Raw genomic sequence first — 72,089 nt, forward strand, 5'->3', positions numbered from 1 at the left:
CACATCACCATCACCTTCAATGACAATGCTGTCTTTAGTTGTGCACAGAAACATGCATGCAACAACTTGTTTAATCAGATCTTAACAGCTATTTTTCTTCCTATTCAGTTAATTGCATTCCAGTCTTACGTAATTATCACTTCATAAGGTGTATTACTCAACTACCAAAACAAACACTATGTCAGAGGCAAACCATTCTCTTCCATGACCACCAAAGCACATAAGTCAATAATCTACTTTATTTGCAACATCTTCTCTTCCAGGCAACACTTATTTCTGTGATACACATTTAATAAGTCATTGAATAAAGTACCGAGATGAGCACTGAGGTAACCATGAACACAGATCATTCCCTGATTCAGACAAACGTTCTCATCTCTAGGCTATAAACCTACTGTCTTCTAGTTTTTCCTTCTCTTCAGTTCTTTAGTGGTTGGTGGCCCAATTGCAACAGAGGACTGCCAAGTTCAGAGCAGAATCATGGTCCAGAAACACTTCAGGAGCTGAAGACAGATTCAATTCACTACAGCACTCAGCAAGATACTGTATTTCACAGCAGCTTCACACTCTGTAGACCAGGACTGTTAGCCAGCTGGCTATTACGTGGACAGTCAGCAGTAACAGCAATAATAGCAACAATTTTTCCCCTGCACTTGGCTCTAGTGAGGCCAAGCCTCAAATACTGTGTTCAGTTCACTTAACTACAAGAAAGACATCAAGACCCTTGAGTGCGACCACAGAAAAACAAAGCTGTGAAGGGTTTGGAGCACAGGTCTTATGAGGAGCTGCTGACGAAACAGGGATAGTTTAGTCTGGAGAAGAGGAGGCTTAGAGGAGACTTCATCACTTTCTACAACTCCCTGAAAGGAGGATGTGGTGAAGTGGGGGTCAGCCTCTTCTCCCATTACCTCTCATTTATGTAACAGCGTATGGTTGCCATAGTTGGTAGTTCAGCATTATTTCATTTGCATTTGTTGCCAAATATAAAATAATGTTTTTCCTGTTCTGCACTTGCCTCCCTGCTCATTCTCACTGCCCTGTATTCCTTCTTAATTAAGTATCTGTGGAAACAGCAGAAACACAGTTACTATTTGATCCTGTGTTATTCTGTACTTCACTCATAACATGAGGCTTCAAATGAAAGCTATGAAGCCTTTTCTCTGAACAGAAGTTTATCTTCATATCTAGAACATGAAAGGGGCCAAACCCACCGACAAAGTAATCAAGAACTGTTAGGAGACAAAGCCCTCCTTTTTTGTTGCTGGTATGAAGCCATTTCCCCTTGCCCTGTCACAGAAGACCCTGTTGAAGAGTCTGTCCTCTTCCGTCTTACAATTCCCCTTTATATATTGGGAGGAAATATCAATGGGATACATGATAAATTAACAAAGCAGATCTTTTCCAGAACTTTTGAAAGATAATACATTCCAGTACAAATCCTTTAAAACTAATGACAATTTCTTATGAACCAAAACTGCTTTTAAATTCAGAATCATAAAACCCTCAAATTCACTGTGAATCCCTCTATGGTTCAGAAAGAAGATTTTCTAGAAGCACTGCAACCAGCATACATCAGCTTGGAACACGTAGACCTTTCCATTTCATCTTCCAGTTGTATTCTAGCACAGGGCAACAAAAGCTGAGGGATGGTAAGCAAGGGTCAGTTCTTTAAAAATGTCAAAATGTACAGAATACAAGACAGGGAACAAGACAAAACACGCCAGAGAAATTAAGGCAAATGAGTTACTTCAGACAGTCATGACACTTGTTAGCATGTGCACACAAAGAGCCTTCCCTCTTGCCACAGCTCCTTGCACTCTACGCATTTATCTTCTGTCCAGACTCACCAGCTTGACAACAACACTCCAAGAGTCCACTGACATTGTACCCAAGTGAAACATACAGTTGAGCATTTTTACTGCTCTTCTATGCTACACCATGAAGGGAAACAACAGGTAATGCTCTTGGAATAAATACCTAAATCACATACATTTTGTCTAGTTTTGCCATAGGGCTAAATTAATGCTACATATTCAGTTTAAGAGTGCTAAAAAATGCTGTAGCTAAGAGTCATTTGATTACTTGCACATTTATAAAGGAAAATGAACTTGCCTGCTAATAAAAGAAAGAAAGACACATTTATAGCAAACAGAAATCAAAAGTTACTGTATGTAATAAGCTGGTAAGTCTGAGAAGCACTCTGCTAGCTTTCAGATGGCGAAATATGGGAGGTGTGAACACTGCAGTTTTGCTGGTGTCCCATCCATCAGAATGCAACACTGCAAATACAATGCTTACTTAAGATCGAGCTCAAATATTGTGGATGTGGGATGATAAACAAAAAATACCATTGAACAAATAACACCCACAGGACCAACTGTTATACATAAAGGGGCTCACATTAGAGACTCTATATATAATTATATAATTATAATGTTGGGAAAGGATTATTTTTTTTTCCTGATCAACAGAAAAGCCAACTTCTTTGGCCTACTTGTTAGCCTAGAGGAAATTTGTGCCATCAAAAACATCAGGAGCTAAATGATTGTTGTTCTTAATAGAATTATTCATACGTAGTAATAATAGTGAGCATTTGCACCATGTTTCTACTTACATTTTCCAAATTGCTTTATAAATATTAGCTATTTGATTCACAAAACACCCATTCAAAAGAAGTGATTATTAGGTAAATACCTATACAACACGGTCTGGAGGAGTTTTCTCTAACCTCTGTCATGCTTTGACTTCTACACACATCCAACATAAGTCTCTGCTGGAAAATCATTTGGATAATTACCATGAATTATTTGGTGGTTTATTTTTCTACTTTACTGCAGAAGTGAATGTTTTAATAGGTAGCTTGCCTAACCTTATTTGAAAAGATTTTCCTATAATCCAAAGGCTTTGCGTTCAGGTAGCACCAAAGGACAAGCACCAGGTGAGCTTATGAAAAGTGGTCATTCTTCATCCTGTAACTGTCTGAGCTGCACCTTACATTTCTATGCACAGCCAAATTAGACACTGTGCTAGCTCTTACCAACAGCTAAAGGAGCACTTTCTGGTCTATCTTCCTGACAGCATTCAGCCACCAAAATATCTTCATAACATCCAATTTGTGGAATAGGATAATGCCAGTTTCTCAATAGAGAGAAAATAGCTTGAATAATACTTAATAAAAATATGGTTTGACTAAAATAATAAGAGTTTGGTTGGAGGTGGGAGGAGAGTGGAATTCCTTTGAAATTGATCTTATTGTTTTAATAAAGGCTTGCCTTAATGCGCAGTAACTACACAGTGAGTTCTGCCCTCAGTACTTCTGTCTATCCACTAGCTGCTTCTTCCTAAAGCCAAGCACCCTTAACTTTCCTCAGTTCTCCTGAGTTGAAGATGCCTGCTTCTGTAGGGAGGCACTACATATGAGTCAGTGTAAGAGTTATGGAAGCACAGTTTGTTCATAGGCTTTCTTACCCAGAGAGAGCCAAGTCAGCTCCAAAAGGAAGGACTAGGGAAAGCTTCCCCAGGGTGTAAAAACAGAATAACAAACTCAAGACGTTTAACTACCCCAAATGCAGCGTTCCCTTTCAAGCAGTAAAATTATGTACCTCAGTTTAGTTTTGTGATTGACTGAATAATTGACCTCAAGTAACTGCCAATAATTCTGCTTTAATCTGGTTTCCGATGCAAACACTGCTCCCAAACAGTTCCTTTCATAGCTTTGTTAGCTTCCACTGAACTAGCTGGGCTGAAAAAGAATTCAGTGTTACCTCAGCTTCTCTATATCAAAGTGAAAACCCAAATGCCATGACTGAATTGTAAATACTTTCATTCTCCTGAACAAAAGGATACATACTTAACTAAATCCACTAACCTTTGCTAATGTTTGCAAGTATTCTTCAATATTTTCCCTTGACTCCCACAATACCTATTGCAAAATGTCACCATTCGTCTTTCATGACAGAATGTATTTTGTTACACTGTTTGATGTCTTATTGTTATACCATTTAATTTATCGTTTTCTAAAAAAGAAACTGTATTGACCTTTAAGGATTACTTATGACAGGCATAAATTTAAACACCCTCCTGCCTTTTCAGAGTAAATTCTAGTTCTTTTTCCGTTGTCATTTATGCTGACTTTAGTTTTCTCTTGTGCCAGTGTAAATTTTTTATCCCAAGAGAATGACATTTAGTTACGCAATCAAGGTGTTTCCGGCAAGACTTTGTTTTTCAGATACATGGCAGATTAGAAGATCAAATGAATCAACAAGTCTAGTTATATTAATGAGGAAGTATACGTTTTGTCGCTTTTTCTTTTTTTGATGCTCAATTTGTCAGGCAAAAGATACAGTTATTCATTTATAATCTATAGTCCTACCTATTGGAGAACTTCTTTTTACTTTTTCATTTGCTTTTCATCTGCATATTCCTTACAGAGAGGATCTATGCATTTTACATACAATGATCATCTTCCTCTGGAGACTTTAAACCTTCTACATCTAGTGGTTTCTATAATGCTATACCAATTTATATTGATTACAAAGTCCCATAGGAATGCCTATCATTTTCTGTTAATATTCAAGGAAAATATAAAACGATGTGGTCATATAAACAATCAACTCACTGTACAACAATGAAAAAAAAAAAGATCGCCAGGTATCTGAGTAGTTAACACAAAAACAATCCTAAAAGAAATTCTCCATCTGAAGTCCTTTTTTCTAACCGAGTGATTTCTGAGTCTTGTTTATTCTAAGCTATGCCTTACCAGAAGGGCGGGCTCCTTCAAAGATTTCTACAGCAGACCTGACCTATCCTGTCTGCTTGGCCATTCATCCCTTTCAATTCTAACAAAACAACAACCATCTCAATTATTTTCCTGGACTTGCACAAACCCTTTGGCACTGTCTCACATAACACTCTTATCTCTAAAGTGGAGAGAGGTGAATTTGATAGACTGACCATTCTGTGGATAAGGAATTGGCTGGAAGTTTGCATTCAAAAAGTTGCAGTTTTAGGTAGAGACCAGTGATGAATGGCATTCCTCAGGAATTAGTACTGGGACTACTTTTTTTTTTACCGATTTTGTTGGTAACACAGACAGTGCAACTGAATGCACCCTCAGCACGTTTGCTGATGACACCAAGCTGGATGACATAGTTGACATGCCAGAAGGAAGGGATGCCATTCTGAGGAACCTGGACAGGTCTAAGAGGTGGGCCCAAACCTCATGATGTCAATAAGGCCAAATGCAAGGACCTGGAACTGGGTTGGGGCAGACCTAAACATGAATATGGGCTGGGTGTAGAATGAATTGAGAGCAGCCACAATTAGGAAAACTTGGAGCATTTTTTGATGAGAAATTTTATATGAACTTATACACAGGATTGATATTGACTTTTTTCATGTTCTGATAGCGATAGGACAAAGGTGGATGGTGGTTTTAAACTAAAAAAAAAAGGTATATCTAAAGCCATTCCATGACTCTACAATTCTAAAATGTCGTAATAGTCTTGGAGAAAATTAATAGAGAATGTTTAGCTAATGAGATTTAGAAAGGGGAAGTGCAAAGAAGTTATCAGGCCATGGATTTTAAAAAGGTACTTTTTAAAGTACTTTTCATAACAAGACATTATGTATGTGTTGCTCCCACAGTCAGAGGATGGTACATACCAAATCTATGAATATAATCACCTCTGTTTGTTCTCAGTGTGGCTATTAAACACAGTAACTTAAATGTGGTCTTCTCACTAAGTTTCCAGTAACTGTGGTAACCATGTTGTTACGCAAAAGCCCATCTTTACAAAGTCATATACAGGGGAAGCTTGGCATATAACTTGCTAGCAGAGTTTTCTGAAACCAGTCCCACATTTCTGAATTACTTCTTTCTCTTCCCATACTCAGTATACCTAACACTGGCACAGGCTGCTCAAGGAGGTGATGGAGTCACTGTCCATGGAGGTGTTCAAGAAAAGGACAGATGCAGAACTGTGTGACATCATCTAGAGCAGTGACAGGCATGGGTTGATGGTTGGGTTAGATGATCTTATTGATCTTACCAACGTTGATGATTCTATAATAGGAAATCAAGTAAATCCACAGCTTTAATTTACTATCAGTAGAACCAAACAATTTTCTTAGACTTCAAATAAAAACCTTCAACTTTTCTTCTCTGAACATGACACTTGGTTGGAAAGAGTCAGTAACAAAAACTGAAACAAACTTTCACTGTTCAATTTTTGAAACTTACTGAACTGAAATTAATTTTAATCAATTTTTTTCTAAAATTCCATTGAAAGTGTTTTTCAGCTGAAAATAGTTTTTGCTCTCAACAATTTCAGATTTTTTCTTAATGAAGCTTTTCTAAAGTATCACCTGAAAATGCTTTTTTTTAAATGATAAATATTTCTCATTGCAATGCAAAACTTTCAGAAAAATATTTCACTTTTTTTAAGAAGTAACTCTTTCAAGATAAAGTTGTCCTCGTCCTTTCTATTTACATTGTCAAATGAAGTATATTTTCATTTGTTCCTGCTTACTGTTTCATTATTATAGAGACACTCAAAGGGAGTTTTGATTCACGGTTACGTTTGATTAGTTAATCAGATTGTTTTGAAGATGTATAAAGGTGTGGAAAATCAGCATGCCAAATATGCACTTATGTTTGATGAATAATTTAGTACTAAGGATCTTACCCAGCAACAAAAAATAAATTTAGAACACATAATCTTTTGTGTTCTGGACAAGTGTACTTTTTTTTAAAAGGTGTTCAATGCAGAAGCCTACCCTGAATTTCTAAATTAATAAGAGCTTTCCACTCTGACAACATAGCAGGTTCCTAATAATAATAACATATAAAACTTATCTAAACCAAAGGTAATTCATTATTAAGAAGAGTTTGTTGATGTTGTTGGCTCAGATATGTTGGGGTTTAATAGGACATTACAAGACGACAAAACTATATTTGAGTTGGTGGAAAACTGATTAGCTTTTATGGTAAAACATTTTCTCCCATTCTAAAATAAATTTCCCAAAAGAGGAATCGTTTTAAAATATGATTTCTTTAATTATTTTCTGGTATTTAACAGAATGGCCACATCAGTGATTTTTCTTTTACTGTTCTCCATTACTACATCAAAATGTTTCAGAAATCCCTCAAAGTCCTTCCTTTACTGTAAAGTCCTTTTCTGTGACCAGGTATTAAATATTAATAAAGTCATATGGATATGATATACCCTTGTGTCAACAGCTACCACATATGTTTATTCTAAAATTGGGTCAATTTACAACAACAAGAAGGATGTCATTAAATAAATAACCTGAGTATATGCAACATGTAGGATCCCAGAGATCCTCCTACCACTTGGGTTCAGGACGTGGTCCAATCATATCCAGATATGTCCAAAGCAGGGCCTCTTTGATTAGATGAAAAACAGCAGGGACATCACTCTATATAAAACTCTCAGCGGCTAATGAAAAACATCTGCACTGCAATGGGAATTCAAGAGAATAATCTTCTTCGCTGTTTCCTTTCTCTTAGAAGTTGGAAAATTTTATCTCTAAATCTAGTTCTACTAGATCTATTTCCTGCGATGACCAGGAAATACCCTATATAGTTTTTGGATCTTTGCACTTTTCCAAACGTAACATCATAAAACAGAAGGGTTTTCCACTTGACTGATGGCCAGTGAAGTCAGTAGTAGATATAGACAAGCTTAAATATATATAAAATAATATATATATACTTATATATATATTATATAATTTATATAGTATATTTAAATATTAAAGTACTATATATATATTAAGATAATATAAATATATATACACACACTAAGGCAAATTTCCAAAGGATTTTGAGCTAACACTGGTAATTATTTCTAATGATGCAATACATTTTAGATCTATATGCCAGTATATGATTCCATCACAGAGAAAAGATTCTACCAAAAAAAAAGAAAGAAAAAAAGAAAAATGTTCTCTGGGACAAGAGATGGTTCCTGAATTAGCTGGCAAATCACATTAGTGAAGAGTCTTGAAAAACACAAAGCTTGTGGGACAGAGAACATTCTGGCAAGAAAGAGGCTGGCAGAAAGGTGACAACACACATTAATTAGCATATCAAAATGAATTTGTCAGTCACATAAATCTGGAATACTTGGTTATGCTTCATTTTAAGAAAGAACAGCTTGCTCTTCTCAGATAAGACATGACAGCAAAAAAGAATACAGTTGATTGCTGAAGATTGATGGCATTTGGGAGAAGGGAGACGTACCTGGATAAAGAAAGTCTCTAAGTGAAATATGCCATTTTCTGGCCAGGATATCAAACAGCGATTTTCTGACCCTAAGGCTTGACTGCTTGTAAAGAGACAGCGGAAAATGAGCAGTATGCCAAAAAGTCAGACTGCAAAGCACAGCCACAAGAAATTTCAATATGAATTTTGGTCCTGAATCAAAGGAAAAACATAAACATAGAGCTTGAGATGACTTTTTCTATTTTCCTAAGTGGAAATTTGCATTAGTTTAGAATTTTAAAAGTTCATCTAACAAAATACTTTGCCACGTTTCACAAAAGCAGCCATTTCAGCAGTCCACAGTCAAACTCTTTCATTACATTGGACTGAGGTTTGGAAACGTGCAAGGCATCTAAACTCTCTGGCAGTGGAGGCTGTAGAAAATCCTGCCAATGAAAGACAGAGTCTAAACACAGTTGTTCTGTGACCACAGGTAAAACAGCAACAGTTTTAGATCTCCCAATGGAAGACACACAAAATGCACTGTTAGACAAGCATTGACCTGCAGGCACAGGCAGTTCATTTTCCAGTCCTTTCACTCAACCTCCAAAAACCCAACTTGCTTCAACTTCCAATTATCTCCAGTGATCCCATTCCAGTCTCCTGCTTCCTCGTTTCTTATTGATTTATCTTTTTCTGTTTTGTCCTTCCTTTGGATTTCAATTCTCTCCAGTTTTTGTTTCTCTTTTTGTTCAGAACGGCAGCTGATAACAAGAGTATGTGTCAAAAACACTGCTTAACAGCAGGAAACAGACTCTTCCCTCTGGAATACCATTTCATTACAGCATTGCCAGAATTCACCTGAGTTATATATGTTAGTCCAGAATTTCCATCCATATAGAGAAAATAAATGCATGCTGTATATTGATAGTGAGGAAGAGTCTTTCCTCTGCCAGAATAATCTGTAAAAATATCCATTATATAAGACCAAACACAAGTCAAACACAAGAAATTAGTTTCTCCAGCCTGCAAACACTAGCTCCACACATGTTGCTATCACTACAAATCCTGCTTGACAAAATTAAATTATCTGAACAATTTAGTGAGACAATAAACATTGTATCAACATCCACCATCCATATCAGTTTTAAAAGAGCAGAAGATTTATAAAGCAGATTTAATCCCACGTGCTTGCCATGTATATGAAAAGAAATTCTTTTCAAACAATAGCCTGAAGGGGATATGGGAGATTTAATCAAAAGGCCCACTTTGTTTTTATCATGTCTGCTTCAGGAAAGTGAAGGAAGACTCACATTTCAATTTTAAGAAATCCCAGATCTCTGAACTCTTTTTTTTATAGTCCTTTTTGTAGCTATACTCAAAGAAGATTGTGTGGGGAAGAATAGTTACCCCATCTGGGATTTCTGCATGCATCTTGTTTTGATTGGTTTTGTATGTATACGTTGGGAGGGTGTGGTGGGTTTTGGGGGTTGTTTTTTTGGGTTTTGTTTTGTTTTTTTTGTGTGTGTGTGTTTCTTTTTTTAATAGTAGAGTTTCATGTGTACATTCATAGTCCTGTAGAATCACGGAATCATAAAATGGATTGGGCTATAATTCACTTTCATTTGTCACTTTTTGGAACAATAACTTCAAGGTACAAACATTTGCTTTAGGACCTTACTGTTTGTATCTGCTTAAGTTTTCAAGCTGTAGGTTTGGGTTGGTCTTTTTGTGGGTGTTTTTTGTTTGATTGGTTGGGGTTTTTTTGTTGTTTGTTTTTGGTTTGGTTTTGTGTGTGTGTGTGTGTGTGTGTGTGTGTGTAAAACGTCCAGGCTGTGAGACATTTGGTTTGCTGTTTTCACAGACAGGGAAAGGTTTTCACCTTTGTTAAGAAAAAGTCCACTAAAGCTAAAAGGTATTTTTACCATAAGATTATGTCCTGCCAGTAACTCTAAATGAATGTTATCCCTTGAAGAGAAAAACATTATTGACAGAACCATATTAGTATGGCCCCATGATTCTCACATACAGTTAGAAAAATTATGAGACACTTTCAACTATCATCATTGTGGATGCAAGACCAGGTTACATATGCAGATAAATTCAGTGACCATCTATGAACCTCAACTGCATGACTTGGAAGGGTATAGTAGCACTATCTACAAACACTGGTTTTACTTCCACATGAAAAGCCTTCTCTTGTGCAGCGACAGCAAGAAGGATCAGTTGATTTTTTAGCTACAAGTTATAATAATAAACATAGAATCATTACAGTTGGAAAAGACCGCTAAGATCATCTAGTCCAAGCACCCACCTCCTACCAATGTTGCCCAGTCTCCCTAAGTACCACAACTATACCTTTCTTGAACACCTCCAGGAATGGTGGCTCCACCACCTCCCTGGGCAGCCTGTTAAAGAGCTGTCCCAGCCTCTCTCAGTGCTTCAGCTTTTCTTCCAGCTATCCTTGCTCTTAGCAAAACCTGAACTATTCAACAAATAAATTAGTCTTAAGACCAGCCATAGAAGTTTAAGTCAAAAAGTTAAGGGAATTTTAGTCTGCAATTAAGGTGAAGACATCTTAAGTTATGGAAAAGGAAAACTCATCCAGTCTCTATTTACTGATTTCTAAAGTTGTGTAACTGAAACTTCCTAAAGAGGATCTAGGGATTCGTACGCAACTGAGTCCTTAACATTACACTCAGAGCAGAGACAGCCCTCAAATGAAAGAAAAAAACCCTCTTCTCTGAAATGTTCTTTTCCTAGCAATGGAATATTAAACCACAATAAAATATGAAAGTTTGTTTTCTTTCAAATTGCTTTCAAAAATGCCTCATCTTTTTCTACTACTTGTACTATTTGTACTGTATAAAATGAGAGTCTTTTAAATACACCTACTTATTAGCACCTTTCCAAAAAATAAATGACATACATTTATTCTTTATAAAGCAAGACAATAGCAACAAGAAACAAACAAACACACAATTTTCAAGGCAACATTTAAAACACGAAAATAAAATTATTTAGTAAAGTCACTTTTTGGAAGCTGTTTTAAAATTAGCCCCAGGGAGCAGAATCACTCAGTCTAGCAAAGTACAAAATGCCACACACATACACACATATGTTGAAGGGGAAGGCCAGACTGATATCCTGCTTCGTATCAATACACAATTTCTTGTGGCCAAAATGATAGAAAGTTGTCAGTTTGGGTTTGTTTGGTTGGTTTGTTGAGTAAGCTTCTTATGATTGCTATTTCCACCATCATTCAAGAATGGTTAATTTTATCTTCACATACATGCTCTTCCACCCCCCCCCCACTCCCACCTCCCTTCTTCTCCCTTCCCTTCTTTCCTAGGATGTATCATCCAATTTCCTAGTCTTTTTAAGAGACAGCTATTGCCAGTGGTTAGAATATCTTCTTGATATAGTTATATAGGTAATGACTCATACCACAGTATCAGAGATTAAAAGGAACTGTTCACAGAATGCTGTAAAAGTAATATCCTTTGTGTCCCAAGATGCTTTTACTGAAGCCTTAATACTCTGACTGAAATCTGGACAACTTTATTGAAAATTAAATTTCTGACTGAATATATTCATAGTGCATAAAAGCCTGTCCACTGCTGAATTCATTAGAATCTCTTGCAGATAAGGAAGCAATGGGGGAGTTGGTCAAACCAGCAGAAGGGAAACTTCCCATTTCCTTGGCTCCTTAGAGTTTGCATAATAACCCACTAAAAAACAGTAATTGATAAACAAAGACTATCTATCTGCTAGGTTCTCCTGAGGGTTTAATAAATCAATAGAAGGCACTCAGCAAAAGAAAATATTAAAGAAAAGAAAACTGAGCTAAAGCATGGAACTATATTTTAATGGGATATTTATTTGCATTTGCACAATCAGAACATAAATAACACAGTGTTAAAGCCATCATCCAGTTTGAAGGGACAGCAGCCTATCTTGCTGCGATATAATTCCATAATATTTGTCATGTTTCCTTTATCATCTCTTACTCATAACATACCTAGACACCCAATGCCTAGACTCTGCTTACTTTATACCAGTGTTTGCTTGTTTTTTACATTTTCATCCTTCTTGTGATCTTAATTATTTTTCTCATTACTCAAATCACACCCAGTGTGCAGATCACCGGCTGCTCAGCTGTTTCTAAGCTGCCTTCAGGATAAATAAGAGGAGCAAAGTGAGTACCTCCGAGAGGGATGCACCTTTATTTTATGGTAGTAGCATCAAACAAAAAGCTAAAATCTTGAGAAACAAGATATTGTAAAGGTATTAAGTATTTAATACCTTTAAGTACTTTACTAAGTACTTTTACATTAAATACTTTAATGCTTTAAGTATTGGTTATTCCTGGCAGGACTTTTTATCTTCATTTAATCTATGGAGCCAGAATACCTCAGTAAAAAATTTCCTCATCAGTGGTTGTGAGATTTCCGAAATGACTGACAGTGCATATCCAGCAGTGTAAGTTTTCTCTTTGAAAATGTGCACAGAAGAAGGATTCATATAGGAAGATACTCCCAAAATACAGATCTAGCATAACATGTGTGGAGCTGATAAGGATCAAGTAGACTAGGTAAAATGACAAAGGCCAAGTATCTGTAGAGATGTGGTTGATGCCTCATCTCTGAATACTTTCAAAGCAAGGCTGGATCAGGTCCTGGGCAACCTGATCCAGCTATGCATGGCCCAGTTCATTGTAAGGGAATTGGACTAGGTGACCTCCTAAGGTCCCTTCCAATTCTAAAGATTTACCACGAAATACTCCAATTCAGCTTTTCCAGGAATATGTGTCAGTATAAAAATACAAAGAAAGAAAAGGCAAGGCTGAAAATCTCTTAGTTGATAGACAACAAATGATAAACACAAGAACTGGCAGTTCCTAGTTAGCTTAAAAACTATGACAATTTTTTGCAAGTGAGATTGTAATTGCTGTTAACCAAATGCTCACTAGTGGCAATGTTAAAACAAATCTTGTTAACATTTGGAAAGTTTAAAAAGTCGTTGAAATGAGTCAAAGATTTCAGGAAGGATTCACTGAGTACTTCAAATAGATACTTCTGTTAAAGAACATTGTCAGAAATAAACAATTGTGGGGTTTTGTTTTTTCTTTAAAGGTACTGATGGTTTTTCCACAGTGCAATGATAAATCCAAAGCTTGCAGAACTACTGATAGATTAATAACCTGCATTTGTGACACAAGTTTCCCGAATACTATTTTAGATTATTTCATATTTTCTATAGTTACAGTGCAAAACAATCTGAGGACAGAACTCTCACAGCACAAAGTTCTGGAAATGCAGCACAAGTAACTTGGTTCCAAGCAGAAAGGCACAAATAGCTCTACAGACAGGCACATGGTACCCTTCAGAAACCGCAGTAGAAGCTGATGCATATGCCACCCCATTTAAGTGACAGACAACTTCCCTTCCAATATTATACAGATGTTTTATGTGTAGGCATGTATTTTCTGTATACATATATCATCTCTTATGTACACACATGAAAATCAGATCTATAGCAGAATGCCCTTCTGTTATGCCCTGAAATCTGGCGCTACAGAACTGAGAAGCTAGGAGCAGGCTAGAGGCAACCATGCATTTTTAATCCTCATGAAGATCCCTGTGGGAATTCTTGTAAATAATAAATAAAGAAGATGAAACAAGTATTTTAAGGCAACTTAACAGCCTACTTTATCCCAAGAGCAATGGGAAAAAAAATAGTTCTGAGAGGATCTAGCCTAGTATGTGAGTCCTTCCTTGAATTCTTGCTACATGTCCAAAGCAAGTAAAATCTTTAAGGTTTTGGCCTGATAGGCTGTTACTAGCCACTTCTTAGTTGGGTTAAGCAATCAGTTTTGAGCATAACTATCCCAGATCTTTAAAGGCTTCAGGAGAGAGGGGAGCCTGCTTTCGCAAGAGAGTAGAGCAGAGTCTACCTGTGAAAGGTATGAGCTCACTCACTGAAAAATAATTCAGCCATTACAACTCAAACCATTCTACGATTCTGTTGCTGTAAGAAATCAGTCAAAATATTAACTTCTATAGGGTGGAATGATACAGAGATGGTAACAAAGATGGTGACAGATATTCAAAAGGTTACTTATAAGGGAAAACTCACCGACATGGATGCCTTCACCGGGAGATGCTGAGGCAATCTCCACCAGGGAGCAATCTCCAAGAGATGCTGCCTTAGTGGTGGTCAGCCCTTAAATGAGGTCTAGAGGAGGTGGAGTCAAGCTCCACCTCTTCTGGGAGCACAGCTAAATTACTCTCACCTGTGCTCCCACAGCTGACCCAACACTTGGCTCAGCTGATTAATCAGAGGTTCAGGCTGTGATTACCAACTTCCCATACAACTTCCAACCGTTTCTGACAGTTTACAGTGAGAATTTCAACTTTTTGCTAAGAAAACTTTTCAAGTTCATCTTTTAGGAAAATGCGGAGTCACCATCCCCAGAGGTGCTTAAAGAAAGGGCAGACATAGTACTTAGGGACGTGGTTTAGTGGGCAATATTGGTGTTAGGAGGACAGTTGCACTAGGTGGTCTTAGAGGTCTGATTCTATTCTACAATTCTACTCTACAATTTTCTGAAAAGTAAGAGAAGCGAAGATTATATCACGGCAAGTTTGTCAGAGGAAAAGAGAAAAGAGAATCTATACATAGCTGCAATAAATAAATAAATAAAATTAAAAAAAAACAAACAACAACAACAAAAAAACTTTCTGATCAAATCTTGCTTATGAAATAATACAGGAAAGCATTTGTCAGGCACAGTTTGTACTATGCACTATAATTTATGACTACAAACACAGTCAATGAATGTCAGTCTGTAAGCTGGACAAGTAAATGGAGACATCAGCCAGTGATTAAGCAATATGGTAATTACAACTCTCTTAAATGGAAGATGTTTGTTTCTTTAGACAGAGTGTTCAAGGAAAGCAATTTTGTCACCAACTCTTCTCTTTATTAGCTATAGCTGAGCATAGCATCATATGGCACCACACAGTCTAGTACAGTATAGCTCAAGAGCATGCTGGCTCTGACTTCACATAAGATAAGCTAAGAGACTGAGTCTAGATCATTAAAAAAAAAAAAAAAAAAAAAAAAAAAAAAAAAAAAAAGTCACATTATCACCTGAGATTCAATAATAATGATTAAATAAAAATACTTGATTGGAAACATCAAAGTACCTTCCACAATGGTCCAAAATAATTGATAGCCAAATGTGAATGCTAATGGTTAGAAGTTGTCTAAATAAATAAGTTCCAATTTATTATAAATTATAAAAGTTAATGCCTTTTGCTTTTGTTTCTCATCCCCATTCTTTTCCACTGCTTCTTCAAGCTGGATCCGGTGATATATCTTGTATCCACAAAAAAATAAATTAGTCTAAATCATTTCACCTCGGGAAATAAATTACCTTCTTCTCTATTGTCCTCATAGCGCATCTGGAACATGCTAGATTATTGAGAAAGGTCAGATCATTTGCAATAAGATTCTTCTTCTGCCAAATTAGCCTGCCTAACACTTGAAACAGGAAAAGGGTTTTGTAATGTAGTACATAAAAAAACAATCTGATCTTTTTTTTTCACCAAAGAGTGGCATACACAGAAAAACTTAGGACAAAACTGTGGACACTTGGCTTCCAACCCCAACAGCAACACTTGACAAAGGAGACTGGAAGAATAATAACTGTGAACTTGAGAGAGAAACTGCTTTATCCAAGCTAGTTTATGCTGCAGCCAAACTGCAGTGCAGAGCTGCAGAAACCTAGTTCAGTGCTCTTAGCAGTTAGCATACTGTCTTCTGCCTGCCACTGCTCTAAGAAAAAGCATAAGATTAATTTGATTGATTTGTGTCAAGAATACTTAATGGAGTTGATGTAAGAGCCAGGTGGTTTCACAGGTCCTCACAACTGAAAGAGGCAACTGGAGCAATATGCTACACTGAATCAAAACTTGAGCAACTTGTCTCTTTCTTTTCCGTAATTTGCAGGATATGCCATCTGAAGAATCTGTGGCTCTTGACTAGCTGTCTAGAATTGTAGATCAGCCACAGACAAAGCAGACCCAGCGCACACAAAACACTGTGCTGAAAGAAGCAAAAGGTGAGAAATACTTCTACTCTTGCTCTTCATTTGTCTCCCCTTTACAGAACAATAAAGGCTCAGATGAAGCTGGAAAAAACAAATAAAAAGATGTTTTCTTGAAAAACTTGTAGCAAAACCTCAGGAAATAGTTTTGAATACAATTTGTAATTACAAGTCACTTATGGTTAAGCTTGTTAGGCATTACTGGACATATTAGAAGCAGGGGAGTTAGTAAGAAAACATTTGCATGAACTGCAAATTCTCCAGTAACTCTTTTCCACTCTGTCAATAGCCCTTTCCATAACCTAGTCCAGAAATCACTTTTCTCTAGTGTACAGGAGGACAAGTCATTGAGAATAAAAGCTCAGTGAGTCAGACTCCAAAAAGAGAGTGAGAACATCCTTATCGCACAAGATGGTCAAAAACAAGGAAGATATACTCAGCACTATGAATTATTCCTAGAATTATGATGAACATAGAAATCATGGCTCTCTTCATATTTGAATTATATCTGCTCTTCTTAGATTATCTCCACTATAACTGGCTTTTAGAGATGGATATTAAATGTGATTATTTACTTATTCTAAAGGCCTCAACATGCAATTATTCTCTTTTCCCTTAAAATCTAAGCAGTATAAAAACACAAGTGAGGAAGAAAGCTCTGTTGACCTTGCAAATAAAACTAAAATGTTCTGAAAAGCATTTTACTGAGCAAACAGAAACTGAGGAGCAATCTACAAAACTATTTGCACTAAACTCGAAGAAAAAATATTCCATGTCTGGAGGACTCAGAGGAAGGAAATTAAAATAGCACGTTTCTAGAAATCTTTGATTAGGGAAAACTACCAAAATTACCCTCTACATCTCTCATCCTGCCCTTCACTTTTACTAGTCAATAGTTTTTTTCTTGTAAAAAAAACTTCACTTCTGGGGGGTCGCTATGACCCAAGAGTCTTCCACTTGACTTGTATTTGGTCTACTTTCTCATATTATTTGGACTATAGCGCAACTTGCTGAACACAACAAAGTACACACCAGTACGTGATCTAGTCGTGATTTTTCCTTCTTTCATCCCAATTCCAAAGGAGAAGCGTCATGAAACAGAAAAACTAACAGCATTAGGGAGAGACACACAAAACGGAGAAAAAATCACCCAAAACATTTAGCTTTAACTTTCATTGAAAAACAATAACCCTTAGGACATCATCATTTCACTAACAAGTTTCATAAGACTCCACGTAGGTAGATCATGTTGTATTTTGGAAATATGAATTTTTCTATTTCTCCTAAAAACAGACAAAATTGCACATTTTGGCCAAAGAGACTTTGCAGTCTGAATCTAGCAGTTTGCAGCCCTGGCTATGGCACAGAAATTGGAACTTGATGATCTTTGAGGTCCCTTTCAAACCAAGTCATTCTGTGATAATTCAATGACTCTGTGATTCTATCATTCTATGAAGTAGTTATTAACTGAGTTTCATGATTATTATTTTTTCTGGCTTTGTTTTCCAAATATTCTTTAACGTTGTTATTGCTTACTGTATTACCAAAATAAAAGAATGAAAGAGCAACACAGACATCTACACACATCACTGTTGTAACTGTAATCAGAGCCCCACAGCTAGACAACTGAAACTCAGACAACAACCGAAGCCAAGTACGATTTATCTGTTGATGTCAATACCAGTAACAACAGATGAAATCTTATAATACCACACTAGTTATTCCTACCAGCAGAACTTAAGAGTCTTGGCATTGCTATTATCATCTCAGTACTTCTTTAAACACAAACCCTAATTCTAGAAAATGTGATGGTCATCATTTATTCTAATTATTATCATCTTCTGTTCAGTTTAAGGGGTTGAAAGGGTAGGAAAATCTTCATTCCAGTTTGCAGCTGGCATAAATAACACAGAATCACAGAAGGAGGAGAAGAAAGAAAAAACAAACAAATAAACAAAAAACACAAAGCAGTGGGAAAATCTGATAGCTTGAAGAAAATGGAAAAATACTCCTATAGATTATTTTACAAGAAAAATAGATTTTAGGTTTTTGGGGTTGGGTTTTTTGGTTTTTTGTTTGTTTTGTTTTTGTTGTTGTTTTTGTTTGGTTTGGTTTGGGTTGGGTTTTTTTTTGCTATAGAAATAGGGATAACAAAAGAATGGGGCATTCATGCAGAGATCATATACTTCTGGGAAACATAGGTGGGAAGCTAAGGATCAGGGAACCTGGGAACTAAATTGTCTAGCAGTGAATGGGATTGTTCCCAGTCTTTTAGCCACCTCTATGAAGAAGAGCCATACACTATACTTCTGGGTTTGACCTTCCCCTTTGCTTCAACAACCTTACTCACCTGCTTGTGTAGTTGTCTGATATCCTACTGAGTCAGCCTCACTTGTTGATGGCAAGAAAAATTTTGCATTCAGAAGCAAAAATCAGAAACAAGATTCAAACTGGGTTTTCTATGATTTAAGCCTTGTAAATAAAAGCAAACTGTTCACAATCCAGGTAGACTGACACTGTTACGACAGCAGCACAATGGGAACAACCAGTCACAAAAAATATAGGACAGTGTTAAATACACTTGTGAACTGCTGTTGATATTCTCTGGCTCTCTTTCCCATGCTGTATAAGTGAATTTAGTGGAAGAGTGACTTCAAATGAAAACTTCAAGTTACACTGTAAGAACTGCAGAAGAAGAAATCATAGTCCTATAAATAAAAAAGAACAGAAAAATTTCTAAATCTACCTTAGAGTCAAAATGCTAAGACAAGAGCTTAGCCTCTGCTTCGAGCTCAGCAGGAGAGCTGTGGCTGGAACTGTGATAAAATAGCTTCAATGTAAGGGAAAGGAAGAACTACAATCATGGTTAGTTTTTCAATCACAGTTTGGATGTTTCTTATACTTTCCTTAGTAATTCTGTGAAGCTACAGCAAGGAGAGCTACTAATAACTACAAGTTTGACCACACAGAACTGTACAAGAACAAAGGTATCAATGAAAAGACAGAAGAGAACAGCAAACAGCATATAATGAGAGAACAGTCACTCTCATACTGATTACAGTATCACCTACACAAAAATTCCTACTGTGAATATACATAACCTGGAATGGGTAAAAGAAATGACATGTTTGTAACAGTTTCAGAACAAAATACCAGAAATACCCTCTACAACTACCTTATTTTTCTGCAAGAGAGAGGAAAAACAAAACAACCCTACAAATCTTGGTCCTTTGCACCGCTCCTTTAAATAGAAGTCATCTGTAGAAGTTACCAATACAAATGATTTCACCAAAGTTGCTGTAAAACTTGAGAACCTGACTGCTGATGAGCTTCAACTGATGAAACTCCAATCAGTTCACATATAATCAATACAAATTTTGACAGAAAATACTGACTTCACTGTTCAAGTGAACTCACCTTCCAGGCAAGAGTCAATTGCTGGCTTCCTTACATCTCTCCTTAATTAGTTAATCACTAGTAAGATAGATGCTTAAGGACATGTCAACCTACCTCTTTGCTGTAGTCTTTCGGATATAGCAGAGCTAGTTCAGAAGCACAATGGGAAACAAGTACTTGGGCAACTCACGTCGGAAGGTGGGAAACATCTCAGCTTAGCAAAAGGGCACAGACTAAAGTTCCTAGTATGGGCATACAAGTAGAAAGAGGCAGGGATGGGTTTCTGCTTTCAGGCTTAGAGTCATGGATGAAGATTTTAATGTCAAGAGTTGGATGCCCAAATCTCTGCCGTAATTAGTGAGTCCAGTATTCCTCATGCATTGGAAACAGTTCTTCAAGAGACTTAGATTCATAGAGATTTTCTCTGCCACATCTGATTCAATTTTTTTATTAGGATTTTGCTCATGATTTGGATTGTTTGTTACAAGCCAGACTTTTTTTGTTCAGGCATGGGATTCAGTCAGTTTATCCTGCTAGCCTATTCTGGAGAATATGATGCAACATGGAGCCCTAGCTGCTAACCCTCTGAATAGCATCCTACTGATTTTGCTAGGAAAGTGAATTATCCAATTACTTAGTCTTTTGTGTCTTCCCAAAGCACCCTCTATATATGTCCAAAAGGCACAGAAGCATTGTCTACCATTCAGTGTGCAGCTAATTTTAAAGAGTAGTTCAGCTCACTACAGCAGTGCCACAGTCTCTGCTGTCCTGGTGCTTCTTATTATGGAATCTTGTGAGAATATGACACAAGGGGTAATAGGGAAATGGTGTGTGAGCTCCTGCTCCCTCCTTCATGCTTAGGTCCAGGGAGAGGACAAAGACTGATACAGATGGAAGATATAGGAAGCAATACAGGGACCTGTGGGATTGACTCCCGTGGTTTTCATGTGAGAAGGAGGTGCAGTACATGGACAGGTTCTAGATATACTGTAGCAAAGGTGGATTTCAGCAGAGCTCTCCTAGGGTATTGGTTGGGGTCACGTCAGTGGATAAGACCTCAAAAGAACATAGAAATGGCCACAATTTCAGGTATTCAAATTAAAACTGAAGACACAGCAACTAATATGCAGTACATCCAACAGGTAAATAAAGCAGCGAAGAACTGGCACACAGGAATACTTTATTTTTCTGTGAATCTTTTATTAAAAATATATATAGAATGTGTGATTGCTAATAGGGGTATTGAACTGTTCCCACTGCTACAACAGCTGAAATCTCGGATGATGACAAGTAGCAGCTCTGAATTGTTGAAGAATGGAGTGGATTGCACTAAAATACATTTTCTCCCTGAAGACTGCAGCCAAATGACTAGCAAAAATCCGCTAGTTGAAGCCCCTTGCAGTCAACCTTTGCACAAAGCATGCAATCTCTATGCCAGCTATTGCTGACATATTAAAAAGAAAACTGATTTCTTGGATGTGAAAACACAAAGTGTTCCATTTGCTCATTTACATTTTTCCACCAGTATAGAAATCACTGGCTCTAAAAATCATTTGCTGAAAATAATAACGGTACTAAGTGTGAAATAAATGCAAATAAGTAAAAACAAGTCAAAATAGGCATTTTTTTTCAAACACTCAAAGAAAACAAACCACCAGTATTTTACCCATATATAAGTACATCTGTATTTAGGGCTGTATAATAATGTTTCAGCAGTCTCTGCTGAATAAGCAAATGGCTCTGCAGAAACCAATTTAAACACTGTAAAGAAAAAGTAGCCCCATTTTAGTTTTATAAGTGTTCTGTGATGCTAATTGCAAATTACAGACTGAGAAGTGAAATTAGAGAGCAACAAGACATATTTCTTTACCCAAAAGAGATCACTATTACACATCTGTAGGTAACAGAATGATTAAAAGGAAAGCATGCACAAAATGAAAAGACAGTAACAGAGAAGCAGATCAGGAAAGAATTTTAGTAAAAAAGCAACCTTTGTCTTTTGGACACTCAAATAAGCCAGCTAATTAACCTCTGCACAGACAGGGCAAAAAGGCTACTTAAAAAGGATGTGCAATAATAAAACCTAAAGAAAGGCAATATAAAACAAATCTCAACAGAAATGGGAGAAGAATTTATATTCCTCTTGGTGCTCTCCACAGCTCCTGAAAGTGCCTGCTGCTGACAATGAATGAAATGAAAAGGGAGGAGAGAGAACAGAGAGAAAGAGGTGTTGTCTTACCAGCCGATGGAGCTTATCACTCCACTCCCTTCATGACGCTGACAGCTCATAAGCCTATAAAACGTGCCTTAGCTCCCAGTCCCATTCTCGTTCAGCAAAACCAAAAGCAAGAGTGGCTGCACAGAAGAGGAATGAGACTCTTTACCCATAGATGGCTCTTCTGATTTAGCTAGTACAGCATTTCTAACAGTTTGAACAGCACAGCCAAAGCTTTCTCTGACAGCTCTCTCCCTCCCAGTTCTTGCTGTGCTGCCTAACTTCCTTTTTTCCTTCTTTCCTCTCCTTATCTTTCTGGGGGGATTCTGGAGGGTAGGGAGAGGGAGGTGGGAGAGATATTCCCTGAAGAAAGGAAAAGAACATCCAAGATGAATTCTGTCTCCACAGCCAACTGGAATGAAAGCTTGAGCAGCAGGTGGAATATGAGCCTTGCTGCAGCAAGTGACCCCTGGGGACAGGCACTGGGAGCCCCAGCTGGAAATGCTTCTACCCCTGTTGCAACCAACTTCTCCAACCAGTTTGTGCAGCCGTCCTGGCGCATCGCCTTGTGGTCTCTGGCATATGGTGGTGTGGTGGCAGTGGCCATTTTTGGAAATCTCATTGTCATCTGGATCATCCTGGCTCATAAGCGCATGAGGACTGTGACCAATTACTTCCTGGTGAACCTGGCCTTCTCTGATGCCTCCATGGCTGCTTTCAATACTCTCATCAACTTCATCTATGCACTGCACAGCGAGTGGTATTTTGGAGAGGCTTACTGCCGTTTCCACAACTTCTTCCCCATCACAGCCGTCTTCGCCAGCATCTACTCCATGACAGCGATTGCTGTTGACAGGTGAGAAAAGAGATAAAGCACAGGAGTGAGCAATTTAGATCAGACTTCACTGTTGAAATAAATATTCAAACATTAACAACCATTAAGTAATGAGAGGCAGAGTCCTCAGTAGTTCATCGATTGTGCTCTTCTGTGCTCCTTCAATGTCTCTCCATAACACACTGTTTTCTCCTCTGTCGTTGGCCTTTCTCCTTCAGACTTTCATTTGTTTTACTCTCTTGCTTTCTCTTACAGCAAACACTCCCACTCTCTCTCTCCAGCTACTCTTTGTGCTCCATCTTCTAGTAGTAATTCTGTGACAGCAGTCATTGCTCAGGGTTTTGCTTACCCACCTGCAAAAACAACACCTCAGCCAATGCCATCTAATTCACATCAGCGATGAGTTGTAGAGATTTCATGCAAAGGGAGAGCATTTTAAATTTCCCTCCTCTTCATATTTCTGCAGCTGGCAGAAGCATTTTCCCCCTCCTCAGAAATCACTTTGGGATCTGTTTTTCATAGCTCTTCTCACAAGAGCTGAGTTGCCTGGTTCCTCCTGATTTTAACTAATGAGTCTATTTAGGCTGCCATCCGTGCATACCCGGAGCTCTGGTAAGAACATGGATTCAAAGTGCTTGGTTGTTGGTTTGTGTGTTTTTTTTTCTGCTTACTTTCAGCAAAGCAGCATGTGAGACTGAAAGAAAACAGGACAAGGGAAAACTTTACCTTTGCGCTCTTGACAGTAATTGAATAGGACAGCTGTAGTCTGTGTAGAGCACAGGGGGAGACGTAGTTGTCAGATTTCCAGCGTGGAAGCTTTAATGGATCATTTTTCTCAGAAGGTCGGTCCTGTGATTCTCCCATAGGAAATGCTCCTTTCTTTATGATCATTTTCACATGTGCTGTACTGGCAAGCTGACTTAACACACACTTCAGAAAACCAACACTTCCCTGGATTTTCATTCTGAAAAACAGCTTGCTTTGTATTTCAAATCTCTCTTCATTGTTTATTTTCCTATTAGCAATGCAGTGAAATTACTCACAAAACTCCTTCCCACATATTAAATCATGTTATGCATCCTGCATGAATTGATGTGGCACAGCTGCAGCACTTTGAATAGTTCAGATTTTGTAAGGTGAAATTGATCTTCTTAAACTTTAGAAATTACCTGATTCCAAGTGAAAAGATGGAAATGTTTTGCTGCATTGTTCCTCGTGCTGTGGACAAGGATGTGATGATTTTCTGTTGGCTGTACTAATTGCAAACTTTGGGTGGCATTCTCATACAGATGCTGAAAATTTTTGTTCTGTAGAGCTGGAAGTGCAAGAGGAAATTCAAGTCTTAGCAACTCCTCTCTGCTCTTTGGTTAGGTAAAGACAGGAGGAGATCAGAGCTCTTTCCTCCTGCCAGTGATGCACCTTATTCCCAACTGTTACTTCCATAAAGGAGAGGCAGTGTAAAGCCATTGATACTGTCTTTAACCAGGCAAAGATTGCAAATTCAGGTTAGTTAAAGATACCTCACTTAAGCTTCTGAGAAAGACAAATGCATTGGAATGTTTTCCTTGCTTTAATAGCGTGAAATACCCCGTGCTCAGTAATGAGTTAGTTCCTGCTGCTGCTCCTTATAATCCATTTTTTTGTCTCAAAGACACACAGTGGAATCGCAATTCCCCCCTTCCTTCAACGCCTCTAGGGAAACAATGGGAACAATGATAACTCAGCGATCTTGTTTTATGTGAGGTGTCTTTGGTACTAAAAGAGCATTGCTTAAAGCCAACAGAAAAGCATTCTGTCAGTCCTTCCTGATTCACACTTCCATCCCATTTCCTTTTATATCAAATAACATCTGATGTATTGAGCACCTTTAACCATTTCCTGGCTACCTTTCTGCAGAGTCAAGAGGAAAACTGATAGATAGAAATGAATCCTGAGGAATTTCATTAATGTATAGTATGCCCTAATCAATAACATAGACTACTTGGGTGGACATTTTTTAAAATACCTTGCCTCTGGCCAGTGCATGATCCTTAAGGGTCATGTGTATTAACTTCTGCCTGTCCGTGCAATTTTGGACATCTTGATCTGGTCATTGAAGACTTACTGTCCCCTCCTAGTAGTTCTCAGCAGGAAATAATGGTTTGTGTGCAGTGACTTTTCATCTCCAATCCCAAGGCTGTCTCATTACAGGACCAGTTCTGTGTGTAGACCTAGAAATTCTCTGCAGGTGTCTGAGGGTTAAAGCAGAAGTTTGGAGCCATAGCAATACAGCATAAAATATCACAACACCAGTAGAATATTTTTCCTGTTACTAGCGTATCTACAGAATGACTTCCTCAGTTATTGTTCTCTCAGGAATTCCATAATGTTTCCTTTATTTCATTAAGTTTAACTATTGAAAAGTGACTGGTATGGAATTAAACAAGGTGTTCTAACAGTAACAGTGAGTAGCTGCTGATCCAGTACATATCTTACAGCTTCTTCCTAATATATAAACAAACTTCTGCTGTTTGAAGAACTATTACTTAGATACTCCATTTCTTTACATACAAAAGTAATCCAAAGGAATGATTTACATATATGCCTATAGATCATACAAGTATAAATACAAGGAAATTCTGCATTACTGCTGCTCAACACGAGGTCAACACTATGGTATGTATTGTTTACAAATACATTTGTTTTACCTGATTTGATTTTAAACTATATTTAAAATAAAGTTTTATTACTCTTCTTGTACATTCTAATCTCTTTTTTTTAATGAGCTGTGGCGTTACAATGCTGTGCTCCTAATACCTAGTTTCCTAGTTCTAGTGTGCTTATTTCATCGATGTCCTTATGTAAACTTATCACTCTTGTTTCCCAAGCTATTTCTTAGACTTCTAATATATCTGCAGAAGTACACATATTCATATGTCAGTTTTCTACCTTTTGGTGACATTGCTCGATTAGAGATTGTTATTAATAATTCCTCCACATAGTCACAGGTATTCTAATCATCTTCTATAACAAGCTTGTATAACAAGGTATAAACACATGATTCATATGGAACACAGAGGGTATGACCACATGCTGTGGTCATACAATAGTAGCATCAGTACATGCCACATACACCAGTGCTTGTTTTGGTAACAGAACTTGAACATGGCCATGGTATCAGGTTTTTTGGACTTGGCTCACCACTATGCAGTAAAAAACTATACTGCCCAGCAGGCTGCCACTGCCTGCACAGAGCTCAGCCCTAACAGAACTGCAGCCCTTGGCCTCTCACTTCCCACAAACTCTGTCTCAAATTGAACGATTGTCGTATACAGAGACAAGAAAACAGAACTCGCACTGAAGATTAGGAAGGGAGAGATCTACACAGAAGTGAAAAAAACAAAAGTAAGGTTAGTTTCTTTACAGCTTTCTTGTGCTTACCAATGGTATTTCCCTCTAGCTTCCCCCTTATATTTAGGAGCATGTTCACCCAAAAAGATGGGTGAAATGAGCTTCTGTAACTTCACTAGTCTGTTTTTTGGATGTTTCAGTTTGCATCATCTTTTTTTTTTTTTTGTTCATATTTGACTGTTGATCAGCTTTATCTCCCTCTGATATCTCATGACTGTACAGAAAACACCATCTGCTTTTTCCCCAGACTAAAGCTCAGCACAGCTTTTTTTTTCCCAAACCAATGGATGATTTTATAGCACCTTGATATATATAAGATATATCATGGGAAAAAAATGCAAAGATAAGCTCTGAAAATCATCACCATTAATCTATTTTTACTATTACTACTTTGTCAGTCAAACAATAGGATCCAAATGGAAAATCCCTTCTCCATACTCTGTGTTCCAAAAATGTATATTTCAAGATGTATTGTGTGGTATTTCTGGATTCCAGTTTCCAGCCTGCCCTCTAAAAATATTACTCCTCAGAAATTGAGAGAAAATGTTGAGCAGAAGAGAATTAAATGATCAAAAATCAAGAGGTGAATCATAAAAGATTCTGTTTTGAAATGTCATTTCTAAGTTCACCACATGGCCTGAGGGGCCTGAAATGATTTTCTTGGTTTGATAATTCTCTTTCTTTTTTCTGAGAAAAGAGGTGAAATATTCTGCAGAATATCCTGATCTAATAAGCTACAGGATTCAGACTGTCAGATGCGAGAAAAATAACCCATTTTTGTTGCTGTATAAGCTCATAATGATCTAGCAACTGTACAGAATTCTAGGGTTTTCCGTAAAAATTATAGTCAGAGTTACATTACTGATAACATACTGAAACAGTCTGGGAATAAATATAGGCATCACCACTTTTTTTTTTTAATTATTATTATTTTTTGTATGGAGCAAATAGTTCATTTGACTAGCTGCTTTCAAAAGATGCAGTGAAAACAATGAGGTTGATGAGCCCAGGAGTAATAGCAACCCTTAAAGCAGCAACTAAGTAACCCCAGGCCTTTGCATCCAAGGCATGAACAAACATGTGACAAGTTTAAATTATATGTTCAAGTGAACAAGTTAATTTCAGAGAGTCCCATTCTCTTCTGAGTGCCGTTCTTCTATACATCTTCTCAGTGCCCTTATGTGTAGCTTAATAGGAAAATATTAAAAGATGCATTCATAGTTTACTGAAGAATATAGTCTGCAGCAATTTTCTATATACAATCAAGGGCTTGGTTTTTTGTGTTTGTTTGTTTGTTTCTCTTGAATATTATTATCTATAGACATGTATATCTGATTTATTCTCTAAAGAAAACAGAAATTTGTGTCATTTACAATACTAGTGTCTAGCTAAAACTAAGTTATTTCAGAAAAAATGCAGCTTACTAGACAAGAGCATGAGTAAACCTCACATTTGGGTAAAGTTTATCATTGGCCTCTCAATCAATTCTAGGCATAAGAAAGAAATTACATGAGGATGATTTTTGCTGGCCACATGTGAAGCCCCTGATTTTGATGGGATTTCTATTTCCCCTTCAGTATTAGCCAGCAGAAGTCATCTTAATGTAAAGCAGAAAGCTTTGTATCACGAAGAACTTCCATTCATTCATAACCAGCTGTAATAGGTCTATATGTTTTGTGAAGTAAGTCTTCTTTTTCATACTCACTCCAAAGAAAAGCAGAAACAGAGGCCATTCTGTCAGGGGAAGTCAGTCCACCTATTTATGAGACAGACCAAAGAAAATGGTTGGCTCTTTTCTATTAATATGCATAATTATAGCACACCTTTTGTAAAATCAATGACACAGTTATAAAAATCTAGCTTCATGCTGCCAACTGAAATGTTTCTCAAAGAGAAAACACTGCATAATTTATGAAAATTCAGCCACATTGCAGGATTTCCATATTTCTGTTTTAAACTGTCTGGTAAAAGTGTTGAAAAGCAAAGCTCTGGACATTAGTCCTTATTTAACAAAAATCACAACAGTACCCCTAACCCAAACCAAGTCAGCCATTCCCCAAGAGTAGCACATGTACCTTTGGGTAAATCAAGGCCAACTCATCCCCTGAGAGAACAAGCACTGACCTCTCAACTGCACAATGTATTTGTTTTCCTATCACATTGTCATATGGTCTTTCTTTATGCTGTTCGTTTCAAGGTGAAAACTGCATAATAGCAACATCACTCACTGCAAATCCTTTTGACCACAAAAAAGCAGTCTCATTCAACAGTCAGAAACACTTAAAAAATTCCTGTAGCCATTATTCCTTCAGAGAAAATCAGCCTAAATGAACGAACACAGATTCACTGCACAAGAAAGGACTGATCCTTGCATTAAGTAGACAGAAGACAATGTAGAAGATGAACATTCGTTTTTCATCAATCAACAAATGCCTCTAAAATCTCACAGTTCATTCTGCCTCCTTTAATCTATGGTGCCCACCTTAGAGAGACATTTAATAGGATTTTACACAGCTATGTTTCAAATAAGGGGCAGGGAATCATCACAATTTCCCTAACAAAGTCTCTTAATTACCAGCTGATTCCATGCAGTACTAGGAGACAAAGTTTCAAAACCAGCTTCTATTTTCAGAGAATAACAGCATCTGTGTATTCATGAAGGAAATGTACTCTGCTTTCCGCAGCTGACGAGACACTTATATGCAAGCATTATGGTTTTCTCTCAACCTCTTCCTTTGTACTACCCCAATTTCCCATTACAATTTGGCCCCAAATTATTTTTTTCTCCATTTGATTTCATAAACACACTGTAAACAGGTGAAACAAATCACTTAGGATAATTAAAGGGTTCCAACTGTGCCTCCAGATAGGCAACTGTAGGATCCAATATTGAACACAGCTTTTTTTCAAATGTCCTTAGTATTATTGCAACAATTTTCTAAATAATGTGTTAAAAGATTTTCCTGCCTGTATTAACCAATGCACACAGAAGCTTTCACAGAAAAACTAAATTAGGATTTGGTTTTACCTTTTCTATTGTCAGAACAATAAGACATAAACTTAGAACGCTTATATCAGAGAGCCACAAGATTAACTGTAGCTATAAACATGTAGCTCCAAGAGTTCACCAGTGTTATTCAAATGAGGATTGTCTCTATTTTGGTTTCAGAGAAAACAAAGTCTTATTTTTTTGTTATTTGATGAATCTAAGAAACAAGTATCAAGCAGTAAACTCTGGACTTCAGCTAAATTGAGCAGATCAGAAGGAAGCTTGATCACTATTGTAACCTCAGAAGATAAGAAAACATTCTAAAAAAGCACTGCAGCAAGCACATTGTGATAAACCAGCTAGTATGTTTTGCAGTCTGGTCGATTCTCATAATGTTCAATGGAATGACTCTTGCTGACTTCCATAGTAATTAGGGACAAAGACTAACACAAGTCACAGCTGGCAGAAAGCTCATACTCCATTTTATAATTGCCTTGCGAGTGTTAGAGTTTATGTTGGATAGGGCACTCATGGTTTTTACTTGTTGTGATAAATGAGCATAATAAGGCTTCTCAGTTTACACATACTTCAGATTTGGCTTCCTCTCTTTGCTGTGTGGAACATGGTATCTGTGGCATTGCCATTTACCCCGTCTGGACAGAGAAAGCATCGGAAGTCCAGTACTGAAGACCTCAGTGAGAGTTCAGAGCCTTTGTTTGGCAGTGGGTCCCACTTCTTGAGCCCAAAGACTAACTGAACAATAGACATCCAAGGACTGCTAAGCGAATTGGCACAGCACCCTGCTGAATCACGTTTGTGTGGCTACACAACATGTTTCATCAGTGTAAAAGGTTGCTTGTAGTCATCATAAATCTTCCTTCAGCTCAAGTGCCTATCATCTTAGTGTCTTTTCTCAACCCAAGTTCTTTGCTTCTCCACTTACTAATTTTCTTTCATTCTTTTTTCTCTTCCTTCCTATAAATTAGCATTCAGAAGCCTCTTCCCAACCTCAACTACTTGGCTTCTTCTCCAGATCTTGTATCTCTCAATTCTTCCTTTTATTTCCGACCTACTCACGCAATGCTCTTTCTTAAACAATACCTTTCACTCCAGAGGGCATGTCTGATGTTTCTTCTCATAACCAGCACTTTGTCATAAAAAAAATATGTAGCTATACAGAGTATGGAAATGAGCCTTAGTGACATAAGTACACCAAGAGAATAGCCACAGGCAATTGGACTGTAGAGGCGCAATACCCTGAACCATGTGCAATACCCTGAGCCATGTATACATGTTACACCATGCTTAGCTTCCTTACCTCCACTGAATTTCTAAGCAAAAGCCAAGCATGGCACCTGTAACTAGCAGGAGCTCTCCTTCCTGATGGAAACACTCAGGATAAAAAGGACAGATTGCAAAGGCAAGTGACACTTAAAAAGCAATAACCACTCCTTTAGAAGACAGACAAACATCTGACAACCCTTAGTACAAGTAATGGTAAGGTAACATCATCAGGCAATAAAATTATAGGCAACAGTGGCAAAGCCTCCTTTACAAATGACAGCTAATAGTGTGGAAAAGACTTCTGGTATCCTTTGGCTACTGAGATTAATATCCAGAGACGGCTACTGAGATGGTTTTCAAACAGATGTAGTTATATGTTTTTCACTGTCCTTGTTTGCAGCAAGGATGGTTTCCCTAGAAAAATACTACCAAACTTGTATGACAAAACTTGAGTATAACAATTGCAGCTACAAAGCAATAGCTCAGCATGTTAATTAAGCAATTTTGTTTCTAAGAAAAGCAACTCAGAGAATATGATAGATATTTAACTGTAACTGTTAGCGTACTGGCAAATTAGAATAAACAAGTTTTGTTGTCAAAGGCTCACTAACAGAGAGATGTCAATACTCTCTTGTCAGCGAAGTCTGTCCTGCACAATGGCACTATTGAAAGAATACTCAAGGCTTCACCACCTCCTTCCTATTTCATTTGACAGAATGATTGACTGTTATGTTCCTGTAACCTGTTTTCTGCAAAAGCCAGTAGCAGTTTCATCACTAAAGTTACAGCAACAAAGACAAGTAGCTGCAGCTGATTTTGCTGTTGTTGTTGTTGGTTTTAAAGGAAGGGGTCCTTGTTCTTTGCCTTACTTCATTCAGATAGCCAACATTTAATATTTCCATTAGCACAGCTGTGTGAGTCATTTCACACAAACAATCCACCACTTTAAAGGGCAGGCACCAGACAGGGAGATATAACAACAGAATTTTATCTTAGGCAAAGAGAAATACTGCTGGTACCTACTGGGAATAAGAATAATGTAACAGGGAATAAGAATAATGTGAATGCAATAAAAATCTGACAGTAGCACATAAAATAATGTCAGTGTTACAATCCAAAGAAAACTAAAAATTGAAAGTAATTGTTTCAGCCTAAGAGGAGATACCTTAAGACTCCCACAAGCATATGAAAATGATGACTTGTTTATAGGTTATCAAATACTACTGGAACATCCAGCACTTTGGACAGAATAGGGCAATCCATCCACAAGGCAGATCAATTTGAAAGTCAGGACTCATGATTACAAAGTTATCTTCATTGTCAAAGTTGTACTTACTCCTTGGACAACAGAACTTGGGGTTAGAAGGTAATAAGAGTAACAATACAACTAAAGTATATTTTCATGTGATCTGCTGTACCCAACACTAGAATAGAATTATTTTGTAGTAGATATGCAGTACCAAAGGATCTGACTCTAAGTGGGGAAAAACAAACAAACAAACAAAAAACATGCACAACAAAAAAACAACAAACCAATAGGTAAAAGAGAGGGAAATTAATTACCCTGTAGGCAAAATGGCAAAATATCAGAACACAATAAAAGCAATGAAAAAAGAATAGGCTTGAAAATCTAGATATGGAAAAATGATGATTCAGAACTGAAATTGGTTTAGAACACTCTCTATTTCTAACAGCATTTAAATGTTTTAAGGTATTAGCTTTGCTAATGCTACAAGGGGCTGCCACGATGATGGCAGATGTTGGACTTACTTCGGTTTGTGGTTGACCATTAAATACAAGGGGTTTTTTTGCTAAAACAAATATCAATCCTATAATTATGCATCTCTGAAGTATGAAATTTTCACCAAGTAGAATGCCTTCACTACAGTTTGTTTGCTATATCAGGTAACTGTAGATGCAAGGGATTACTTGCACAATTTTTTTTTATGAGGAACATTTCTATTATGAATACTATTATTGTCTTACAGCTAATGTCTGTATCTAAACCTCTTGGACAAGTCCTCAGTGTTTGATGTAACAGATCATATCTTCCTTTGTTTTAAATGAGTTCTACTCTCCTAACTGCACTAGATCAGAGCTACCATCCAAAACCAAGATTGATTTAAATCAGTGTCAGCTTCTCTGATGCTTTTAATAGACTTCAATTCAGACTCAGGTTAAAAATCTAGCAAACTGTATGGATTTGGAAGTATATGGACTCATGCAGTCAACTAACACTATAAGAAAGATTTTCATGATTTAAAACCAAAATGGCAATACAAAAAGTAAACAACACGAACAGCTTTGATAATTTTATGATCTATGAATGCCCGAAGGACTAATATAGATGGGAAAAATAATAATAATCACATATAAACATCACTTGGGATGGGGATCTACTAATTCATCTTTACTTAGCAACCCTCATTATCTGCAAGTGTAAACTGGTATTATAACTTTTAATTCCCACAGCAATACCTAAAGTCACAACAATAGTATAAAAACTACAAATGCTTAGAGAGCAAGTGGTTTTTATCCACACTATACATCATATCTTCAGAATACTTTATTGCCATACAATGCCCATTACTGCCTACGTAATTTTCCATTCAGAAAAATAACCTATGGTTCTGTCCCAATCCATCTTTATATGAGATACAAACATAGAGAAAGAGTAGATGAAGAATCATAGTACATCTTTTACTTACTGCAATTTCTTTAGAAGGTAGAAATGACTCAACAATAGTAGTAGCATTGGAAAGCGATGAAAAAATTTCCCAGTGTTTGTAGGCAGGAACAGCCATGGTGTGATTTTATAACTGCATTTAAAACCTAAAACAGGGACAATAACATAGTCATAAAGTTTGTAGACTGGAAACCTACAATGAAAACAAAGTCACAAACTAGACAACCATTAGGAAATCACTGAGATACTCTAATAATCTTGTCAAAGATGATCAGATAATTAAATGTACTGTGAAAGACGGTAGAAACATATGGGCTGTGATTATACTTTGGCAATGAGTTGTATTCTTACAGAACGGGAATTAACCTCTGCAAATGATAACCAACTGTTGAAATGAATCCAAGGATACTCCACGAAGTCTGTAGAACTGTTGGTAGTAGAAAAAAAAAAAATCAAGCTGATTTTCATATTCATCACAGTTTCCTGTCTGTTCCAGATGTTTTCATGCAATATGAGGACAAAAAGCACAACAAAACCAGAAAATAATAGTTTATTTTTTCTTGCTTCTGAGAGGCTTCTTACAGCACTGCTATTTTAATTTTCATTTCAGAAATGCAGAGTAGAATGTCAACACTACCAATAGCCAAAAAAGAGCAGATTTTTGGTCTCCCAAATAAGCACAACTACATTGAATAATTCCATGCAGATTTGCTGATCTAAATTTCTCATCTGTCATCTCCTACACTCACTTGCAAATAGCACTGCATTTCAATCCTGAATCAAAGAATTTTCTAGCATGCTTTCAGTTGTATCTGGAGCAAAACATGACTGTAAAAAACACTTATTTTGACTACTGTTGTATTGCAAAGCATCAGGATGTCATATTATAAAGCATACAGTTAGCTATCCAGTCTGCTCCATCAGCATATTTGTAAAAAAGAGATACTATTTCACTGGTTTTACAGAAGCACAAAAATTCCTTTAAAATTTTTAAATTTTAAATTTTTAAAATCACTTTAAAAGTGATTCCGGTTGCTACTTAAGAGCATTCCAACTAATAGTGAAAGCAACTAGAAAGCGTGTTCCTGTTTAACAAAACAAAAACAGTTACAGATTTTGAAGGTCTTTACTTGGTCACTGATAAATGAAACAAAATAGAGTGACAGGGAAATTGGTAGAAAAGACATTGATTTAGGAGTTAGTCTAAAAATCAAAGCCTGGGATGTGGAATGTGTAAAACAAGCTTTCTGGGTTTCCCTGGTTCTTTGCATATGTTCAGATATCAGAAGGCAGAAAACAAGCATCGACGTTTGACCCGTTGGTTTGTCCTGGTTCCGTGACTAGTGGGACAGGGGGATTTCACAAAATGACAACAAGATGTGTTTTCCTCTTACTGTTTGTCTTGATGCCTTCCTGTTACTCTCTTTTCTAAACCTTTAAATTGTAATTACTTAGAGTAATCTTTTCAATTATTTTATGCAAGTTGTTCTAAAATGATCAGCATATGTGGATTGCCAATACAATTACAGGGCAATAAGAAGAATGCCATCCCTTCCCTGGACACAGGAACTGAGAAAGCTAAAGAGGTGTTCTCACGCTTTATGCACATATTTCTCTATTGACTGATGCAAAGCTTGTACAATTCCTTCCTCAACTGGTTGCAGCCACAGGATCTTTGACCAATGATGTGAAGTCAGTTAATGCCTATTGAACAAAATGCATGGTAATTTATTCGGATTTGTGTAGCTATTGGACAAATTTCTAATAAACCTTAGAGCTTAACTGTTAATTAGAGATATATCCTGTATTATGTAGCAGAGTAATAAAGGCTCCAGATGCCTTGTTTCTCTTCAATCAGGTTGCACCATCATAACTCCAGAAAGACAAATATCTGAATTTATCCTCTCAGACCCAACCTGCGTGTGACTCTAGACATGTGCAAACCTCTGAAGATTTCTTATGTATAGGTTTTTGCTTTCTTTTACAGGTACATGGCCATTATTGATCCCTTGAAACCCAGGCTCTCTGCAACTGCTACCAAGGTGGTCATTGGGGGAATATGGATTTTGGCTTTCCTGTTGGCCTTTCCCCAGTGCCTCTACTCTATAACCAAGGTGATGCCTGGGAGAACTCTTTGCTATGTAGCATGGCCAGGCGGTCCAAAACAGCATTTTCTGTAAGCATTTTTCTTTTAAACTTGTGCATGGTGATGTCTACACTTGAAATGGACACTACTAGTAGTTATTTTGTGTAAATTCCAGAACTGAAAAACTCAAAGCAGGGTTGCTAAGCCTGGAAGATAGAGCATTTAAATGACAACTGGATGAAACCTATTCTCCTGCATGAGTGTTTTTCATTCCATGCTGCAATGTTTACTATAGCTGCTTCACTTAAGATGGCTACTTCAATATAGACAGTGTTGGTCAGAAATGGGAACAGAATATACAATTCAAACTAAACTTACAGTTTATCCTGATGAGTAAAACAGTATTTCCAGACTCTCCTTGTCAAAATCAGATTTTTTTTTCTCTGGATCTATTCAGAAAGGATTGGGTTTCCCCTCTTCATCCTGTTACGCTGTCAGCTACATATCTCAAGTATGAGCTGGAATAAGAAAACTAAAATCTGTAATTTCTTTCACATTCTAAAAGTGTAAAGCAACAGCCAATTAAATTGGATGTATCTTGTTTGTCCCTCTGGTAGGATTAGGAAAAAGTGGTTACCTAGCCTCATAAATGTTATTTCCCCATTCAGATACTCATTGGTATTTAAGATGAACTCTGTGTCCAAGGTTGAAAACCAGCATAGCTATATAGCATCAAATTTGACCTTTTGCCTTCCTTTAGGCAGGTGAAAGAGGCTCTGATCATATATAATTTCGATCACTGTAGGAGCCATCCACAGGTATTTACTTTTAAGGGCAGTAAGGTCACCCTCAGTGACAGCTGGGCATCCTTTACTGATCATTCAATGGGATTTTATGTGATGATGACATTTAACAAGGATCTAGCAGGAGGCATAATAACTTTTTTTTTTTTTTTTTGCTCCCAGCGCTCACATTGTCAGAGATGACTATATTGCTCCTAGCCAAAGGAGGGGCTATATGAAGTACAGATACAAAGGATGCCTTTGTATAAAGACAGTATTTAAATACTGGTTTTCTACTTTCATTTATGGTCCAGATTGAAACTCAAAAGACTTAGCTTGCCCTCAGGATACTTGACCATGCAAGAAATAAATCAGTTCAGCTAATTATGGACACAGATACCTCATTCTGAAATCATTAATCAGTATTACTATAAAGGCATTCCTAACACATTCAGAATCACAGCTAAGGATGCCATACAGCACTTGCATTAAAACGTAAAAAAATATGCAGTGAAATTCAAGATTTTTTGAAAAGAAGGTCTAGTCCATCAATATAAAGCACACCTCTTGCAACAATCACACTCTCCTTCCAGCAGCCCATTCCATCAGCTCTGAAAGCACTTACTAGCCTAATGCTTTTTCATTGCAGGTATCACGTCATTGTGATTGTGCTGGTCTACTGTTTTCCACTGCTTGTCATGGGAATCACTTATTCTGTAGTGGGAATTACCCTCTGGGGAGGAGAAATACCAGGTGACACATCGGACAAATATCACGAGCAGCTCAAAGCTAAGAGAAAGGTACTGTTCCATTAAACCTCACCAAGTGAATATTAATAACGTCACCTGTACTGCAAAGTATTGTGGTATTCTCTTTCAGAAACACAAAGGCATTTGAAATCAGAGTAATGAGACTGACTTCAGGTTTTTTTAAGCAGACAAGTTTTCTTTTAAGTTCAACAGCTGGTTTGTTGTATTTATTTCTTTTTTCTAACTTCACTGTTCATCATTACATAAAGGCAACATTTGGATCTTAACTTTTTATTCCATATGTAGTGCCTGGCAAGTGGATCTGGTATTAGAAAATTGATTTAGACTTTATAGACCTAAAACACTGATTTTCAAACAACAAGGCTGGCAAACCAATAACTCCTTGTGGGTCATATTCTCACTCTACTGAAAATAATAATAATAAATAATAATAAAATAAAAACTAAACACTAAACAAACCTAAACAAAATAAAAACCTTCCATTTCCTTCTAGATGCTGACAAGAATGCCAAAAAGTGTTTTTTCAGAGATACTACATAGTGACAGTTGTTCTAGGAAAGGATATACAAAAGGAAAGATTAGAATTATCTCACCCATATTTCTTCAGGTTTGTAGGAGACAAACATAAAAGCTTCTATATGAAGCTTCAGTTATCAGAATGGCAGATAAGCCTGTGGGACCATAAGACCATGGGAGTGTTCAAGAAACATTGTGTTGATGAATATGATTTAGCTGGGAAGTATTGGTAATGGTTGGACTAGATGATCTTCTAGGTCTTTTCCAACCTTGATAATTCTGTGATTCTGAAGCCTAGACAGCTTCACAGTATGACATTCAGTGTTTCCCATGACACCAGAGGTAGGTGGGGCTTTTGGGGGGCTTCTCCTACCTCTTTTAGGAAGTGAGAGTATTTTGACTACTATTGTATTGTAATAGCTCCAAGCTATTCTGGAGTGTGAACTAAGAGGAAAGAATGGAACAGTAATCAATATGCTTTGATTATCTGCCCCCAGGTTAAATTATTGGATTAATTTCCAGACATGCTGAAAGCATTTCAAAAGATCAGCATTTCAGTCTTTAAGATTATCCATCAAATATCCCACATTATTATTATAGTCTTTGCTGTGCATGTTGTTTCTTACCCAAAGGTGAATGCTCAAAGTCACAAGATGTTCTTTCCCACAGAACATAAGTATGAATTGTTTTTGCTGGTCAGTTAACTGGGTTATTATCAATAAAGCCCTTCCAGCCTTAGGAAAAAAAAGGAAGAAATACTCTGGGAAGTGTGTGTAGGTGAAGACAAAGGGACACATCACCTTGCATAGCAGATATAGTTTGCAAAAGCAAGTATGAAAAAAAAATATGTAAAGCAGTAATCAGGAAAACCAGGAGATTGTATAATAATTGAGTAAATTTAACACCTTATTTCAAGCATACTAAAGGTCTCTAAAGAGAAAAGCTGGCTTTTACTGTATGCTATGAAAAGTTCAATTAAATCACTCGAATAGTTTAAAAACAGCACTCAAAATACACACAAGAAAAGGAATCCCTGATTAAACTATTTTAAATGCAAGAGTACTTCATGTCTTCAACATATGCAAAAATGGGCATCCACTTTGTGCAGACACATTTGTAACTTCATCAGTGACTCCGTTGGCAGAGCTCCATGACAGATCTTCAGTTCTACTACTGTGCTCTCCAATAGGATTTATGAAATGATTTATGTTTGAAAAGATGAATCATAGTCAGTCACAGTGATAAACTAATAGACTAGAGTCCAGATAAAACCATCCCTCAGCCAGCTTCTGTTAACAAAGCTATTGCTTTTTCTTTATTCAAACAAAGAAAACAGCTGCATACTAAAGAGCAGGAAAAACATATCTCAGCACAAGGAAAGACTGTGTTGGTTGTGCTTACTATGAAGGAGAACAATAAGAGTAGGTAGCATTTTTCATGTCATGTTTGATTAGGGCTGTTTGAAATGATATTTAGTGTTAAGGAACTAGTGAACAGTTGATATAAGACCTTTGAAAGAAACAATATTTGGCAAGAAAAGATTTAAAGCTTGAAAATTTGATGGCAGATATTCTCACCAGCTGGTATATCCAACAACATGATGTACCCTGAATTCTTCTGAAAACAACCTCAAAGAATAAAGAATTTCCTTATACACACTATAGGTTGGACAACACAAAGTCACTCTTAGTATACTTAGGGGTCAAAGGCTCAGATGTCACTTTGAGGATCAGCATCTCCTACAGAAGTATTTCCAAAATAGTCACCTTCTAAGTCAAAAATGGAAGCAAAAATCTTGCACTGTAAATAGATACTGTTTTGGAAAGCCATATAAGTGACTGTATGAATGCATGCTGAGAAATAGGGAGGGGAAGAACATAAAGCATTTTAAGCAAGACAAGAAATTAGAGGTAGGCCAGATTCACTAGTAGCATGACTCAGACAAGACTGTTCACTTAGATGTGCTATCACAGACCATATCTCTACGCATGAGGCCTTTATGACAAGTCATTGCTACAATGAAAAATAACCCTGAAATTCTTTAGTCTGTTCAGGCCCAACAGCCTGTATTTTCTGCATGGGATAAAAAGGACAGATGGACTGCTTGAGATGGCTTTGTATTCAATGGAAATTATTCTTTGTTTTATGAGATGTGAAATTGGAAGTACAAAGCCATTCCTCTCAAAAGGTCTTTTCAAAGCTTCATTTGTACTTACAGCTGTCATAAAGCAGTCAGAGCAGGTGAAGTAGCACCAGTGACAACAAAAGACAGTATTTGCAATTCAGGCAGTACTGGTAAGCACGATGAAGTAAATACATGAATAAGTACTTATAGCTGCAGACTTTCTTTTTTCCTCCAGATTGAACAGCTTTATTACTTGCTCTGTGAACAAAAATGAATGGCACTAAACAGGCATTAGCTTCTGAGGCTCCTACAGAGCAAATTCATTCCTACTTTGCAAGACACTGAAGACACTGAACAGCTTCCAGAGTTCCTTCCACTTACTCATTAGATGTCAGCTCATTTCCGTCAATATTAAGAAGTTCAAAGAAAGTAGAACAAGACCAAGCCTCAAGGCCCCAAATCTATCAGGAGACCTTAACAAAATTCTCATATCACCTTAAGTCTACATCTTAAAATCATTTTGCCTTCTGGACTGGTACATCTCAGAGTGTTCTAAATTTCACTGCATCCAGGGCCCCAGTTTCCAGGCTACATCTATTTATGGGCAGCTCCTTTTATGCCAGCACTTTCTTTTAGCTTAATTAATTGCTTATTACATCCCACTGATGTCACCTCAACAGATGTTTCTGTAGACAAATCCCTCTCGCAGCCTTTACTTACATTCACTAAATAAATGAAATAAGCACTTCTGGTCTTTTATATGATAACTATAAGCAAATAAACTAAAAATAAAACAATCCAAAAGGCTTTCCATACAAAATAATAGCCTATATTTCTATTTTGAAAATAACCAGGGGCATCTATCCCACTTTAGGTTCAAGAGGACAGCTTCTATTGAGAGGAACCCACATAAAGGAGACAGAGTATAGAGATACGCACAATTCATTAATGTTATTCAGCAGAGTTTAATTATTATTGCATTGTTCAACATGAGGTCTTATTTCAAAGAAGGTTTGTATGTGCTGACCTTTCTGAAGACTAACACAGAAAATACACACAAGTCCTATAACATAGGCAAGGATGCCTATAATGTCATCATTACAATGTCATCAAACAAACAAAAAAACAAGAAATAGAACCAAAAAAAAGATTTACCCTTCTTCTTTAAAGGAAAGGTAATACCTGGACATGTTTATAATTGAAGTCACTGACAAAGCGTTGTTCCATTTGGGGATACAATTCAAACAACAGAAAACAGAATGAACTTATACTGCACCTTATGAGTCATTTTCTTTGCTCTGTCTTCCCTCTATATTATACACACAGGCCTTCAATACTACATAACAGAAGAGCTTTTAGCAAACTCATTTAACAGAATTCAGAAGAGCCACACCCAAAAAAAGCACAGAGCCATCCAGCATTAGAAAAGTATAATTAAAAATGGCAGCAGTTAAAACCCCTCATTAAAAAAAATGTCAGAAATGCTCTGATTTTGTAGAAAACAATCAGAGGGCTGAAGCACCTCTCCTATGAGGAAAGGTTGAAGGCTTGTTTAGCTTGGAGAAGAGAAGGCTCTGGAGAGACCTTACTGTGGCCTTCCAGTACTTGAAAGGAACGTATAAACAGAGGGGGAAAGACTGTTTACATGGGTTGATAGCGATAGGACAAGGGGGAATGGATTTAAACTGAGACAGGTGAGGTTTAGGTTAGATATTAGGAGGAAGTTTTTCACTTAGAGGGTGGTGACACACTGGAACAAGTTGCCCAAAGAGATTGTGGATGTCCCATCCTGGAGGCATTCAAAGCCAGGCTGGATGTGGCTCCAGGCAGCCTGGTCTGGTGGTTAGCAATCCTGCACATGCAAGGGGGTTGAAACTAGGTGACCACTGTGGTCCTTTTCAACCCAGGCCATTCTATGATTCTATGATCTGCAATTGGATTCAAAGCTACTTTGTACTGTTACTTAAGCCAGTAGTTATCTTTAAATTCTTACTGTCTTTCAAAAATATGAATATCTCACTCCAAACAAAGGTTGCAGAAAAACAAAAACACATAGTAGTGTTCCCTTCTCTTTGATGTTTAGTGCACAAATGCCATGTCCAAGGCTGGGATGAAGATACACTGTTTGCATGCTAATATGCTGGGGAAACCAGTTGTGCAGTGTCAATTTGGAATTCTACATGTTTCAAAAGAGCACAGAGAAGGAATAAACAACACATTAAGACTCCCCAGATATTGTCTCTGAATAATGTCTAACATGTAATTGTGAATGAACAATCTCAATGAGTGGATAAGTAGACATTCTTGCATGGTATGAGTTTTGAATTATTTGCCGCACTTCTCAGTTGCATCCACATAACCAAAGAATAAGTTCAGAAATCAATGACATTATAGAATCTGAAACCGCAAAATAAATCAGAAGCCAAGTCACTGACCTTGTAGAAGGAGCAGTATCAAAGATGACTTAAACAACAGAGTTGCAAAGGAAACTGAAAAAGAAATGCTTCCCTGGCTTAAGTCCTAGGTACTAGTGGCAAATCAATGTGTTGTAAAGTGAATTGTTCTTGTCCACCTTCCCCTACAGCATCTGAACCTTCTTAATCTTACAAGAGCTATTTTCAGTGTTGCATCTCAGACTCACTTTCTAGCTCCTTTGCATGCAAAGTAAAAACTGTAGAAAAGAATGGATTTGCTGCCATTTCTGAGCGTAATAGGATCTGTTAGCTCTTTTTCTCCCCCACTTGTACCATTTCAGAAGTTTCACAACACAGATAAACACACAAGTTCCAACTCCAAGTTCATCTGTAGAGTATGAAAGAGTGCTTTGAGACTTTTTTTTTGGGGTGTGTGTGTGTGTGTGTGTGAATCATCACAGTATAAAGACAATTGGGCTTTTGCAACTAATTCATACCCACTCATTTCATTTCTTTTCCCTTTGCCCTCTACTGAGCCTGTTAAGTGGCATTTCTTCCTCAGGACACATGCTAAGGGAAGGGCGCCCTGGGTTTACAAACTTGGAAGACCACTCCTGCTCATAGTATAGATATCATCAAGAACTGAAACATAATACTGTTATGTTACTGTTATAATACCACAGCCATCAACTGTAAGGTGCTGTCCTGCACAGCAGACATGCCTGTCTCTGAAAGAAGAATCTGCAAATCATTTCCCTCTTTCACATTCCTCTTGTTCTTCTTTTCCAACACTTCTGCAAATGTTCTTAGACCACGAATGAGGACAGAAAAGGGTTTTTTGATTTCTCTTATAGCTTTTGTGGTTGACTTCAAATTCAACTACTGCCACTTCCCTGTATTTCACACAATTTTACGCCATGCAGACTTGCAACATCTCACTTATATTCTCCTAAGGCAATGCGTCAATAAGTGCATTGTACTATAAATACTCAACATAACAGCAACTTATCTTCAGCTTTAACAAAAATAACTTTTTTAAAATGTCATTTCTTGCTTTAAAAAAAGGGAACTTCTTCTAGGAAAGAAAAGTTCTTACAGAATAAGGTAATCTCAATGCATGTCGTCTCCTAAAAATACATATATCAGTGTATTATCATTCACTTCAGTGAAGCTCAGATTGATACAGGCTGATCTGAAAGGAGAAATTCTATTTTTGCTGATTTTGCTGGCAGTAAAGATGAGTGTGTCTATTTTTAAGGAAAAAAATGGAGACAAATCATGCCTCAATAACTTCCATTTTGTACCTAAGCTTCTCCAATATTATTCTAAGAATTATTTAACTTCATGCACACAAAGGATACTACAAGATTGTTGATCAAATGTCAAGACAAGTAATTAAATCTTCAGCTGTTCTGAAATTAAAGAATTCCCAGCCAGTATTGAAGTATTGATCAATGATTCCAATGGGATATAAAATTGCAGAAGCAAACAAAGTGAACCTGTAAGTCAGTGTACTGATTTGCAAAGAGATCAAGGATTGTGTTGAAACTGGAGAATTAGGTCTTCTAACATGCACAACAGGTGCAAGGCACAGGAATTCCACAAGAATACTGGAATTATGTCTAAAGGGGAAGACACATCCCATTTAATGCATTAAGACTGTGACCTGACAGTGTATTTTCATGACACTCTTTAAGATACATAATTCAGTCAGAAACATCAAATCATGCACAGTCATATCCTTTTCCCTCCTCAAAATAATAGTAATCCTGGCATCTTTACCCTCACAGATAGTCCCACATACATCTATACATGCCTAGATAAAGATACACAGCTACATGCTCAAAGAAGACAAAAGAGATACTATGTTATGGTGCATTGCATTCCTTTATAGAAATACTCATCTTCCCTCTGCAGTGACTTACAGCTACCCGGTGAAAAGCGCTTTGGAAAAAAAACAACTATAAGTGTAATTTTGTGTGTGTATAAAGGTAAACAAGTATCAATCATCACTTAAAAATGCAGAAGTTACCAGCAATAGCAAGCATTCTTATCTTGCACAATACAGATACAGCCTGCAGAGAAGCTTGTAAATTGGTGACATATTACATTGCTTTACATTTTCAACAAGGTAAGAATAGCATCACAGTAATTGTGCAAACTGACTTAACCAGGATAGCTGATATTTTCTAAGTATATCAGCTGAGGACAAGTAAGCATAGGAAAATTCTGGTCTCTATTTGTTTGGTTGGTTCTTTTTCTTCCAACAAACCTGTTAAAAGCAGAAAACAGTGCCTTGCACAGAGAAATGACAGCAACTGTTGAGAGCAATCTCTAGTATTCCACAGCATTCACAGTACAAATGAATGAGAGAATGCTCAGCACAGCCCTCTCATGACTGGTTTTATTACATTTATAGAAAGATAATCTGCTGTGTGACCGTGACACATTGCACTGGAAATAGTAGCTGGGCTAGCAGTTGGCAAAGCTAAAAAGAGGAAGAAGTAGTGAAAACCTAATAATGACTACTTTTCCTCCTGTGTGTCATGCGTGAAATGAGCTATTCTTTATTTCTATTTAACAGAAACTGCAGAAGCTGATAGATTGTTACAATGCAACAAGCAGTAAGCACCAGCTAAGGAAACTGTTAGCCTCCAAAATTAGAGAGGATGCTGCAGTTCCTCGCTTCCTACAACAAAGCATTTACATAAATCACATCTACTAATTGGGAACAAGGAATATAGTTGTGGACCACAACAGAAAATGACACCAAGGTCAATAAAGGCCAAAGTATGGTGTTTAAACAAAGCCACCTGTGACCTTTTTCAAGAACTTAACATGGAATCAACTAATATTTTAGATAGCCAAATAAGTAAATACATTTATTGCAATAATTAATATAGGTAATATCAGATAAACTTTTCCTATTTTAATCCAAGAAAAGGAAGAAATATAAGAGTTAACAGAAAATAAATTAGTCAGATTATCCTTTTTAATGGAGTGCGATATTATAAAATAGAATTCTTATTTCTTTCCTTCAGGTGGTAAAAATGATGATTGTGGTTGTGATGACATTTGCCATCTGCTGGCTGCCCTACCACACTTACTTTATAGTTACTGGGATCTATCAACAACTAAATCGGTGGAAATACATTCAGCAAATCTATTTGGCGAGTTTTTGGCTTGCCATGAGTTCTACCATGTACAATCCCATTATCTACTGCTGCCTTAATAAGAGGTAAGAATCAGTTACAGTCAGTATGCGTGTATTTTATAAGAAAACAAATGGCTTAAATGTGGTGAAAAATATTTCTTTTACTTCAACAGCTTTCAGTTACTGAGGAGGAAAAAAAATATAAAATAAAAAAATCATCTTTTGGATTCCTATCAGGTACAAGCCCAAAGAACCAAGTGCACATTTCCAGTAGAAATGCTGCTCTAAACAAAGTCTCAGAGGAAAATCCAGTATTTGGAGACCAACATTCTCTGTTTTCAACTGCTAAATTTGACATCTATAGCAGTGTTCTATTTTTTGTCTTCCAAAACATTGCAGTGTAAAGAAATAATGCAAGTTATTTGTGAAGTACAGTAAAATCTGTTTGTTCATTTTCACACCGTAAACAAATTTGTTTGCAACAGTGGAAGGTTATACCAAAATGCTGTTTACTGCATATTTTATATCTAAACATTAGATTTCTACTGAAGTCTGAGATCTGCAGCAGGCTAATAAAACAGACATCTATATTTTTGTTACTCTGTGCTATATTACAGTACTGCTTGATGGCGATGCATGAAAAGTCAGCTACTACTACATTCCCAATTTCAAAAGGCATGGACCCTGTTGAATGTTATGGATATTCAAGACTATTGGTCTGCAGAACTAACTCCTGTTCTTCATTTTATCTTGAAGGAACAAGTTCAGTGTTTCTTTTAGTCTTAGTGAATAGAGACCATTAAGAACAATGAAATAATCCATAAACTCAATCAGCATGAACCAGTACTAAACAAGTAATCTTAAAGATTATTTCTAATTTCTCCTGAATAAGCAGCCATGTCCAAGTTAAACCTGCCTCCTTAATCAGGAGTAGCCCACAATGCTTTACATTCAGTCTTTTGAAACATCAACACCTCATTTCTTAAAACTTCCCAATCCTCTTTAATCACTTGTACTGACAATTGTTTAAACAAGAGCTAGAGATTCAGTATCCCAAACCAAAATTTTAATTCAAATAGAAAACTTCCTATTAATTTAAGCAAAGACCAGAGATCAGAAGACATCTAATATCTGTATCTGTAAAAACAAAACCAGAGAACCAGGACTCATACTTCCTTTACTTACTACCACATCATCTCTAAAACATTACCATTTACTTTAAAAAAAAAAAAAAAAAGGCAGTTACAGAATACATCATTCATTTAAAAAAATAATAATACCATAATACCAATTGTGTGGCTTAAGTATATGTTGACACTTGTACGCTGCAAAACTGCTCATATGGATTAAAGAATCAAATCAAAAACTCTTCGCAATTCTGAGACGCATTAAAAGATGTGGTTCAAAATTCAATGCAAGAATGGCATATTGGTGATAGTTTAATTACAACTAATTTTCATATTGAAACTAAGAAGCCTGAATGTCTGCTGCTTTTTCATACAGTAGGAAAAGGAAAGCCTGTTGCTGGGAGTCAGGACTATTCACACAGTAGTGTTTATTACCTCCACTGGATCTGGTATCAGATACAGATATAATAGCGATCCCCAGCCTCACCTTCCAAGTGAATCAGGATATTACTAATGTCTCTAAATAAAGACTGTATTTCAAGAAGGAGAAAACCAAACCCTGAACAATAAAGAGGATAGAAAGTGCAATGAAAAATTACAATCTAAAGATTTCACAGCTCGCTACACTAAAGCTATTTCCATTAGAGGTTCATTCTTTACTTTGCTACTACTTCTATGTTTAGACTGCAGAGGAACGATGAATACAATGCTACATGGTCATTTGTAACCATATGACAACTCTGTACCAAAGCATGAAAAAAAATAAACACATTAATTAAAAATTATCTGCCTCTGAAAAATTGAGGAGGAAGGGTAATTAGTTCTAGGAGATCAGCTTTCACTGAAAAATTCATACACGTTTTTATTGGTAGTTATCACTGGAGTAGCAGTACCATTGCTACAAAAAGCTTACAGACAATAAGCAACATTGTTAAAATGGGCAGAACCAAGAGACATCATTATGTTTCAGGTCAAGATGAAACGATATTCTTTCTCAGGTTACACAAATACACTGTGAATTGGTTTTGGTTTTGTTGTTTTTTTTCCCCTGATACGTCATTTCTATGATGCAAAGGCTTACACCTCAAAAATTATAATAGTCCTGCTATTTAATCTCTGCCTCTGATTTGAACTGATAAGTAACACTCACATACAAGTATTGCAAAGCACCAGTGTGCTAAAGCCCTAAAATTCTTTCCTGCAGAAACACAGAACTTCCTCCAGAAATGATTCCATTTTCAGGCTTTCTAGGATCTTGATTATTGCAAATGATTTTCCAAATATTTTATGCAAATCATTATTAGCTGTTACATAAATCCCATAAAAGACCTCTTTAAGATAGAAAGAAACAGCAAAGATATTGGAATCTTGAAGCTGGATTGTTGTTTTACAGAAAAGGATGAGATGCTACAAAGTTTCTGCTAAGGAAAGGTAAAAAAAATACAGGCATGAGTTTCATTACAAGTCAATCAGAATAATTTCTATGAAGACAGCTTTGAGAAAGCCAACACTTAGTTGCTTAAATCTTTACTTTTAGGTACGGACAAAGGAAGAGAAACTGGTTATCAAAAGTGTCAGAAAGCAGGGAAAATAAATATCAGAAACAGAAAAGACTTGTTATCAGTATAATTTTTCCTACCTCAACCTTAGCCAAATAAACTTCCACTGACTTCCCCACAGACATTGTTAGGAGCAAAGTAATTAGTGGAGTCCCTACATTAAGTCAGTAGTGTATATGTTTCCAGATGAAGGCTCACAGCTGGCTCTCACAAGCAGTCTTTCACCAAGTACATTTCTTCCCAGGTTCCGAGCTGGCTTCAAGAGAGCTTTCCGCTGGTGTCCCTTCATTGAGTTGTCCAGCCATGATGAACTAGAGCTCAAGGCTGCCAGGTTTCATCCCACTCAGCAAAGCAGTCTATATGCTGTGTCCAGAATGGAGTCCAGCATAACAGTAGTGCTTGACACCAATGATGGAGACAACTCCCATCCCAGTCGCAAGAAAAAAGCAGCTCCAAGGAATGCGAGTTTCAATGGCTGCTCACGGAGGAATTCGAAGGCTGTCTCCACAGCCTCAAGTTTCACCAGTTCACTGTACACAGCGGGAGATGATTACTCCTAAGCTCCTTTCTTGGTGACATTTGCAAGAAAGGCAGCACTGGACATGCAAGACTCAACGCTCTACTTCCATATCTATGGAAGTAGGTACAAACTCCACAGGAAAACAAATGTATTACAACTGGTGAATCTCAGCTATAAATATCATGAAACTGTTAAATATCACCTTCCTTTGTGCTTTGGAGAGAAAGATGAACTTGAAGACATACTTACTCATTAGTCCAAAAGCACGGTTACACCTCATATACAGCACTGTTTGTAAGGACTGCCTAAAACAAGCTAAAGGCACAAAACCCACTGTTTTCAGCTCCTGACCTCTGATATTTACTGAAATGTAACAGGTTCCTTCATTTACTGAACTTCAGGTGGTCTTCTGTCTCGTGTATTAATTTGACAATAACAAAGTTGTAAGACCTAAAATATTTCTTTACAATAAAGATTTAATGGGACACAAATTTATTCAGTTGTTTTATTTTTTTAGCTTTACCTCCACGCAAGTGGACAAGATGAAGTTCATCTCCATCTGTAACAACATAACTTTGGAATTTAGGTAGTGACTAACAATGACTGTTGCAAAGAAAGTCAGTCTTTGCTCAAAAGTGACCAGAGTGTGGTCTCAGTTTTAGCTAAATGGTCATAGGTTTAGCTGCATAAACAAATGTATCCGTTGCATGGATCAACTGGTTGTGCAAACATTGGCCCTCAAGTCGATAACAAAAACTTAATGGAAACACTATGAATGTCTTCCTGAGTCACAGATAGTGCGGTGGGAGTGTACACGTGGCTGAGACCAACACAGTATAAAAGCTGAGCAAATATGGAGAACTTTTAAGAACACAAGACTGGAGCTTCAACCTACATACGTATCCTTTTCCAGCAACTGGAGATGCCCACCATCATGGTGGTAAGCAGATAGAGTGCAGCAATTAGAATCATGTTTGTATTGTGATTCACCCATACAGTGCAACACTCTTTGTCTGTTGCCAGGCATCCTATCTTCCTCAAACCAGTAGGACGCAAAAACACCTCACAGTGAGCAGCGGATATACTTAAGCACAGACTTGCCAATGTAGGGCTCTGCAAAGGCTAAAGCATACCTTGAAATTACCAAGTTATCAAATACTCACAGGAAAACAAAATTACCATATAACTCATTCCAATATCCAGAATCACACACGTATACACAGAATTCATGTAGCTACATCCACATTAGAAAGCATTTTTTATCCTAGTGTATAAGGAAAAGAAAAAAAAAAAACAGTGCAACCATCTGCCATGCTCTCAAGCATTTCCACCTTCACTTCTCTAGTACCATTTTAGCAAACCTATTTCACGAAAAGCCTATCACACACTTCTAACACAGAACACTTCCTCTTTGTCTGCCTCCAGGTCATCCTGAACTCAAGGAGCTTCACACAAAGAGGATCACTGCAGCATGGTCTCCAAGTGAATGGGACACACCAAAAACAACAAAGTGAAACCCTGAAATTGCCCTTTTTCCAACACAATCAAATATCTTCCCCTTGGCTGAACATCTTAAATAACCAAGGAAAGCCTAATTACTGTGAACTATCACATAAAAGAGACATACTTCTTTTTTTAGCTTTTGTAACTCTCTTTTTCCACTAGATCCTTTGGTTCCTCAATAGTTTCTCCAAATTAACCCAAGATCCCAGCTTCCACTCCCTTCACTTTGCCTGCTCACGAGACATAAACAGCAAGCACTGAGAGGGCTGCCTCTTCTTTGAGGTAACCTCTGCTTAGTTAACATAACCCAGCTTCTCTGTGTCTCTCACACAGTGTGATCAGAGCACTGTGCCTTCTGGCAACTTCAGAGGGTCTCCAGAGTGAGAATGTGACATTCCCCAGTCACAGATGAGATCAGCCCTCATAATATCTGTCTGGAGCCACTGGTCAAATAGCCTCTTTTAGTGCTTCCTCACCAGCATCATGGATCAAGCACCATTGAAAGACAGAAAAAGCTTTCAGCAAAGAAACAACAAGCCACAAGAGTCAGGTGATATTATACATTTGACTTTCCAGTCATCATGGCAGTGCATCAAATACACAGTCAGTATCAGAATGTAGTACCAAATACTACAGTCAGTGCAGCCATACCCTCATTGCTTCTGCAGGTGCTTAACATTGACCAAGAAAGAGATACAGCTGCTTTAAATCTCACAGAAGAGAAATCTAAGTGAGACAGTAAACGAACATTCAGAAATAATCATTCAGGTATATAGCTTTAAAAATACTTCATTTGTAAGTTCAGTTTTACAGCTTGTTGATCTATTCTGCAATATTTCCAACTATTCATACTAACAGCTTCCGTACCTTAGATAGGAATTCAAAAATACTATCAAACAGCAGGTTTTCATATGTGCAACTTGACTCTTCAGCCCAGAAACACCAAGAATTGATCAGGTAGAAAACAGCCATAACATATTTTGTCTTTTTGGTACACATACAGAAAATGAGATAACAAACCCAAATCAACAGTTCACTCTTCCAATACGAAAGGCTGACTGTTGGAAGCACTTTTTCAATAGCATTTAAGTAAGCAAACAGTAAGTAAAAAAAATTAGTTCAAATGGCTTGGAAACAACAATCTGCAAGCATTTTAGCATGTAGGAAACAATTTAAAATTAATGTATTAAACTAGAAATAAAACAGTGTGAACAGCTAACAATAATAATTATAAGACAAGCCTGAGAGCCTGTAAAAGGTTCTAACAAGTTTCTACTACTTATCCTAGGAGGTAACACATCTTCAAACAGCCTGAGCACCCATGGCCTGCATTGTTAAGTATCAAGGTGGCTGATGAATTCATTTTGAATTAAGTTGTTGCAGTAAAGCAGTCTGCCAGGGCAAAGGTGAGCCTACCCTGTCAGATTCTGCTGAAAACAGTGTTCTAAGAAACAACTTCACCCAGTACAATAGCAGGATCAACTGGAAGTCTGCTTGTTACATTTCTATACAAACTGTAAGCTCAGGAGGGTTTAACTAATTTGCCTGATGTACAATCAACAAAGTACAGTTGCAAAGACTACCATAGTGAGATAGCAAAATAACAAATAGAGAAGGAATACTCACCTGTATCCAAAGACTTAGGCTTGCAACAAAATGCTCCACAAAGGACAGTTTACCAGAAAGAGATCCTTCCCCAGTGGCAGCCAGCCCTTAAATGGGGTCTAGGGGAGGTACAGCCAGGCTTCCACCCCTTCCAGTCACACAGCTGAATTGCCTTCACCTGTGCTCCCAGGACTGACTCAGTGCTTGCCTCAGGTGATCAATCAGTGGTTCAGGCTGAGACTGAACAGTTCCTATACACTTGATAACTCGGTTACATGCACCTAGTTACTTACCATTTTCCCTTTAAAATCCTGTAATAAGTACATTCCAAGAGTAGTAAGAATTAGAGTACAAATTACCCAACCATTGGAGGATATGCAGGAACTAGGGGAAACAGCCAAGTGGGCTGAGGATATGCCCACAGGCATGAATGGAGAGACCGAATTGTAAATGACTTTAGACAATGAAAGGCAGCAAATGGAAGGGTAGTAAAGGTCCACAACACGAGTTAATATTAAGCTATTACTTTTTAAATTCATATTTCAGAATCTTTTAGCATGTTTGTATTCTGCTGGATGAGTGTGGATTGGTAGTTGACTACCACAGAAAAACTTTAATTATTTTGAAGCCTCTGAAAAGGGGATAAAGGAGCTTGCAGGTTACATGCCAAAGCATTTAGGAGCCCTTTCCTTTAGGGGTAATTGAATACAGAAATGAAAGCAATGACCTCTTACACTAGCCATCATGTGTTTCTGGGTACGTTTGGACAAGTCTTGATGCTTTAAGTGACACAGTGCTGTTAAAATAACTTCAGTCTTCCCAGTCACTGCTAGAGCCATTAGGAATTAAGGTCAAACATCAATTTAACTTCACAGAGGAGGCACAGAACACGTTGTAACTGTTAACTCCATAAGACCTCCAGCCCTACCTGAAGATGAAGTACAGGAAAACAGAGTTTAATGGATGAGAATAAGAAACTGTTCTTCACCTGTCAGGCACGGATTTCAAATTCTGGAAGGACATGCCTATGGCAAACAATGGAGATGCGTAGCATTGGAGAACACCAATGGTATCAATTCTAATGCTTCTCTCCAGGCTGCAGTGTGAGGAGCTTACATGCCGGCATGCTACAGAGCACTGATTCACAAAGTGCAGAGCTCTGCCCAAGGCTGAACCTCCTCTCTCTGGCAGGCAGCCTGCAAGCAAACTAATCTAGTGCTCTCAGCCATAGAGATGCTAACAGTCCTCAGGCAGTTCTTCTAGTTGGTACAACGCCTATCTTCCTTTCCCTCCCCCCCCCCACCCCCCACTTTTTTTTAAGTGATGTTGTAGAGATCCTTCCTCAACTAATAGGAAACTTCACACGTCAGCTCTTCTGGGATACATTTAGTCATGCTGAAGAGGAACACAGAATTTTTCTATCTATGCTGGGATCAGCTCTTACAAGTAATATCACAATCCTGCAAGCAGCTGCCTCTTATAGCAGCTGAGTATCAGCTGTCTGCTTTTAAAGACCCAGGACTGTGCACACAAATTAAATTAGCATATGTAATGAGTTTGTTATCACAAGCAATTTATGCACAGGGCCAGGTTTTTACCATGAGATTAACAATCAACAGTGTATTTTGCAATCTTCTCCTTTCATAGTTTCATGAGTGCTTCATAAAATCAAATCATTGTAGTATAAGTGATGAAATTCAGTTTCATGCCAATATCCAAGCTTTCTTTTTTTTCTCCAAAAGATCAGATCCTACTAGTTTCCTGTTTTGTCACTAACACAAAAACATCACGCTTATTTCCCTTACATTAGCAGCATAATGCTGACTGATTTCTTGCCATTGGAGCTAGACTCACTGTGCAGCATGCTTCACATACAGCTAAAAAAAACATGTAATACAAGAAGTGACAGGCAGATGAAAACAGGTTTGCTAATAAAATTAATCAGCTCGATCATACAAGGCTTTCAAAATGTCTCTTCATTTTCTCACTGGCAAAATACAGTTCCTTCTCTCTTCTTGTAAAGCTAACGCTGAATTCAGAAGATGATCTGTAAGAGGGCATCTATGACCAAATAATGTATTCCCTTTAACTGCTCTAAAAATATTTAATAGTCACTAATGAAAGGGGGGGAAAAAGTGACATTTGTATTGCAGCCTAAGGAGGCTTTATGGCTTTCAGGCTATATATAGTACTTAAAGCTATGGATTTGAGTAACCATGATGCTGTATGTACAACAAGTTAACTAATAAAATGGCATACTGAAATGTAGATGGGTAACAATATTATGACTAACATCTATCTGTTTTCTGTATCTTTTTTTATTAGTAATTCTTGACAAAGAACATGCCTGACAAACCTGACTTCATCCCCATCTGCACTCCTAAGCAAGCAACGCACAAATAATACTAGATTAAAGTATAAGAAGGTGTGTTTTTTTAGTTTCAGTGCAATGGGAATCCAGTCTCAGCTGGGCTTGTGGGATCCATTTTAACACAAATACAAGTAGACTGCAGTAAGAATACCTTCCAGTGTGATCATTAACCATGATTCTTTGTCAAATAACTTTCAGTTCATCTGCCTTTGTGCTCAAAGACTTCTACAGCCCTCATTGAACTGAAGTAGGAAACTCCATTCATCTCTTTTAGCTTTGCAATAACTCTTGCCTGGGCAATTTTATACAAGCTTTTCCTGAGTCTGATTTGCCTGAATGAGCAGTTAATATGGCTTATCCAAGATAAACATAAACATTTGTTACAGACTCTCATAGCAGAGACTTGGTTACAGAATATGCAGTAATATAAAATTATCACAGGGAACTGCCTATTTCAAGGATGCAAAGAGTATCTCTCAAGCCAAAAGGGAGGCTCCAGATATTTTATCTATTTATTTATTTTTGCTCACTTGATCTTTCCAAGGATTTAATCTATTAGAACACTGTGAAGGTAAGGATGGAAAGAAGGCAAATACTGTGAGAAAAGACTAGTTTTTATTTAATGAGCTGATGGAGCAGTAATAATGGACAAATTATTAGCTGTGCGATATTTTGTGCATTTGAAACATTCTAATAAATAACACTGCATTGCATAGAAGTAGAGTTATGTAAAACTGTGTTAAATAATAGGCATTTCAATGTCAGAGTTGAGCATGCAGCAGAGATCACCAAGGTGACGACAGTTTGTCCTCACAAGCACCAACTACACAGCACAGAGCTGCACACAAAGTACAGTCAGGTTGAAAAGAAGAGATATGGTAGGAAATACAAGCTTAAGTACAAAGCCATGCAGTTCTGTGATCTGTAGCTGAGAATTTGCTTTATCAAACTGTGTTATTGTGCTCTTTGTGTCTGTCAGAGTTTCCATGGAAATAAATAGGAGGCATTACTTTCGAGCTGACCTACATAGATTCAAGGAATCTTTTAATCCACATGACTGTTCCTCTGCAAAAGTACAGAAATGGAAAGCCTAGGATATGGTTTGCCTGAATCACCACCATTTAACTGGAACACACAGATTTAGAGGGCAGGGTGGGGGGGAGGGAAGCTACTACATGCAATAAACAACCAGAACCACGGTAAGAAAGAAACAACTCATCTAACACAACAGACTGGAAAAAGTTTCCAGTCTGAAAGAAGGGAATCTTTCCCTATTGGTTTATCAGATAGCTATGAAAATCTCATGAATAACATTTTAGAAACAGCAAGAGAAAGTGATTTAACATAATTAAATACTCATTGAGGCCCAGTGCTCGAATTAATTGTAAAGATGAAATTTATTAGCTTTTCAGGGACAGAATGGATGAGATTCTGAAACACAAGATTATTATTTTTGAATCAGTATCTTTGGATCATTAAGAAAAATCAGTAATTTTAGTCGAGAGAGAATAAGACAAACTTTGAAAAGAATACTGCACTGGTGAGTCTGCACTAGGAAGAACTGGAAGGGGGGTTGACTAAGTTGGAAAAAAATCACATTGATTTTTGCATAACCAGGCACTAAATAATAAAACCTGTGATGTAATTACTGTAATTTTCATTAACAGAAAAAATGTTCTTCTTATCTACTTGCATTTCATCGGCTACATCCTTCTGTACTTCACAATATCTTTATAAAATAAAGGATGTAGCTGGTAACCTGAACAGTTCTCAGGAAGTTTTTAAACAGTTCTACTCTTTAGTCTACCCAGTACTTCTGAGGAACTTAATAGATAAACATTTTTATTAGGTAAAACCCCATACAAGACAGTATAAGAATAGATTCCATGGCCACATTTTAGTTTTATTTTAATCAAGAACTCATCCCAACTTTCTCTTGCAAGACAACAGATAGAAGAGAACAAAAGATGTTTCATACCTACGCCTGTACCTAAAGCATTTGAGCAGCTCACCAAACAATGCCACCTTTAAAAATCAGAAACTTCTAAGTACATTTAATTGAATCCATTATACTACATGAGACGAGGCAGAAAGCTATCTTGATATCTAAGTCTGAGGCATAGAGAAGCGGAACAGTATAATGCACATTCTCAGAGCAACTCGGGTTCTGAAAGGGATGATTCACAGGCACAAAAGTTATAAAAAAAAGAATCTAACAAAAGTATTGCTGGAAATTACTTCTGGACAGGTATTTTGCAGAACGCTCCCACACCGTCACTACAAGAAGAGTAATGCAGCAATCACTGACAAAAAGCACAAAAACATCCTTGACAAATCATGCAGACTTAGACTTCTCTACATTTTCAAGAGAGCTTCAACTCAGTTACGTCTGCAGCTCATGCATACAAGAGGCATACAAACATACAATACTAAAAAAGAACAAAAAATGTCTGATTGACAAGCTAATTCGCAGAGCAAATGGAAATGCCAATCTTGTAGATGAGGTAGTGCCACACACTGCTCCTCTCAGCCGCTTGTTTACCCTCAGCAACACCTTTGTACACCTGCCAAACCGTCATACGCCACTAGAAAGAAGTCACTGCCATGGCCCCATCAATGTGAAGTACTCAAATTCCATCTGCAGTTCATCACAAATGACTACTACTGGTTTTCTACTGCAGAAATGTGTCTGTATCACTTAATAACCAAAAGAAATGGCCATCATTCACTTTTAAACTTATAGACATTCAGACACTCACTGAATTTTACAGAAGTAGCCCTTGGTAAAAAAAGTATTTTTTATTTACACACTTAATTTTCTCCATTCATAATTAACTTTTAATATTCTACTTTACTTCTCACGTAAATTTGTAAAGATTTAAAGAGCCTTAAAGATATAAAGAGCCTTACAATCTGCTCTCTTCTGCCTGTTAGTTTTGCCCATCTCTACCAAATGTTGAGAAAATAAAAATGAGCATTAGAATATGAAGAGTTCTATGTACTGCTTTTCTGGAGCAGGGCCCTCTGCAAGAAGGTCATACCACATGATCTTTAAAACAGTGAGACAGATACCAGTGTCCTCTCTCCATCCTTATGTGCCCAAAGTTTGTGGTATCCCCAGTTTTGCAGCTTCTTCAGTCTAAAGTCCTATGATAAGGTAGCCTGGTTTTCCTTTTTTCTTTTTTAACAGATACTTCTGAGGGAACAGAGGCCAGCTATTGGTTCTTAAGTGGTTCAGAACACTGCAGAGTTGACAAGACCTTAGGAAGCCTTGCAGATATATTAGACTAAATATTTACTTCGGTTTCTAACAAATCACAAGGTTTAATTTTGATTCTTCCCCAAAAAATGCACCCACAGAATTATTTTCTTAGAAGTCAAGAACGGTGACTTTTCAAACAGAGAAACAAACTGTGTTCAGTTGTATTTTTTATAATTAAATATCTAAAACATTATTAGATATGTCAGGAAGCTGTTCTCATTATTTTCAACAGGTGTGCCAAACATTAGTAGACTTGACAGTGGTTTACTCATTTAAATGTCTTTAATTGTTAACATGATAGATTTCAAACTGTCACTGATGATTGTCCACATCATCATTCACAAATCCCCATCAGGCATCGAACTTCAAAGCAAGCCCTGCTGTTCAGTGATTACCACCTCCAGAAGAATTCTATTTTTAGTTATTTACTTACCATCAATTCAACATAACTTGCAGCAACTGAAAATTTTGCTTGAGTCTCAATCTCATTAATTCATAAAGAGAGGCTACTGTGAACACACACTATCAAAAATAACTGAAATATCAGAGCCCAAGATTGTCACTGTTGTGATAAAGAAACTTCAAATGCATTGCTGTTGGCCCACACTGGGCAATACAGTGGTATTACTGTATCAAGCAGAGCGTAAGGTGAAACAGTATACCATAAGAATTAGGGAAGAAAATATGGAAGACAAATCACAAGACTTATAAACAGAAAATGTTAACATTAATGAGACCATAGTTATATGTATGAAATAAGAGATGCCTTTCTCATGATCTAGTAGAAGATTATTCTGCCTATTATAATTGTTTCCTCTTCTCAAGGAGTTCTGATATCAACGTTATCCACTTTCATCAAGCAACTACCTCTCCCTAATATAAAGATCATTGTTTTGTCCCAAAGCTACTACAAAAATATTAATGATCTTTTAAGTTGTTGCCAAGAAGTAAATGCAGCTGACATATTCAATTTAGTGTTTTGTTTTAAGATTCATGTGAGGATTTTTTCAGCCTTTTCCTAGCACAGATAAGTACACAGTTCAGTTTGGAAGATGAAATTACCTTTCCTCCAATCAGGCCTCTAACTAAAACCTATTTACTCTCTAATACGAGTTTCTTAACTAGTTCTCACTTAGCAAAAGAAGAATGTTGGTCAAATCATTAATTTTAAAATGGCAATGTTTTTTGCTTACCTATTCTTGTTGCAAAAAATCATTACACTATCATCACAAAAGCACTAGCTAGTTTTGTCCACAAAATTTGAACATTAGAAGTGCCGATGTACACACAGAAAACTACTTTGTTTGGTTTTTCCCATTCATTTGTAAGTTTTCTGCTTAAATCTAATATAGGATATGAAACAACACAAGAAGACAATTCCATCTCCACTGTATTTCTACCTAAAGCAACCAGCTAGCCAGAGCAAATCAGGGGAAAAAAATACATATATGTAAAAACAGTTTCTTTTACTGATCATATTAGATTGTGCCATATGGTACCACCCAACTACAATAAACAGAGCAGCTGCCTAGCATAACTAATTTAAAGCATATTCACCAGTGATTATTCTTTTCCAAGACCCATTTATCATATTTCAAGTACCATCTCTTATGTTAATTTTATTCTTTTTCCCATATACAAAGAGATTCCTTCATATTACAGTTCCAAAGATCAATTCCTAAAACTTCCTGGCTCCTCTCTGAACTATCTCAATTACAGACTATATTGTATTTCTTTTTATCATGAAAGCAGAGCTCGTCCTTGTTGCAAAAATGTTTTCCCTTTCCTCCCTAGCCCCAAAGAGATCTTACGGTTTCTTTTATGTTTCTCTTATGCATTAGATTCTTTTATTCACATGTAATGTCATGCAATGCCCTGCACTACTCTTAGGATCATCGTTAAACATCATACATTTTCTTTTCTTTTGGCTTAGCTGTTGCAACTACACAGAGTCATTCCACCCTGGCTACTGGTGAGAGGGTTTTCTCGAGTTGTCCCTCTCAGCTTGAGGGGCAATCTGAGAAAACTGCTTACTGTGTTTGTGTGTTAATATTTCCCTGTCTCACCAGCAGACGTGTGCAAGTGCAGACAGATTGGGCAGAATCATTTTGTCAAAGATTTGCAAAGCGCTGGGAAGAGAAAATGTGTAAGGAGTGATAGGATCATGGGGAATGGCCTTAAGATCCATCAGGGGAGATTCAGATTGGGTATTAGGAAATACTTCTCTGAAAGAGCAGTGTTGCAATGGCACAGGCTGCTCAGAGAGCTGGCGCAGTCATCATCCCTGCAGGTGTTCAAGAACCGTGCGGATGAGGCATTGAGGACACAGCTTAGAGGGCATGGTCAGGAGGGGTTGGTGGTTGGACTCAATCTCAGAGGTCTTTTCCAACTTTAATGATTCTATGATTTAGCGAGGGCAGAAGCCATTCAATCTCTTAGAAACAATAGAAGCTATATAGTTTGAAAGGGCCCTTAAGAGACATCTTCGCTCAGTTTGGCTTTAACTCTTCTCTTACACTCTTTGTGACTGAGGTATAAGACAATGAATGAAGCCTCACTCCTGATTAAAAGAATTCTATAACTGAAACTTTTCTAGGTCATTCTTAGTTAATTCATAAGGATGAAACGTGTATTCTAAGTGCACTGTCATCACTTTACCTAAGGCACCATTAAACATACGCGTTTGCTGGTGTTGCTGCTGCTTTTTTGACTTTGAGAATCAGGCTTAGAGCTGACTACTTTTATACAAACTGAACAAAACAGACATAAAGCAGAAATACTTAATTTGCTGCTTCTACCTGAAATATCGACACATGAGACAATTACAGCCTATATCTTCCTTTATAAACTAGAGAATTTGCACTAGACATTTCATAATGTCTGGCCCACATTCTGCTTTCATTTTTGGATGCTTGATACTGCAGCATTAGGGCATTTTTTCCTGGTTCATGAAAGTTTCTCTGAGCATTTGCTTACTAAACACACAAACGTATGTTTCTGCCTCAATCATGTACGGCAAATTAACTCCCAAGCAAGTGAAGAGTGCTTTCTAGATATTATAACTGACTTGAGCCCTGAAAAAAGCACTTCAGTTCTATTAACTTACTTGTAAAAGCCAATTTTAATTAATTTAATTTTAATTATTTTATTTTAATTTTAAATGGCTTTTAAAAACAATCCTTTATGTATTAATATAAAACTATAGAAATTCCATAGTAGGGTCACTGATGCCATAATCTCTCCCACAGCCCAAAGAATTATTATAATTAAATTGAAAAAACAAACAAAAACATACAAATATCCTTTACTAGCTGGTATATTTATTTCAAGTTTGAACTTGCACAAACAGCATCTTCCTCACTGTGCTGACTCTAACAGTGAACTGTAGACTTCAAACAGCTCGTAGATGGACTTCTCTACATCTCAGCACCCATCATCATTAAATTCCCCCGCCCTCCCAAAAAGTGACTTTAGTTCATTTTATCACACAAAATTCAACAAACAAGATTGTATTGTTGACTGAGTCTAAGTTAATGAACTGATAAAATAATTCTATTTACTGTGTATTGATTGCTACAAAATTAAGTGCATGTTCTTCTTACAATAAACTCGCAGTCCACAGAATAATTAACCATACTGGCAAATAACATTCTACTGTGTTCCTGTGCCTTTTCCCTTTTCAACCCAAAAAAGCAACCATGGAATCACAGAATCATATAATGGCCTGGGTTGAAAAGGACCGAAATGATCATCTAGTTTCAACCCACCCCCCCCACACCTCGCCATATGCAGGGCTGCCAGCCACTTATATTGTTTTTTTAATTTATTATTTGTTCTTAATAGTGTCATTGCTGAGACAAGGTGACACCTAAAAATCAACAGTAAAATCATGTTTAAAAAAAGCTGTAAAAAAATGCATCAAAGGATTGGCTCAGTCTTGCAAGTAGGTTTAAATAAGGCTAAATTGATGTCAGTGTAGTCCCTAGGGACAGTAACGGTTTTCCATATAATTGAGGGCTTCCAACTCACTAGTGTTAAGAAAACAGAAGTATACTGCAGTATTTCTCTCAGAGGCATCGTCTTCAATTTTATGCATCTCTGTGAACACTTTTTAGAAATCTGATGTTTATGGAGATGGTATTACGTGTAAAGAACACAGTGACTTGCTACAAATGCTCATATTATTCACAAATTGTTATCATTTCACTCAGAAATTCAACTAAGTAGCGTCTGAAATAAATCAGTCTGCTATGTACTACTATATGACATGTGCCAGCTCATCAGGACCAAAGGACACTTGGGCTTCAGCCTCAAAACTGTGGCTCCTTGACTTGAGTTAGGATTCAGTAATTTTTTCATCTTACATTGCTGTTCCTAAAGTAATGACATCTGTAATTTTATATCCATGTTTATATGGTTATAGTCAGCAGAACTTTGCATTTATCATTATGCTTCATTGTGTGATGTTGAGAGATACTAAGTTAGAAGATAACTTGCCTCTAACTATGAAAATAAATGGTTAGCCTTTTGTTTCACTGAGTCAGAGGTCCAACCAATAAATAATTTGTCATTCACACTCAAAAACTGATTTCAATTTAAGCATTTAAGCTACTAATATAGAAAAAAAATAAAAAATAAAAATAAAATGGGCACCAGGAGCTATTGCAAGCAGTCACAGGTACAACACAGCACAAAGTCTCGCTTAACCTCCAAGCTTCACAGTAACGCTCAACATAATCCAGGGACAAACTGGACTGAGCCAGGGTCCACCAGTGCCTCAACACAAGCAGTTGCAGACACACAATCCTTTGCTTGCTGATATCACAGCATCTTGCTTGGTGACATCATTTGAGTCATCAAGTGCAACTACTAACACAGTACTGCCAGGTCTACCACTAAACCTGGCCTGTCCAGCCTGCAGCCCTGGACATCCATGAACGCAGCCCCGTAAGATCATAAACTTTTAACATGAGCTGCTGGCTCATGCTAAGCCTAATATCAACCAACACTCCCAGCTCTTTTTCTGCTGAGCTGCTCTCCAGCTGTTTATCTCCCTGCCTGAGCCTGTCTGGCATTACACCACCCCAGGAGCAGAACTCAGTATCTTTACTGAATTTTATGACAGCGCTCTGTTCTGTATAGAACCCTCTGCAAGACTTCTTGTCCCCCCAGGGAGTCAACAGCGCCTCTCAGTATTGTCAACAAACTTTCTGAGGATGTATTTCACTCCCTGAGGATGCTTACACAGCACACCCCTAAGTAAGGGATACTGGCTTAAGCTTACAGTATGAAGTATATTGTTTTTGACAGCTTGTAGTACATGTGGAGTAAGATTACTTTTTAATCCAAGGTAGTTTATGCCAGTAACAGAGTATTGTATTAGATATAGATCAGAGCATTTAGCACTTTACAAATCTGAACTCCAGCTTTCATACATCTTCCTCCCCAAAACATACATACAGATCTCATAGCTGCAAAGCCTTCCCTACAAGCCTTAAAAAGTTACCCACCTGTCACTCCTTAGGCAGGCATTCTGAATCACTAACCATTGCCCTAAAAACTACACCTTTTTTCTTAATTGCTGTCCATCAAGAAATGTTCAGCGTTTTTCTGCCCTTTAGAAAGTACACGCTGCACTGCCCTGTGAGGAGCATTAAATATCTCATATTTAGAGAGAGCAGCCAGGAGGAAAAGTTAATGCTTTGGTTTACTGAAGAGTCACCACAATCTGCCGCCACTGAACACTCACTTGTAGTTTAGGCTGATTTTGAGCTGCGAAAAAAATCTAGTGCTATAACAAACGCTACAGACAAATAATGAAGCAACAAAGTGAACATAAAATTAAGATTTTGGGGCTAAAACCCAAGAGGCTTAAACAAGCAGAACCTTGAAAATCAACACAAGAAGTAATGAAGAAAGATGGGACCTGAATGTTTGCATTAGCAAATCTCAGGAAAAAAAGAATCAGCTGTGTGAACTTACACTGCACGAACAAGAGTAGACAATTCCAAGTCAATGTTTCTGTTCAAGCCAAACTGAGTATGCTTTAGGGTAAAAGCACTGTGAAATAACTGGCTACAAATTGGTCTTTCAACCTCAAGAAAATCTTTTTCCTCAGCCTACCTCCTTTCTCAACCTCAGCTCCTGTGCACAGAGACTATAACCAATACGGATTGGTAAGAACAGAAAATAATCAGATCATTCTAACTCAAAACGCAAACCAATTTTGTTAAAAGAAAGATGTTATCTAACCAGAGGACAATATGGACCAAAGAAAGGAAGGCTAGGATGGTATCATCAAATAAATGTTCATATTATAATGGTACAAATAAATCCCATCCAGCCACTCAGACCCCTAAGTTTTAAGGAAGAAAAATATTTTCTTTCAAAATACTCCTCAAAGAAAGAAAAGTGCTCCATTTCTTTTAATGCTGAACTGCTTCCTTTATGTTCTTAGACATATTCAATATTTGTACAGAAAAAACCTAGGATCCTTAATATTGGATTAAGGAATTACGTGCAGCAGGATTTGCAGCCTTTTTCATTTTCTCACTCCTGTCACACCAGCATTTACTGAGTCGAAGTGAGCTGGAGGCAAGTTCAATTTCCATCTCTGCTCAGGGGAGTGATTAAATTCAGCTGATGCTGAGAAAGTCAGTGCAATGAATATGGCAAGTCTTGGCTGCCAAGCCTAGGAAGAAGGATTAGTACCAGGCATACAGCTACCAAAAGAAAATAACTGCAAAGAAAGCCATAAGCAGAGAAAACTATTAAACTCAATTATATATTTCAATACTGTAGAATATTCTAAGAGTAAAATTTTAGATTTGTTAAAGTAGGTTTCCAGCTTTATGGTTTGTGTGGGCCACACTGGGTGAAAAGGAATCGTCTTGGGCCATATCTGTGAAGGTTGCTCCAAAAGTAAAGCCTCCTATATGCTTCTGTGGAAACTACAAATGACACACAAAGCACAATAACACTAAATAGAGCAAATTATAAAACACTGTGCTCACACACTGTTCAGTCTACAGAGACGTTCAGCAAGTGTCAATGAATGTCATTGGGTGTAATTTTTTTTATGAATGTATGAATTCAATTTTGAGTTGGATTGTTTTTGAGAGAAATAAGCAGATCTTTTAGAAGTGAGGGCTCCTAACTTGAGTAAGCCTGGGGAGTAAACACAGGCCCAGAATTATCAAAAGAACTCTTGCTAAATGGAGATTTTGATTTCAAGTCAGTGGAAAAAAATAACGATGAATAATCTAATTAAGCTGAGTTACTCATTACAACTATGTCAAATACAACCATATTTTTCTGTTGATATTTATACATCTTGAATTGCACAGGATCACGTTTTTAAAATCAGCTCTGTTTGATAAATAAGCACCCACAGGAAGCATGTGGATTAATCCCCGCTTTAAAGAATGCTTTTCTACACAATTAATTTACCATTAGCCCTGAGCATCTGGGAACCTTGGAGCTGATATGCAAATGCCTTGACTTTAGCAAGGCCTGATGGATACTCCATTCTCCCAAGCGTGTCTGTTCTGCCATTTCCTTTGAAAAGCCACATACAGCAAAAGCTACCCCGTATTACCACTATCCCACATACCATGAACACTTCAATATCTGGGGATCTACCCATTCCATGTGCCAATTGGCTTGCACCAAATTCAGGCTTCTTTTGCCTAAAGATCACAGTCAAAATCATAACAACGGCCACCAGTAATTTATATATCCCACAGAAACTGTGATTAATAGCTTGTAGCAGAAAACTGTACATGAGGATACCAAGGAAATTGGCAGGCTTCAGACTACAGCTGTTCTTCATGGGCAGCAGCACACTGTTGCAGGCAATCAGCACAGCTCTTAGTCTGATATCCACATATGCTTCTCTGTGGAGGTGAAATCATTCCCACAAAGAATTTTTACCAGCAAAACTTTGCTATTGATTGGCTTACCTGCCTGAAGCAGTATTTATGAATCACAGTTTGATGTTATACTTTTAAGTTTTTCATTTAAGCAAATCTGCACAGAAGGGGGAACAGGAAAAAGAAAAAAAAGAAAAACAAGCAAAACAAAACATACAGTTTCCCTTTCAATATGGCCAATGCTAACACTGGCATCTTAACACTTGCTTGGATACCGGCATCCAAAAATAAATCCAATACACCCATAATCACAAACGCTGCAGTAAACCAATGACAGAAGTGAAAAAGCTCTTTGATTTTGACCTGTGAAATACAAAAAAAAAACAAACCCAAATAGCTCCCTAATAGACACAGCATTCCTAGCTGAGCTGCTTTCTATATGAAGTCAGAAGTACAACTTAGCAGAAATGTTACTACCTTCCCCTGCAATTCAACTTGCTCTCTACCCCAAACTGATTTTCATCTCTCCCCATTTTGCTTCTCATTTGTCTCTTAGCAGAAGGCATATAGATTACATATCAGAACTGTGCAAATCAAGTCATTTAAAGGAAACATATCTGCTCTCCCTAGGAGGTTGATTGAACAACTGGCCTCTGATAACACTCTTTCAGCATCAACATTTGTGATATTCAGTCAGCTAATAAGCAAACACTCCCACTAATGCACATTATAAGTGGGTGAAGCACAGAGCTTACAACTTTCATTTAGTTTTTTATTTGTTTTCAAATTACAGAATTCATTCACTCATAGATGAATCACCAAACATTTTCAAGTCTAGAACTACCGTCAATCTTCTACAGAGCTCTGCTTCTTTTAGGAGACTCAAGTCTTTCATATGAATAGAGCAGGAGACTTGTTGCCCTAGATACAGCTCTTTCACATACAGAAAATGGGCAGTACCCAATGCTGGGTACACACACAGATAGTGAATGCAGTGAAGTCAGGAATGGATAGGGTGGGCAAATATTCTAATTCACTACAAATCCAGACTTAAAACAACACAAACACCCACTAAAACAGAAGCTGCTATACGATACATGACAAGCAAACAGTCTCTAAAGTAACTAATTACTGTGTATTTATTGTTGAGTGTGCTAAATGGAAACTGAATACTACAAACAAATTGACCTGCAGTCCTTCAGTTTCAGGATTCATATGATTTGTTTACTATGCATTTGTTAAAGTATTTTCCATTCTATCCCCCAAAGATAGTAGCAGAAAAATCTTCCAAGAAAGAATTTTAAAAGCTCTTCTTGCAGGTGAAGATGAAAAATTTCCATCAGCTCAAGTATTTGATAAACAGAAGCTAATGAACAATTACTTAACATCATCACAAGTGTCAGAGGCCTAAAGTAATAGCGCTTCATTAACATGTGTGCCCTGAGTCATCTCCCAGACTGATGAATCACAAATAGCAGATTCCCTTCGTTGCCAAACTAGTCACTGAATTACATTCACAGTTCTGTTAAAAATATAGGAGTGATACGACATCTCCTGCTGTTAATTCAGATCAATTAACTGTGAAACGCAATTAAATGAGTCAGAATGGAGGTTTTTAACTGATGTTTACATTAGGATTTAATAAAATAATAGAGATTAGCAGATGCAGTGCTTACAGAGGAGTTGGGGTACTGTTTGAACAGCAATGTTTATATGTCTCAGGTGAGACATAAAATAACTGTAAGAAAACCAATGTTTCCCTCTCATTCTCAACTCTCATACACTTGCTGATTTAATAGATTTCATCACATCCAACTTAGATTATTCAGGTACTGGGTCTTTTGTTATTAATTATAACAGATCCATTATGTTCTCCCATCACTGAGCAATAACTGCTCCTAAATCCTATTACTTCACTTTACTGCCTGTTCACAGAAATAAATGTATTACTACAAGAAACTCACAATTTGGGATGTGCACACCTCTAACTGCTGAATTTTAGATGTAGTATTTTGTTTCTTCTGGCACACTATTAACCAAATCTGTTTGCCTCCCTTGACAGTTAATGAACTTTTGTGATCCCACAGTTTGTTGACACTTCTTAACCTTAAATGCTCATCTCCAAACACTTTTTCCCCCTCACTTTCAAAATTAGAACATACAGAGAAAGTTAGAAGGGGAGAAGATAGCATCAAGAAATACTGAAAGCTCCAGACACACAACTGGAGATTTTCAAGCAGCAAAAGCCTGAGGAGTTTTACAGATTGCGGTAACACTGGTTTGATTAAAAAATAGCTGAGAATAGCCTTATAATTACAATTGCATCCATTTAGAAAGTACCACCAATATTTTACTTCCTTTCATCATCTTTGTCAAAATAAATAAATAAAAAGCCTTTACAGTTACAAATGAGGTTCAGTTAAATGCAATACCTTCAAATAATGACACACTTATAAATATTTTTTTTGTGTTAAAATGTGTTTTTTTCTTTGTGCCATAGTCCTGGCAGCGATTACACTAGAATGAAAACTGGCCAGGTATCAGCTTTTCTTTTAACCCTAGAAATAAACATTATAAGTATCAAACTAGGGCAAAAGCTGGTTTGAGACATCATTGTGCTTGTTGTATCTGTGTGGAATAAAGACCTCTCCTCTAACCAAGCTCTTCCTAACAGGAAGTTCAGTGATAATATTTCCTTTTCCTGCCTCTATTATTCCCTTCCCTCTATTAGAATGTTTATTTTCTAAGTGCTTGATACATAGCACAGCATATATTCATGTAGCCCTTCTAGTCACTCAAAAGGAAAAAATGTCAGGCCTGGCTCTCAATTTTTTCATATTCCGCATAGTTTTCTAAAACACCACTGAAACATCATACCCTGTTTTATGCCACTGTGGCAGAACACAGAGTTAATAGCAGTAGGGAAAAAAATTATCAAATCCATTCTCTTCATAATGAGAAGGGCTGCAACACACACAGCAGGAGAAAAGCAAAACAGGAATGGAATGAAACGCCCTCAAAGCAACTGTACTCATTCTCACGTTAAGCTGAACAAAACCATTATATATAACAATTATAAGTTGAATGCGGTATCTAATATAAAAAATGTTTGTTTTATTGCTTTGCAGAAACGTAGCAAAAGTTGCAGGTCTGCAAAGTGAATTACACTAATAGAACATTGCTCTACATTTACAATTTCAACTGCATCTTAATTTAACATTAACAGAAACAAAACACCAAAGATTTTCAACACTGAACAAAACCTCTCTTCCTTCCCTCAGCCACCACCGCACCAGAACACCAGGAGCAAAGGAAGGAGAAAGACATCAACAACAATCCTTCAAACTTGAGAAAAGGCAGAGCAGAGGGGGATATTTCCAACAGCCCTTTTTCTCATTGTTTCAACAATACAGCCATCAGGATCCATATGGCTCAGCCCAACCAATCTGGTCATCTTCAGCATGAACCACAGGTTCAGCTAATGAGAACAGCTCGGAAACACTTGATTATGCACAGTTAGACTTTAAGGCAAGACATCATTTCAGCCAGACATTTGGATTTCTTCACATAACAGCCAACAAAAGCATAAGAGCAGAAGCTGAACAGGCCCACTTGAGCTTTGTGTCACAGCTGTAACTTGCTAGCAAGGGTCATCACTGCCTTTCATTTCACCCTAGCAATTATTACACCACACAGCCCATGAGTTCTGCAGCTGCTGTGATCTCGTAGGAAAAAGAAAAGCTCTGAGCACCAGGACAAAGTACATAGGCTGATAGAATGTAGTTAAAAGGTACAAACTGCCAATACCCTATTTGCCAGAAAACTCTGCTTTCCCTCGTAACAGCAAAAAACACAGCCCTCTGATGGCACTGAAAGAAATGACTCTTCAGTACCAATGGAAAATCTAATACAGTATAGAAACAGAACCTAGAAAACACTAATCGTGGTGCCCACTGCAAAATGCAGTTTTTAGTCGATCACATATTTCCCCAAAAATAGAGAAATACCATTATCTTCAATAACAGAAATCAAAGACGTTACAACACATTATCAACTAGCTATCAACTTCAACAACCTGCTTTTTCATAACAGAAACCCACACTAGGTTGCTATAATAACGTAACTCGAACAAGAGCTTTGCTTTCAATATAGGTTTAGCACTGCAGTCACCTGATGATAAAAGATTTTCTCCCACCCTGAAATTTCATTGGCCTATACCAATCTTCTTGCCACAGTAATTAAGGTAAATGCACCTATTGGGCATTTTTCCGTAACTCACAGTTATGTTCTGAACTCAGAGGATGCAAAATATGGAATTCACACCTTTGGATGCAAAGTTGTGCTTGGCTTTAACCACAGCAACTCTCTACTTCAGGTCAGGACTCAACTCAGTTTGTTTCTCAGCATATAAACTGGCTTAAGTGGACAAGCACTGACAAAGTAACAAAGGACCTACTCTTACTCTTGCTGAAGCTGGTAGTAAAACTGACTTTCAGGAACAAAAACCAGCATCAGATCTCTGAAACTTATTATTATTCTCTGCAAAGCACCGTATGCATTTCCCATCAGCCCCCTGCAGAACAATGATGGTCTCTCAGCTTCCTAATAATATCACCTCATAGAAAAGCATATCTGACTACCAGCAATAATTTAACTTCCGTGACCACCTGAGGAATACTGGCTGACTTTAAAATAGAACACGAAGGAGAGAAAAGAACCAAGCCATAGGGAAGAAGAACTGCAGCCAGACCAGCAATAATGACTCTATGATAGCCCTGTAACTAAAAACAACAAAGATAACGTCATGTTTTAAGGAGATTTTGTACAAATATCTATTCCTCTCAGCACAACATACATCTAAGATTTGCAGAATAATATTTGTTTCTGGATGCACAAGCAATTCCTTAGATATTTCAGAGAAAATTACAATTACTTGTAACCCGCATTTAATTCATAAATATGCTGTGGCAAAGTGCAGGTGCTCGTTTTTCTTTGCTGAAGGGGATTGAAAAGATGAAGCTCTTGCCCTCTCTCGAGCAGGTGCTTCACAGAACGGCACATGTATAAAATTAAGTGGTCTTTATACATTCTATAGACGTGAATTCCTAAACAAGAAATCAAGATTTTGCTCCAAATCAGAACTAAGGCCATCAAATAACAACGAATTCAGAAGCAATTGGCCAGTGCTGTCGCGCCCTCTGCAGTTGATGTGCACGTTCTGCAGCCACACCTGGTGACTGATTAACATATGGAAAGTCAGAAGTAGCATTTCTGTGATGTTATTTGCATTTCTGTGATGTTATTTTACTTTTTTGAATCACAGCAAATTCAGGCATTGATTTAATTCCTCTCAAGGCGCTGCCTGTTAAAGGATGTAGAAACGTTCTGCTGCTGCCGTTCAGAATCGGTCAGGTTCCTCAGGGGTACGTCTGGCATTTACTTCCATGGGCAGTGACAAAAAGTTGCAAGCCCTCCTCTGATCATTTTTTAGTGGTTATTTCTAATAAGCATCCAAAATAAACATCCCACCTCCTCCCCGCCTCCTACATTGGTACGGCCCTTCCTGCGGGGCGGACTGCGCGTGCGCACAGAGAAGCGGCCGGGCTCGGCCCCTGCTGCGGCGATGCCGGACGTGGTAAGTCCGGCTGTACCGTGGCGTTGGAAGTCAAGTTTATCCTGAGAGAAAGCGTGTTGGAATAATGACTGCTTTTTTTTCCTCCCTAGGTAATCCTGGAAGCGATGGATATACTCTTCAGAATAAGAGGCGGCTTGGATTTGGCATTTCAGCTAGCGACTACCGATGGTGCGTCTGTAAGGCTATCAGAGATTTTAAAAATGTATTAAATTGATTGTTTTCTGGGCATATTACTACATCATAGAATAACCTGAGTTGGAAGGGACCCCCCTAAAGGCCACGTGGCCCCACTCCATGCACTGAATGTGGACACCTAAAGCTCCATCAGGCTCTCAGAGCCCCTCCTGCCTGACCTTGGCTGTATCCAGGCACAAGTTTGGTTTGTTTTTTTCCCTAATAATTTAGCTTTTAAGGACTTTGAGTGTAGATTTGGCCACTACCGCCTTCTAAGTTAACAAGTTGAAGAAATACAATTGAGCATTACACACATTAAAAGCTTGCTGGGCCCATAACCCAGAGGCCAATGGATCAAAGCCATCCTCTCTGCTTTTCTGTCCACAGAAGCCTGAAGCTTTAGGCTCGGTTAAGAATTACTGATGGGAGAATCTATGACAGTGTAGGTTGTTACTGGAAGCCGAGGAAAACAGTATGCTTTTGTTGAGGCAGACCTGAGTGAAATCTTACTTTTTGTTCTCATAGTTATTTTTCTGATTATAATAACACTTGCATTTACGTTCATTAGCAAAACATCAATTAAAAAAGTTTGTCCGGCAGCCATCACAGAAATGAGAGAATCTTTAAACTGAATTTTATACTTTATGTGTTTCAGAAGCATCAGCAAAAAGCACATTAAAATACGTCTTCAGTGATCTTGCAAACAAGCTGTCCTCAGATGTCCTTGTATTAAGAATCTGCCACAGTTCAGTCTATGTGTGGCCCAACAATGGGATCAGCAGTGTTCCAGAGCTGACTGATGATTCTGCTTGTAAGGAGATAAAACAATTTATACAGTGAGTATATTTAAAAAGAAAAGATGATTTTATAATGGAATCATTGCATATTCTAGAAGTTGCTCTTTCTGTTGATACTTCAGCTTTGATCAAGATGATGAGACCCGACGAAAGCTTGGCAAAAAAAAGGATAAAAAGCTACAAGACACGGTACGTGACTCACCACACTAATAATTTCTGTCTGACCACCTATCACTTAGAAGTCATTAATCTGCCCTTCCTACCCTTACCTATGCAAAAGGACACATTTAAATAACTTATGAAAAAAAACCCTTAAGCTGTTAAGGTTCTGCATGAATGCAGATCAGTACATAGAAGTTTTAATCTTTAACCCAGTTATTTCATTACTGGACTTTACATCAAACTCTGTAGAGCTTTCCTTTTGTTCTCTTGGAGAATGGATTGCTGGAGATACACTGTTGGTGTCTTTATTCTGTGCAGCAGCAAGTAATCAATATTGACCTCATGTTAGAGATGACGTCTTCATTAGATGCTTTGGCTCCAGTCATCGAAAGAGAAAATAAGGAGCACCACTACATTAATATGACATTGCCAGTTGATGTTGTTGTAGCTGTTTCTCCAGAAGAAACGTGGGGAAAGTAAGTATTATCCTCAACTTGTAATTTTTTCCCCTAATTCATTTT

At 37.4% G+C, this 72,089-nt stretch overlaps 2 protein-coding genes and 1 long non-coding RNA gene across 3 annotated transcripts in view; 2 read left to right on the plus strand and 1 right to left on the minus strand.

Annotated features, from left to right (window-relative positions):
* Positions 1 to 21,986: 21,986 nt before the first annotated feature.
* Positions 21,987 to 48,676, plus strand: TACR3 (tachykinin receptor 3). Its single transcript, XM_015861456.2, has 5 exons — positions 21,987 to 22,807; positions 35,123 to 35,311; positions 36,653 to 36,803; positions 44,870 to 45,066; positions 47,913 to 48,676. The coding sequence occupies exons 1-5, from the start codon at positions 22,341 to 22,343 to the stop codon at positions 48,226 to 48,228; spliced, it is 1,320 nt and encodes a 439-aa protein (XP_015716942.1). The 5' UTR covers positions 21,987 to 22,340; the 3' UTR covers positions 48,229 to 48,676.
* LOC107313319 lies at positions 25,026 to 51,401 on the minus strand. Its single transcript, XR_001554920.2, has 3 exons — positions 51,318 to 51,401; positions 33,158 to 33,281; positions 25,026 to 27,932 (listed from the first exon to the last, which is right to left on the minus strand). It is a non-coding gene; the product is annotated as an uncharacterized LOC107313319 (long non-coding RNA).
* An 18,939-nt stretch (positions 51,402 to 70,340) lies between these two features.
* UFSP2 (UFM1 specific peptidase 2) overlaps positions 70,341 to 72,089 on the plus strand; it is a 7,182-nt gene continuing 5,433 nt past the window's right edge. The window contains exons 1-5 of the mRNA XM_015861396.2: positions 70,341 to 70,435; positions 70,525 to 70,603; positions 71,265 to 71,445; positions 71,529 to 71,595; positions 71,890 to 72,044. Of these exons, the coding sequence (XP_015716882.1) occupies positions 70,424 to 70,435; positions 70,525 to 70,603; positions 71,265 to 71,445; positions 71,529 to 71,595; positions 71,890 to 72,044 (494 nt within the window). The 5' untranslated portion in view covers positions 70,341 to 70,423. The remainder of the gene's footprint in view (positions 70,436 to 70,524; positions 70,604 to 71,264; positions 71,446 to 71,528; positions 71,596 to 71,889; positions 72,045 to 72,089) is intronic.

This window comes from Coturnix japonica, chromosome 4 (genome assembly GCF_001577835.2).
Source record: "Coturnix japonica isolate 7356 chromosome 4, Coturnix japonica 2.1, whole genome shotgun sequence".
NCBI classification, from domain to species: Eukaryota; Metazoa; Chordata; class Aves; order Galliformes; family Phasianidae; genus Coturnix; species Coturnix japonica.

Excerpts from the sequence above, each read along its gene's own strand:
- TACR3 (XM_015861456.2), top strand. The coding sequence starts at position 22,341 with ATGAATTCTGTCTCCACAGCCAACTGGAATGAAAGCTTGAGCAGCAGG. Across the intron at positions 22,808-35,122 it reads ACAGCGATTGCTGTTGACAG|GTACATGGCCATTATTGATC; the intron begins GTGAGAAAAGAG and ends TTTCTTTTACAG. Across the intron at positions 45,067-47,912 it reads TACTGCTGCCTTAATAAGAG|GTTCCGAGCTGGCTTCAAGA; the intron begins GTAAGAATCAGT and ends ATTTCTTCCCAG.